Source organism: Chondrus crispus, genomic scaffold (assembly GCF_000350225.1).
Source record: "Chondrus crispus Stackhouse genomic scaffold, scaffold_450, whole genome shotgun sequence".
NCBI classification, from domain to species: Eukaryota; Rhodophyta; class Florideophyceae; order Gigartinales; family Gigartinaceae; genus Chondrus; species Chondrus crispus.
In genome coordinates, this window is record NW_005179352.1 from 1 (window position 1) to 58,696 (window position 58,696).

A 58,696-nucleotide genomic window follows, 5' to 3' on the forward strand; every position below is an offset into this window, starting at 1 on the left:
CATGACGACCTTAGACGATCCTCCTCCCCTATCAGAAGTTCCAATCGCGCTCAACCGTAAATCATTGAAGTCGCGATTACAGAAGACACGACGCCCATCCATCATGAATATCAACAATTGGATGCCAAAACGCTGTTGCAAGCGTCTTTGCGTCTTCCAAGTCGGTACAGAGAAGTGTAGGTCAATGCGAGAGAATTTCCTGTCAATTTCTCGTGATGAAAGAAAGGCACGCCTCGTCGATCTAATCGTTCTGGATCCACAGCGCTCACGGCGATACTTCTACTGTGACGGCTGGCAGGTTTGTTGGAGAATGGTGATTGACACTCTGGACGTGTCAAGGACCATGATTTCCAATGTCATGCAACTACCTTCAGCGAACGCTTCCTGCCTCCCCGGGAGAATGGGGGGATCGGATGGGAGCTCAACTAAAAAATCCTCGGTGATTTCATTCCTGCGAGCCCTGGCTGACGATCTTGGAGATGAAATGCCGCACAGCATCGAGCGGCACCTCCCACATGGAAATAAATACCTGGTTTACACGCTGTTTCGAGAAAATGAAGGGATGTATGGCCGTCGAGCGTGCTCTTCTTCTCACTTTTACGAAACTTGGAAACGGTATGCCTCACATATCAAGTGTAGACGAAGACACGGCTTTTCCGTTTGTGACACGTGCACAAGCTTTAAGGAGAGTCTGCTGTCAATTGCTAGGAAAACAGGATATGAAAAATGTAGAGAAAAACTTAAGAAAGGATTCCGCGCACATCTGAAGCAAATCCACTCTGAGCGAGCACAATATAGACTCATTCAGTCAAACGCAATTGAAAGGCCCCAGGAAATTCTTTCTGTAATTATTGACGGGGCCGACCAGGCGAAGTTTGGACTACCGCGCTTCTACACGACGACAAAAAGAGATACGGGGAAGCCTCTAAAGCAGAAGGTCACTGGTGTTTGCTATCACGGGGCACTTTCTGGACAGCATTTCGTTTGTTTTTTCACGTCAGCCGACAACATCCCCTCAGGTGCGAATCAGACAATTGATGCGCTATGTCGCTCACTTTTTCTGTTGCGAGATGCAAAAAGAGCTCAAGGTATGAGTTGTTTTCCGAAAGAGCTGAATGTTCAGCTGGATAATACATCAAAAGACAACAAGAATCGCTTCTTTTTTGCATTTTGTGATTACATGGTGCATAAAGGGCTCTTCAACCACATTGTTGTTAACTTTTTACCGGTTGGGCACACACATGAGGACATTGACCGCCGATTCAGTCGAATTTCTGTCTTCATGCGGGATAGGAATACAGCCTGTGTTTCGGAACTTCACAGGCACATTGTTGAAAGTCAAGGGGGAAACTCCGCGTCAGTACAAAACAACATACATGCTAGCCGCGTCTCTGGGATGAACAATTTTTCAGGTGCTTGTGATAAACAAAGTGCAGTTGCGTCGAGAATCAACAACATGCTTGCATTCAGAAAGTTTGTCTTCGAGCGGGATGATTCTCATGAGCTCGAAGGAGGTGGTGCTCATGTTACCTGCCTGGTCGGGTACAAAATGGTGGAAAAGAGGGAAGCGCTTCAAAAACTTGATAGAACCGAAGGATTCATTGGTTCTTTCCTCCATTTTGTTCCAGATATGAGAAAAGCACCAGTCATACAAACAAATAAGCCCTCCAAAGTTGACATCAGCGCGTATCGCAAGCGCATAAATGTGACAGAGAATAGAATTGGATGCAGAGAAAATGTTTTATCACTTCTTTCTGAAATAGACTCAATGGAAAGCAAGGAGTCCGCCCCGCCAGAGTGGGACTTCCAGCATTTTGCTTCTTTTTGCGATGATTGCGGCGAAGTTGAGGCATCACATGATGATTCGGAAACCGAATTGGCACTGGAGGACACGTGCTCATATGATAGGGGCAGCATGGTGACTGTGAATTGCGGATCAAACGTGACCGAAGTGACACCATTTTGGTTGGGAAGAATTGAACATGTTGAGAATGCAAATAGCAACAATATCGTTTTAACTGTGCGGTGGTTCGAACTTGTACAGGGACAGAAAGGAGGAAGCTTATGCTACACTGGGCGTTACGCCCCGATGAAACAAAACGATCAATCACAGAGTGATATACCCTCTGCGGCAGTTCTCGTTTACTTTCCAGACTTGAACACGACCGGTAAGATTCCGGATGTTGTCCAGCGCCTTACTAGGGAAGCACTAGACCCATTTGGAGAATGTTGAACACCCTCCGGGTATTTACCAGACATTGATGCATGTTATGCTGTGAGCGGCTGTGTGTTCGCTCATGACACTGCACTGCACGCGCCCCAAAAATAAACGAATATACAAGGAAAGGTTTTTGGACGTAGGGAATGGGAAATTCGTACCCAGCACAGTAGTCACCTTTTATAAGAAGCCGAGGCCGCGCAAAATCGTAGAGCTTTCCGATGGCGTCTTAATTGCTCTCTACGAGGAGTACACCTTTGTCTCAGATTGGAAAGTCGCTCTGCAGCAGGCGTACAAGAAGTATGGCGAAACCCGACGCGCTCTCGTCCTCGACGTCGGTGCCCAAGGTCAGGAGCCATGGATGACCGATATCCTCCCCGGCGTCGTCGTTACCACCACCAGCCATCTCGGTCCGTACTATCTCGCCCCTTCCTTGTCCTCCGTCTTTGAGATTGTCTGTGCACCCTACTAATGGCTCGCGCAGGGGTTGGAGATGGGCTCCCAGAACATTGTTATCATCATCGCTCGCAACGCAGTCTCCGACCGCTATCTGCCTCTCACTGCCGTTGCCCTTGTCGCCCGCGCCTACCTGACCTACTTCAGTATCTACAAGAATGGTGTCGACGCCCTTGATCATTTCATGAATCTCGTCAAGAAGTCAGGGATGTGCTCAGAGCGTCAAATGGAGCAAGATATCACAAGCGTTCCCACCTTGTAACAATATTTACGATTCTTCACAATGATGCGAATCCGCCCCGTCCTCCCCAACAACCGCCCCATACAAATAGCAAAGATTCTCGTCCAGGGAACTGTCAAGATTGATGACCAGCCCTGGATTCCCATTGTACGCATATTTCAAGCAGGTCGGAACCAGACCAAAGAGTGCACCACTATTCTGCAAGAGGACAATGGTCTGGGAAACGATGCCATGATTGGTACAGGTTATGCTTCATTGGCCACCAACGAGGTCATTTCAGGCGATACTGTTCTTATATTCGAGCACTGGGTCCCTATTTCCGACGACACCAAACCACCTTTTACAACTACAGGTCACACAGGCTTCCTCCAACCTCCGTATCACTTCGTGCGCTTTCAGGATGTCGAATGGCCCCACCCCTCGCGACAGAGTTTGAGACAATTGATGACTTCGGTGTCGACCTATTCTTCGAATACCTGGAACCACCTGAGGGTGTCTATGTGTACTAAGATGTCGGGATGTGTCGACTAGACGATTCAACTTTATTGTACAACCCAGTGGAGAAGGTGGCAAAGGGCAAGGTGAGGAGATGGGCTTAAGGAACTAGCATGCTAATAAATGAGAAAGTGGTATGACGCCTCTTTCGTAGAAGAAAGCACGATGTACAAGAGTGTTGTACAAATACAGAAAAGTATACAGGTAGACCAGGTGGAGCGAGAACCGAAAAAGGAGGGCATGAGGGTGGCGTCTTGGTGTGAACAAAGTTGCGAAAGAAATGTGCGCAGTACTGGCTTGGCGAGCAAGTACTCCTCGACGAGGACGTCGTCGAGCTGCAGCGAGTCGAGCTCGTCCTGCAGGCCGAGGACCGCGGCTCGGACATGAGCGAGCGGCCCGGGCCGGAGTCCATGAAGTCGACCTCGGAGAAGTTGCGCGACTGGATGCGGCGGTGGGAGCCGCCGGGGGCCTCTTCACCCCCCTACAGGGGGGTTAAGAGGCGATGGTTGGGGGTCAGAGGTGCAAGGGGCGGGAAGTGAGAGGGTAAAGAGGTGGTGGTAAGATGCGGCAAATGTGTGGGCGGGTGGAACGGGGAGAAGCGGTCGAACTGTTAACGGTTGGCTGCCAAACAGGCTAGACGATCCGAACAATGTGTGCACGAGCAAGCGACGGAGTGAGAGGAGGGAGGCAAGGCCGAGACTAAAACATTAAGCGACAGGCTCTGAGAAGATGCGATGTCTTCTTCCTATACAAATATTTTATGCCCCATCAAGGCGAATTTACATCTACTTGTGTGAGCCTTTCCAACTAGTCACGCACTTCATCAACATGCTGTACGTAATAATTGGCTGAAGTGCTCTTCCGTTCAACTGTACATGTGTGAACAGTAATATTCTTCCCGTCAGCATTGCGATATATTTATTTAAACATGTCTTCATCGGTTAGGTCGTCACCAATAGAACAAACCCAGTCCGGCGCCTCACCCTCGACATCGAAGCGTCTCAACACTTCAGCCACTGCTGCTCCTTTGTGCACCCCTCGCGGTCGAACGTAAAGGAGTTTTTGCCCCATCAAGACCTCCATCGGACTGCCGTGTAGCACCTCCTCGAGCGCTTGCCGAGCATCATGTGCTCGACTGACTGCGAGATTGCATATAGCTGGCATCTCTGAAATGCCAGCTATATGCAATCTCTTTCTGCGACATTGCCTCCGCACTTCATGGGTCAAGATTGTCGAATCTGTAGTTCATCGACATAAAGGTAGAGGAGATTGATCTACATCATGACTCCAAGGAATTATTCACTCTTTGAAACCGTGAATTTTACAGTTTCACAAAAATTACACACTTTGCTGCAGTGCGCAAAGAATAAATATACTTTCCCGAATTGGCGACCTATGTCTAAAAGCCATAAATAGGCTTAAATTCGGCTTAGGCAATATTCAAACGCAGTTCTTTTTAAGAAGGAAAAATCTTTTTAATAACCAATCACTGTTAATAACGTACAATCAACCACCGCAAGCACTTGTAAGGTGCCCAAATGCAGAGTCACGTCCATTGACAGAGCCTTCCTGGGATGGAAGGCCTACTGGCTCCATAAAATATCTGCAAAAATTATATCAAAGCACGGGCCAAAACACTCCGCACGCTCCGTGGCGGATGGAAGTCCCGAATCTCGGACGGAAGGCCTATTCGTCGGATGGAAGGTTTCATCGCTGGTTTCATCCGTGTCGCAGCCCTCGTTATGATCATTCTTGACATGGCACTCACCTGTTGGCTACTTTGAATCCCACTCTTCCCGCCTTTCAGGTTTGAATGCCCTTTTTCCCGCCTTAAAACTGTACTCACTGGCTCTCTCTCTTTTGACTGCTGCTTTCCATCTAAGACACCCATCCATTGGCCATTCCCTCTGGAGACACCCATCCATTGGCCATTCTCTCTTGGGACACCCGTCCATTGGCTACAGAATTCGTACAACTATCACCTCGCACATCTACGCCTTCGCCCTGACACTGTGACTTTCATGCAATCGTTCCTTTCATCCACGACACCCGTCCATTGGCTGTGCCCACTTGGGACACCGGGTCGGGGTATACCTGCGGGGTTAGGGGGAATATAGGTTATAGGGGTTGGCTGCTATTGGTGGCTAGTACTAGCGTGCAGTTGGGAACGTTTCGAAGTTTATTGAACTTCTTCATTAGCTCAGAGTTAGCGACGAGGAGTGCGGTGCTCGGTGTCGCGATCGGAGAGGGGGAAGGTACTCTCCTGTAGTGCTGTGCCTATTTTCTATATGATTTTGTGGGATGGCCTCTTCGCATGGGTTTTGAAAGTTAGGGGGGAGTGGGAGTCTCATAGTGTGTGGTAGTCACGGTAGTATGGTGTGTTCCATATTGTTGGAAATATGGGTCCGAGTGAAGTGGAATGTTCAATTGCATTAAGCATGTGATTATATGGCATTGATTTAGGCTCGTGTTCAATGGGGGATTAGGGGTTTGAGCTGACACTAACAAAGATGGCACTATATGGCGACCCCCCTGTAACAAAGAAAGCAAATCTGCAGAAGTGAAGATAAAAACTTCATGAAAACATATATAATCGACGGCTCTTTGCAAGCGCGTTTACTTGTTTTTGGTAGTCCACTGATCTCATCTTCTAGCAAAGACCATACCATTCTGTTGATCATTGCTCTATCATTGCTCGTTACATCTGCTTGTACATCGATACTCATAGCACAGCTATCGCATACCCGGCCCTCATGTCTTCTGTCCAACGCCGAGAAATGCCAATGAGAAATTCTACACTTTACGTGATCATTCAAAGCTATGTGACTATTCCTAGAACACTCTTGAATATTAATCATCCAAAACTACATGCGTATTCCTAGAACATTCTGAAATAGCCATGGAGCGACCCTGAATAGACAGGGGTCCTCGATTTCTGCAAATTTATCTGCTTCGGAGTCGTTCTCGTTACCACGGATCCATTTTTCAAATTCTTCTACCGTCCTCACAGAAGAGAGATGCTGGAATGCATCACGAAGCTCTTGTCTCATGTTTGTATCATTCCAAACTAGAAGAGCCATAGAAATAATCTTCTTGATAGGACAGTTGTTCTGACCAAAGGTTTTCGCTGGGTGCACAATAGACCCTAAACAGAAGCGGACACCACAACAGCGACATGCCCCTACAATACCCCGAAACATCGTACATTGTTTCACGCCATGTCCTTCCTGGCCGCATCGTAAACAACGACGGTTGTAGCATGCCCAATACCTTTCATCGGCATTGGGTTTGTGTTCCACGAGAGACGATTTCTTCACACTACATACAGGACAAAAGAACTTGGTCAGGCGAGGAGAATACCCAGTGCATATGTCTTTTGCACTGGCCGAGGTCTCAGAGGCGCAACTGCTCCACGCCTTCATTCGCGAGTCCTTACCAGGGCGTCGAGGAGGCGTAACCGTGTCCGATGGAGTAGGGCGTCGAGAAGGCGTAACCGTGTCCGATGGAGTATGCGCAACTTTCGATGGTGTTTGCGGAGATTCTGTCCTCTTTGGAGCGTTCACGCGCTTCCTTGTAGGTCGAATCTGAACTTCTTTCCTGCAGGTGTCCTCGTTTTGGAATTCGGAAGCACGTCTACGTAAACGTATTCCACTTCCTTCGGAAGAACAAATATCACAAGCCTCCATCCCACGTTCTTGACAAGGTCGGTGATCAGAACACCCGTCCATGAACAGGTCCACCAGCCACCGACGACACTCACCAGCTGCTTCTGTAAGCCCATGTACAGGACCGAAACCGGACAATTGCGGTTCAACTGAATGATTGAACTGATCGATAATATTAAGCACAGTACTTTTGGCAGGTTGGCCGTCACGACCGGCACGTCGGCTTTCTTGCACGTACTCAGTGAGCGTGCTTGGAAGACCAGCATGTACGACAATCCGAACAGTGGAGATGTCAATGCCGCATCCAAATGCTTTCGTTGCAACCATGACGTGCGGAAGTCCATCAGATTCATCTTCCCAGCCGGATTGCATTGCATTTCTGTCATCCTTTTCCATACCTGCATGATATTTGAAGCAAGGCATGTCCGGGTTCAGGGTTTGTAACATCATACAGAGCGAGTCACATTCATCTTTTGTTTGCACGTAAGTGATGGCTCTGGAGGGAGATGTACCGGAAACGTTACGCAAATAGTCAAGCATTTCGTCCACCTTACGATTGAGATTTTGCCTCTTCACGTTGTAAACTTCAGACCTGATGTTCCGTCTCGACGTTTTCTGACGCACAGTGATGAAGTCTGACAATCCACATGCGGAAGTAATTTGTTGTTCAATGGACGGTGGGGCTGTTGCCGTTAGAGCGATAACTGGCACATTGACGAGTTCTGGACGAATGAAACCGCGCAAGTACTTCATGGCTTCTCTGAAACTGTGCCATAATAAAACCAGATGGCACTCGTCCACGAATATTGCATGCAGCTTATTCATAACCTTTAGTTCCCTAAGGAAACATTGATAGTCTGGTGAAGACAGATGCTCGGCGCTGGCGACAACAATACGTGCCCCGGCTACATCCCGCGCATTCCACTGACAGGCTTGGATACCTGCATCTTCGCAGCGTTTGATAAGGTCAAGCTGCAGAGCCACAAGTGGAACGACTACAACCATCACCTTTGTCTTGTGAGTGAAAGCGGGAAGCATGAAAGTCAACGACTTCCCGGCACCAGTTGGCAGGACGACCAAGGCGTCGCTCTTTGGTGCTACACAATGCACGACTGCCTTTTCTTGTTCCTGGGACTTGAAATGCGCGTCACTTTTATTGAGAAAAATCTGCAATTGCTTCAGCAGCGAAGGAGGTTGACAGATTCTCTTCTCGGGCAGAACGGCGTATCCCTCGGTACCAACCCATTCATTTAGTCGCCTTTTCCCAAGTAAAGAGTCGGAGATATGGAGAATGGCGTTGTGCAGGACCTCAACGCGAGTTTGAAGAGTCATTTCAAGACGCGAAATGTGACTTGTGACATCGATCGGATGGGTCCCTGCTGATGCATTACTATCCAGTGCACTAGCAGTCATTTGCAGCTGCTCGTAGGCGTTCTCGTAAGAACACGGCTCCCCGTCAAACAGCCCAAGTACTTCATGCCACGTTTTGGAGGCCTGACGGAATCGCTCAAGCTGGCTAGCCGTCAATTTCTTCATATCAAGGGGGGATACACCGTATATCTGGTGAGCGGTATTCTCTGAATGTCCTGCCTGGGTGTGAAGCATTCCCGTGCAGTTTGTTTCGTGCTCCTCGCTATGCGCGAGGAAGTTTTTCACTACTCCACTGTGGTACTGCCGGTATTGACTGGTTCCAATTGGGATTCCCGCACTTTTCATTACCTTTTCGAAGCAGTAGCGCCATCGACAAATTCCGAAAGGCTCTCCACGGCTGGCGAACAGGTGGTCACGATGCCTCTCGCCTAGTGATATGGCACTGTCCACATGAACGTGGTCAAATTTTCTGACAGATGAACCTTCTGGGACCTCATTGGGTTTCGCGAGGAGGTCGACGAGGGCATATTCGACAGGGCGAATAACTGTTAAGTAGATGAGCAAGATACCCGCAGTAACAGCATCAGGATATCGCGCAATGGGACGGCCGACACCATCGTGCACATTGCGACCCTTGTGATACGTAATGACAGTAAACACGAGTCCTGCTTGAGTGAAGATGTTCCGCTGTCCTACTGCCGTATTGCAAACCCGCAAAATCCCCAACTCGGATGCCCTTGCCGGTGCTCCTGAGCATACCTGCAAGAGCGTATATATATGTTCTTGTAGACTTTCGCAATCTTGTAGATATGCTCTGGCTTTGTCTTCGTTCAGGGATGTGTCCGATTCCAGGAGTAAGGGCTTCAGTTTGCCTTGTAAGGCCTGAGACCAATGAAAAAGATGATGTTGGTTTGCCTTGTGCATTCCAAACCAGTAGCCAGGAGTTTGATCTGTCATTGTGTCGTCCAGGTTTTGAACGGACGACCAGAATGCATCTGTAATCCTGAGTCCATTGAGCAGTTTTTCTTGCATCAATCCCAATGAAATTTTCTGCAATTGCTTCATTTTCAATCCAAGTTGCGATAAAGAAAGCTCGATTCCATCAATAATTGCGCATCTCGGATGCGTCGGACAGATTAGAAAGCGAATATTATGTACTTCCCCAACCTTGATGCGATTACAGACTTTCATGCAGTACTGCACATATTGAAGGCCATTATCCACATGCGGGTGATTCAGTTTCAAGACTCGCTCCCAAGACTCGGTAGTGTCGCTAGAGCTGTAGAGATATATTTCCATCACGACTAGGCAGCGAGCAAAGTGCTTCACGGCTGCGAGAATGGGAGTCAATTCGCTGGCGTTCGCAAATCGGTACTCGTTTGAGCGATCGAGAATGACACTGTAGCATGAGATGAACAAGGCGATTAGTTCGTTGCTTTCGTTGTGACGAAAAAGGAGGTTCTGTAGGATATCATGGAAGTTTCGCAACTTGGATGCCATTGGTGCATTGGAATCTGCTCGCAGAGATTCTGCACTCCGAATGGCATCAGGAGGTATATATTGATACAACTGCCTGCTGGAAGACATCAAGTTGAAGACGAATTCCAGTACTTGGACCATTCTGTTGTCATAGTGCTCCACAGTTTTCCGACTAACACCAATGTTGAGGTCCGACTCCATAAACGTGTGTGACTTGATCCAAACCTTCTGTTCGGTTATGTCGAAGGCCTGCTTGTTGTACGCTGTGACCACCTCGCGTGAAAGTGTGCGTATACGGCTGTCAGTACTCTTGCACAGGGAGCTGGCTTCAGAAAGTTTAAGCCCACAACGCTTTAAGTGAGTGTCGAAGCGAAAAACTGAAAGTAATGCGCTCATCTCTGAAATCCCGGCCTCGTTGATGGCAGTACTCGCTGGAGTGGCTCCCTGCAGTTTCCTCATGGATTCTGCGAGGACATCGGAAAAGAGGTCACCGCCGTTTTCTACGACTTGATAGTATCTGCACTTGTTTCCGCCAAAGATGGCCTGTCCCTTCACCTCATCGAGCTGACGAGATAAATGTCCCTTGCACGCTTTACTCGCAGCACAATTTCGACGAACGGAAGCGCCTTTCCGTGCCAGATATCCGCAGTCGGGGCACTTGTGACACAGTGCCGTGGGAAACCCTTCCAGAGGCGGAAGGGCAGGTCCGGAACGATATTCAACCACAGTCGTTGCCAAGTATTTGTGTCTCATCTCAGCAGCCGATGCATTAACAATGGGAGACAGGCTTCGGGCGTCTCCAATCTCGCCAGCAATCTGAATGCTGCTTTCATGCGAAATTAAATGGTTTCTCTTCATATGCTTCACTACACCATCAAATTCGACTGCGTGTTTGCACCGTACGCAAAATGGGAGATCGAGTTGCTCATTGTATACAACTGTAGGGCCATTCATGATGCGCAACGGACGACAGACAGAACTTTGTAGAGAGGAAGAAGTGGGAAGAGGAAATGAGAGGGGTCAGGGACTACGAGAACCTTGTATTTAGGGCAGGAAGAATGGCGGAGGGTGAAGTTTACATAATTATCGCAATAGTCGAGCATGGAACTATCTCTCCTGCTGTCGATGCATAACCTGCAAAAATACTGCCGTTACAGTTAGAGAATGATCAAAACGTATGGAATGCAATGCTACATGTTTCTGCCGTTACATATCTCTAATAACAAATTGCTGGTCTCCTTGCTGGTCTAGGAAACTTTCTGTAACGCCCTTTAGGACGCCCTGCGCTCGCCAGGCTAGGGACGGATCCAAATGCCTAACGCTGAATGCTTTGGTGGTGCTGCTGCAAGGTTGATCCCGGGCTAAATTAGTGTGGGAGCCTGCCACGGAGGTGAGTGGACAGCCACCTGTAAGAAGGGTCACGCCCATGTCACATCGGAACAATATCATACAGTGCTGTTCACTGTACCGTACTGTACTGTACTTTTCGGCAGGATACGACCGTCACACAGAGGTGTCTTCCTTTCCCAACTTCCTATAATATATTTTTTATATTCTCCTCGACATGTAGGCCTATTTGAGGTTCTCTACCTGTTTCATTGACATTCGCTCGCCTATGGGTCTCGTGATTTGTCACAGATCTCAAATGTATTTCGGTGAACAGTCTCCCTTTTGACATAAGATGCGGTGACAATTTAATGTTGCGACATTTGGGAAATGGTGGCACACATGACATCCTTCATATCATTTGGTAGAATACGAAGAGAGATTAAGGACTTTCATTGTTATGACATCAAGAATATAAGAAAAAGTGGTGGGTATGTCAAATCGTATTGGCAGGAGGTCCGCATATTTCATGCAATGGCAATGAGTCAACATAATCCTCACAACATGAAAGCGAATCACTGTACACAATTTACATTATGGTCTTTTTCGGTCGTCAGCACACCATAATTTCTGGGATAGCAGTACACATCACAATTTTAATGGAACTCGGTGTCACACATCCTGGATTTTCATTGTAAACAGTCCATTTCAACTCCTATTTTTTCGAAACGATACACATAGCGAAATTAATTGGCGGCTGCGGTCCATTCTCGGACTTCATCGGTAATCGGTACACCAAACTTGGCGGTGACAATACGAAGAGGCGAATATTTCGGCATTTTGTTGCGAAATGTATGTAAGAATATTCCCGTCGTCGTCGGACATTCACCACCGCCGTCGATACCCATCCTTACGAGTGTGTCGCACCGGACAGCGCCCTACCTTGGCCATTCGCTTCTGCAGTATACATCATTTGCCGTTTCAGGTCAGGTATGTTCTCCCTCCGCCATTATACATTATAAAACCACCGTTTTCCATTGCGAAGCATTGCCGCCTGCATTGCCATTACTTTTCGAGAACCAGCACCGTTTTGCCATACTTTTATATGTCCACTTTTAACCACTTACCGCACGCTCAGTGCGGCTTACATACAGTACATCATACCCAAAGCCACCCCCCACCGATCCATATCCCTTCAACGCTAAATAGCAAAACGCTAAAAAGCAAAACTCCCATTATACTCAATAAACTCTCAATAGGAAGATAACTCAAGGCGCAACAGGCAAACTAGTCCCTCCCTCTCTTCTCTCTTCTCTCTCCTCTCTCCTCTCTCCTCTCTCCTCTATCCTCTCCGTGACAAGGAAGATGCGGTCACAAAATTTATTGTGAATGGAGTCCAACAGTCCCCTACTCTATGAAGATATCTCTAATGTAGTCGGCGAACAGTTCCTCTCCAGGATTGATAAGCCTCAATGCCTTGACGCGCATCAGCGTGTGTTTCTGCAACGCAGACGTCGAGGTCACTTTTGACACCGACAGATCATATGCAACGTTGACGTTTCTCGGATTGGCGAGACGACCGTCAACAAAATCTTTGTGATCCTTATCATCTGGGTGATAGCGGTGGTCGTTGATGAAAGCCCCGACGCAAAATCTGGAAGGGACGATTGAAATGGCCTTTTGTCCATCGATAAGGTCCGTCACATTCTGAAAAACTCGTCCCTGCGTTGGCACCAGCATGGCATAGGTCATGAAGCGTTCGCGGTCCACTCCCATAAGCCCTTCTCCGTATGGCTTGTTCTTCGATTTAGACCGAATAAGGTCATGATAGACCAACGTGCCGTAGTAGAGGCAGATGTCGTCGTCAACGTCGAATGTTCTTGTAGCAAAAAGCCCGAGTCCCGCCTTCGGATGCCGAACAGAAGAGGGCGCCAACGCTACGCCGAATTGAACTGCCTCTATCGCTCGGAGGGCGTGGACGTCTGTCTGATGAAAACGACCTTGTAGTTCGCGTTTCCAAGCGTTGAGCGGAACATTGCGACATTTCTGAATCAACTCAGGGCTTTCCCAGGCCGTTGAAAGATAGGCTAAAATGTGATCTGGAAAAGTCTGGTAGGGAGGTAGGCCCGACGGAGGTGCCCACTTCCCATTCCTGCTTCTTCTATTTCCATTCCTGTTGTGCACATACAGAGCTGCACCATGGATGTCGTCGTCCGTCATGACCTGACCTACGTCCACCAGCTTGTTCACAATAGCCCCCGCGTAGCTCTCAATGACCTTCTTCTTGGCGTGCTCGAAGCACACAGCTTCTTTTTCGCAACCAATAAATCTCCTTGCTCCATTATCCTTGTCCAGATTGAAACATGCGATAGCCGTTGAAAATGTTCCGGCAAACGGGTCCACAACAATGTCTCCTGCCTGGGAGAAACGACAGATGAGCTCTTTCAAAAGGGACACGCATTTCTGCTCTGGCCTTAGCATGCGAGAGGTATCTCCAATCTTGACCATGTGCCGTTCTCCCGGAACGAGGCCCATGACATTGTTAATGACATTGCGAGTCGCAGGGTACTCGGAGGGAACGTAGTTGAAACACTTGTAGTTCACCATGAGCCTCCCTTCCTTGAACGGTGGACCCTTCTTCATCACATGGATGACCACTTCTGCCATGTTGGACAGCGCAAACGTCGCGCGTCCAGGGAACCCATTGCATACAGATGGATGGTATATGCAGTACAGCGGAGTGGACGCAACCCAAAATGTGGGCTGGCTTGCTTGAGACGATGATGATGAGTCTCCAGACGTCGTAGGATGGGCGGTGAATGCTTCTCTCCATATAGTGAATTGCTGAGCGGAGCAGAATATCAGCGCATGCCCTCCTGGACGAAGCATCTCGTCGACGCAGTTAACGAAAGACTCATACTGTTCTTTCCGGATTTCATCGTAATCAGCATGGTTGCGTCCCCTGTCCCTTCGGACATTGAAAGGAGGGTCCGTCAGGACAAGCTGAACTTTTCCATGCAGCTCTTCGTCTTCGGTCAGGGCATCGTACGCTTCAATGAAAGATTCAAAGTCGCAGTTGTACATCCTCACGGCTGCTTTCCTCATCTCAGAGAAAACGATCCGCTCGTTGTGCACGTCCTCTCCTTCATTCAAAGCTTCCAGAGAGGCTTCATCCGACGCAGTTGAAGTGGATTCAGCCTCCCCCACCACTTGAAGAACGTGCCGTGCACATACGACCTGACTAGAAGCAGAAGCCAGATTCGTTGTTGCACCTGGCGAAGGAGGAGGAAAAGGATCACCGGGAAGAGCCGCTGAGGAAGCGATTTCACTCGTATAGGATTTGACCTGTCTCACCAATGCCGCACAGTAGGATCGGAATCTCGGGGGGAGGATGTCCCTGCGTCGAACGTACTTGGTCAGAAAGAACATTTCCTTGACTTCTTTAGCAGAGTAGAGATCACTTGACAATAACGCGCGTTCCAAATCTTGAAAAAAGTCTCCCACAAACTTGCGAAGGTTGCTGTCAACGATTGCAGGCCGATCGAAGGCATCGGTAAAGGTCTTCGTTCGATCGTTTGTTGCCGGCATGTCTTCAACAAACTTGACCAGCGTAGACAGTGGTGCAAACCCTTCTTCTCGGGTTGGAATCACTTCAAACTGCGCCAAGGGAGATACCAATCTCAAGTAGGGTGCACTCATCCTTTCCAAGCTTTGAAATCCGAGGTACTCTGCAAAGCAATTCCAAGCACCGACAACAGTCTCGATGATGTAGCCAATCTTCTGCGGAAGTGGGTCACGCAAATCGGTTAGACCTTGTACAGAGAGAACTTTGACAGCCTCATCCGGCGTTGCGTCCAGACGTCGTCGTTTACTCGGCCTGCTGTTATTGACAATTTCCATGAGCTTGACCACGGCTGAGACGTGTAGCAGCTGTTGAAAGGGGGTTGCTTCAGTAGTCGGGAAAGGACTTGACTTGCGACGAGTCTTGCTCTCTCCGATGAACGTGAATGAAGGGCAGATCAACGCCATAACTCTCATAGGAAGGTGTGAGGTCAGGACATGCTCGATAAGAGCACGAACACGTCCATCAGTTCCTCTTGTCGCAAACGTGCTCTTACACACGCGAAACGATCTCGCATTAGATCGCGAATCCAGCATGTCCGTACATGACTCTTTCGTATGAGTATACAGCAGGACGTTTCCAGACAAGGACTGAAGCAGTACTTGAATGGGCCGTGGGGTCGTCTGTGCGGAGAAATGTGAAGACAACACCCATGCCATATAGTCTTTCCATGATATTTCCTTGCCGGGATGTTCATGTCTCCAAAGGTCGAGCACTTTATACGAGTGCAGGACGAATCTTGACGTCTTTCCTAATTCCTTAAACGTGTAGTCTCCGTCTGCTGCCATATTTTGGATTCTGGAGACGGCGGCACTCGTAGTGCAGGACTTTTCGTGCAGCGAGCGAAGAAAGGAACGGAACTGCAAAAGATAAAAGTTCGGAAAGGCGGTCGCCAAAATACCCCTGGCGGTCGGATATTACTCGGCGCCCGTCGTTTGTGGTGGTTGACAAGGAGAGTGGGTGTATGATGAGGGAAACGGAAAAGGGATGCACGATGCTCAGATTTGGAACAAGGAAAGAGGATATAGTCGTACGAAGGTGTGTGTGTGTGTGTGTGTGTGTGTGTGTGTGTATGTGTGTGTTTATATGCGTTAGTGGTCAGTGGTCAGTGATCAGTTCCAAGCGACCGGTCCAAGTGATCGGTGCACTGCAAACACACAGTAGTATGGGTATTGAATTGTGATTATAAATTTTGGTGGGAAATGATACCTAGTGTCGTACGGCACCCCTCCCAGGCACGTGATCAGCAGCGGCTGATCACACGACGCCAACGGAGAGTTAGAACTAATTAAAATACGTAAATAATGCATTTGCACAGGATGCAAAAAGTACAGCAGTGACACGTATACGTTTGTTCCGAAATGATGCAAATATGCAGCAGGGTCATGAAGACAAGTGTGTTTCGAGAAGTATGCAAATTTTATACAGCAATGACGATGTCGTACGACACCCCCTGCCGGCCTGTGATCAGTGGCCACTGATCACAGCCCCCACTGATCACAGGTCCTAACTCTCAAAATTTGCACCGAAAATTTGCAAAATGTTTACAGCAATGACGATGTCGTACGACACCCCCTGCCGGCCTGTGATCAGTGGCCACTGATCACAGCTCCCCACTGATCACAGGACGCAACCCACTTCACAACCTCCTTTTTCAACGTCCACCTCTCTTTGACAAACACGTATTTATAAGTGCTGCGCCCCAGTCACTGAAAACGCGGCGCTCTAGTACTACAACAACGCACGGTTACGAATACTGCAGAGAAAATGGGACAACTATATGGAGTATAGGGGAGGAAACCCCAAAAAACTTTTTAAAGATACTTGTTTACATAAAGAGATAGAGGGAAGAGGAGATGCAGCCCGAGAGGCGGAGAGGGAGGGATGGAGAGAGAGAGAGGGAGACAAACGAAGAGAGGTGGACCCACACAGCATTTGTAAATCTTGTCGCGCGACAGCGGCGACAATGCAATGTCTTACACGTGGTCCACACGTGTAAGACATTGCATTTGGGTCCACACGTGTACTACATTCCGTGCTTGTCGCGCGACAAGATCTACAAAAGCTGTATGGGTGGCCAGCCATACTGGAATCGACCTCTAAAAAACTAACAAAAATTAATCTAGTTCCAGTATGGCTGGCCACCCATACAGCTTTTATAAATCTTGTCGCGCGACAGCCATTACATATTTTACGATTCGGAGAAACCGTTTCATGAGCAGTGGCAGCTTTCGTGTGCCGCAAAAACTCAGCATCAAGAGAGGGAAAGTCTGAATCGCCACGGACACCTAGGTAGCGATGATGAGGTGAGGCTATTTGGCCATATTCCTCCACTTCCGCAGCAGTGGGGCGGGGTGCATCTCGATATCGTACGATATCTGCTTCCGAGATAGTTGTCATGACCTTTGTGACTGAAAAAGGCGATTCCAAATCTTGGTCAAGCCCACTACCATCATCAGAACCTGCTACGGATTCAGAAAGTTCATCCTTGTCCGAGGACACTACTTCAATTGCATCTTTCGGCAGAATTTTGCGGCGACAGATGGGGCATTGCACTCTGCTCTCCCTGAGAGTGCGAAACATGAGTGAAATACATGTACCACAGAAGAAATGCCCGCACTTAGTTAACGAGAGTCCCTCAACGGATGAATCCATGCATACTGGACAATCCGGCCGCTCTTTCTTTTCGATCAATTTAGTTAGGGCAGCGAACCCGGCTTCGTGAATATTGCCATGAGCTTTACGTCGCTCCACTGAATCGTAGTGTGTGGTTAAAATCGAAAAAATTAACAAAAATAAATCTAGTTCCAGTATGGCTGGCCACCCATACAGCTTTTGAGAATCTTGTCGCGCGACGGCCATTAACTTGTCATACCAAAGAAACTTGCTTGCGCATGCAGGCCTGCGCGGTATACCTCCATACTATCCGCACCTTGCCCTCCAGATATCGGTCTTTCGGAGAAAGGCTTCCGTAACGTACTCTTCTCACCGCGTCACTTCTATGAAGTTGTGATGGGGGACCCCTCATTTTTTGTGGACATTGACATATCCCAACCGACGACTAACAACGAGGTACCGCTTGTGGAACATCCGATTGATATGCAGACATGTTGCCAACGCCGTGATGAATACTAATCGGAGAATGTTGTTTCTATCGGCTTTGAGGGCATTAACCAGACTGTCTGTTGCTGTGAACGTGTTAGACCCATCATGCTGGGGCGTAAAGAAGAAGTTAGGTGTCCAACGTGTACGGTACACGTTGCAGGGAAGATTGGATTGTAGTATTGTAGTTGGTTTTAAACGTTTATAACTCAAATGTCTAAGAATTGTGTAATGCACTCGTTTTACCAGTTTATTCCAGTTATGACGAGTCTTCTTCCATGTTTTCCTTAAGGACCTTTCCCTTTGCCCTTGCCGTTTCTACGAGACCAACACACTCCAAGAACGTTTCCAAATGTCTTGAACTATCATTTGGAAGGACTAGTCTAATTTCTGCAAGATCATCCAGTTTCTCGTGCACTGAATCCCACCCAATCTTCTAATCCCACCAAATCTCCTAATCCCACGTAATCTTCACATCCCAGCAATCTCCTAATCCTAGTTACTCCCCTACTCGCCTAAATCTCCGAAGCACAGCGAATCCTTAAAGTACAAAAACTATCCTGCTCCTTACTCCTGAATCTCCTGCCGGCCTGTGAGTAGTGTCTACTGATCACAACTCCCATCCCGCATAATTTGCCACCCAATTTTGCAAATTTTATACAGCAATGACGATGTCGTACGACATCGCCTGCCGGCCTGTGATCAGTGGCCACTGATCACAGCTCCCCACTGATCAGAGGTCCTAACTCTCAAAATTTGCACGGAAATTTTGCAAATTTTATACAGCAATGACGATGTCGTACGACACCCCCGGCCGGTCTGTGATCAGTGGCCACTGATCACAGCTCCCCACTGATCACAGGTCGTAACTCTCAAAATTTGCACCGAAATTTTGCAAATTTTTTACAGCAATGATGATGTCGTACGACACCACCTGCCGGCCTGTGATCAGTGGCCACTGATCACAGCTCCCCACTGATCACAAGACGCAACCCACTTCGCAACCACCTTTTTCAACGTCCACTTCTCTTAGACAAACACGTATTTAATTGTAAAGGAAGTCATGGTTACCTAGTCACTATCGTACCATCGTTAATTTTCTCAAACAATTAGACCAATGGCAGTAAGATGACTAGTTAGACCACGGAACCAAATAGTTGGTATGAGTTGCAGGCACCAATACACTCATCTACTTTTACTGCCCCCGTAAAGAATGTACTGCATCTTATACCTCGTGTTTATTCGCAACAATTCTTACTTCGTGATGAAAATTGATATAAATATTATTTTTGGGGATTATTCTGGAGGAATAACCTCCAAAATAATCCCCAAAAATAACATACTTCTAGTATGGCTGGCCAACCACACAGCATTTGTAAATCTTGTCGCGCGACGGGGCGGCAATGCAATGTCTTACACGTGTGGACCACGTGTAAGACATTGCATTTGGGTCCACACGTGTACTACATTCCGTGTTTGTCGCGCGACAAGATCTACAAAAGCTGTATGGGTGGCGAGCTTCCGTCTACAACAAGGCATTAACTACGCTAGCTGTACCTGGTCCTCAATTGCCACTGCCATCCTAGACCGTATGGCATCCTACATCACAGACTTAACACTATCCAGTCCAAGCGTGACACTTGTCCATAGATATCTGTCGATATGAGATAGCATTCGCAACAATAGTCATCGAATAAAGCATTTACATCCAGAGTCAAAGTATACCCCCCGCTGTAGTCCAGGTATATACCCTACCATTACTAACCAACATATACCAACTATCATGGAATTGGGTGTGTCTAAAACCCCCCAATTTCATACTCGCAGTCCTAGAGTGCGGTTCCAAGACTGCGATTAGACTCAAATGCATGAAACAACAACCGTTTACAAAAAACCTACTGGATAGAAAGTATGCTACTACTCATCGTACTCACCAGAGCTCGAGCTCTCATCTGTCATTTCTTCATCTTCCTTCTCTCCCCCATCCTCTTCCATACCTCCCAGTTTCAACGGTTCCCTAGCGCCAACCTCGTCGTCAGTGTTGTCGTCTACGTTGGCCCTGAAAGGAGGCTTGAAGACCAAGTTAATATGCACACCATCTGGGAGATTTGTGCCCTTGGGGACAAAGTACAGATGGTATCTCAACAGACCCGAGTCCCCAAGATAGTCATCAAACCCGGCACCGCAGTGAAATACATCACCCCTCCCCACGAAAATGGAAAACGGTGGGATGTTCACCATTATGCACACCATCCCCCGCGACACAGACCCAAGCGTTCCAGTTCGGGCCGACGCAACCACAGTGTGCGAATTGGGACACACCCATATCGGCACTTCTGTCTCCCCAGTACACAACACGAAGAACCCAGGGAGCTTGTCACGGCTTAACGTCTCCGTTCTCGACATGCTCTCAAAGTCCGTGTGCAGCTGTTGGCGCTTGCAACCCTTGGTCGTCACCAACCATCGACCCCCCGTGTGCGGAGTGTACATTTCCCTATCTCCCCTCCCTCCACAGTTGTCTCCGATCTTCAAGGCAGCCATGCATTGTCCAATTCGAAGGTCAAGAAGAGCACGGTTTCGACACATCCATACCTTCCCGACATCCTGCTCAACCACATTCGTCAGACCGTGATTCGTCGAGGTGAAACGCCCAACGCCCTTCTCCCCATCTATGGCATCTTGGGTACCACCATTGTTCACAATCCCATTCCATACCGTCCTATTCTCGCTCTCTTTCAGAGCTTCCCCTCCAGGAAACATCCCTTCAGTCTCCTTGTGCAGCCGGATGTAGAAGGTAGGATCCATGGCAACGTGAACCTTTTGATTGCTCGGTCCAACGCTTCGTGGCATACGATGGTCGTCCAGAAAGCCCTCGAGAACGCAAAAGCCAGACTCCATAAGTTGCTCCCGACGTTTCCCAAAGTACTCCAAGGCCACTTCGTCACCAAAAATTGATGCAAGCCAGATCTTATCCTCACCTTCATACGTACCAAGGTCCTGTCCAGTGTTGCTGATACAGTGGTCAATTTCTTCGGGGCTCTCTAGATAGTAGTTGTGAGCAGCCCTCCAGAAAACCACATGGTGGTTGTCCCTCAAAACTTGAACATCCTTGATCACAACGTGTCCACGGTGTTGATCGGGGATATGAACAGCCTGCAGAAATGGACTAACATGCTGCAGAGGATTTGGTTTCGGCCATCTTGTCGGGAGACGAATGGCAAATCGCATCCAAGCCGGATGAGAAGGTCCCTCATAGGGGACCGGATCTTCGTAACCAATTGGGAGACGTGTCGGCAAAGAGTCATCGAAATCTTTGGTCGAAGGCTCAAATCTCTCCCCATCGTCACCTTCAACATCCGACCCACCGCGGAAAACCACATCAGCATTTAAGTCTGTCATCAGATCCACAATTTGGGTCTGGTTCAAGTTCCGAAGGGTTTGCTTGATTTCCGTCATCCCCACATCCCCAACATCGCCAGTCTTCCGCTTCTTCCGCGGTCCGCCGGTCCTTCCCCGCCTCACGCGATTCGGGTTCGTCAGCGGTGTAGACAGTCCCCCTTCGGGAACAATATCGGCATTCAGAACACGAATATTCCTCTTGCGACTCGACTTGCGCACGGCCCTACCCTCATTACGGGTCACACCGCTTCTAACGCCAGGCCCAGAACCACCACCACCACGATCACCACGGCCACCTTCACCCGTTGCTGCAGAACCTCCACGGACCTCCTCAACAACCATTTGGGTTGGGTGTTCATCTGGTGCACGAGGCGGAGCAGGAAGAATTTCAGGTCCAAGTGCCTTCTTGATGACCCTGTTGATGCTCTCGAGCCGGTCGATAGTCCACCTCAACTTGCCCTCAGGGTCCTTCTCTCCATTAAAAGACCACGCCGCCATTCTCGACCAAAGGGATCGTTCAATTGTGATACTCTTGCTCGGAGTAATATTGACCTCCGTCTTGTACAGGTCGTCAACGGAAATGTTATTATACTCGCAGATGGCCTGAAGATGCCGATGTAGAACTGCAATAAAAGTATAAAACTTGTCGCGAATGTCCGAGAACGTTCCCACGGTCTTGTTGTTGACCCTTTCAGCAACTGAATGCATAGCCAGGTAAAAAAAGGACGCTTCCTTGGTCGTAAAAAGGACCTTGCTCGACATATGCTCAATGCCGAGCTGACCGCACTTCTCTGTCACCTCCAAGAATATCTTGAAGCAATGCGGTCGCTCAGCCAAGTTGCGGCCGACCAGCGTGTACTTCAGAATCTGACGGTCACTCAGATTCGGAAGGACATTTATATTTTTCAGAGCAGTAGCAATGACCCTGTCCGGCAGCTTGGTCATGTCCACATGCGAATTGCGGTTCGCCGTCACATTGTATGACGACACTGTACCATGCACGGAGTCACTGAACGACATCCTCTTTACGTTAGAGTTGGATGCGTTCAGGAGGGCCCCAATGCCCAGAATCTCAGCGTGAGAGACATAATTGTCATCAGTGAGACCGCACCACAACGTCACGCGGAGCGACTTAATTGCTTCCGTCCATTCCGCTTCCTCGGCACCCAATTGAGTTAAAGCTGTGTGCCGATTACGCCCATCCACAAGCCAAACTTCTTCTTCAATTTTCCCGCCTGCCCTGATTGCCTCGTGCAGGGCTGCGATTTCTTCGGGACTTCTCCTAGGGTCTTGCTTAAGGGCGACTGAGATTGTCCCGACCACAGGAAGGAACCCCCGACGTTTGAAGTCGTGCTTGAGGTCCCCCACGTGTTTCGGGTCAATCACACGCAACGTCCTCGGAGGGTCGCATATCAAGGCTATGTTGATCTCCGTTTGAAATTGACGGTAGCTGCCAGCGTTGACCATCGGAGCGTCCAACACGAGTGAATCAAGAACGAGTATAGGTGGGCCATCATCACCGGAATCCGGAACTTGCCAGACCTCTGTCTCGGTAACCCTCTTCCTCGTCGCTTCTTGGCGTTGCGTCGTACTCGCGGATGCCGTTAGTCCTTCCATCCCCTCCATGAGGTCAGAGGCGTCAGCAACCTTATTAGTCTCGTTCTGGGCCTGCTTGTTGTGCTGTTCCGTATACGGTAGCCCCATTTCCTTATGAAAACACTCTGCAGAACATGCCATTTTGCTTTGGCTCCTTTTCTTGTCTTGCGAAATGGTGGAAAACTTCATCTCTCCAGCATCACAGGCATCATGAACATATTTGTGGCAAGTAGAGCACTTGCGCTTGTTAACTGTTTCCATCTTGCACCAGGGTGCATCACAGTTCCCAGGGTAGGTGCGGAAGATAGAACCTATGGCCTCCTTGTCCTTCTTCTCCTCCTCCTCGGAACTCTCCTCGTAGTCGGCCACGTCCGAGTCAATGTTAGGTCCCTGTTCTTCTTCCAGAAGCGGCGTTTCCTGAACTACGGCCATCGGAACGGGTTGTTCGCCCTCGTGCTCGTCTGTCCCCTTTCCACAGGATGAAGTCTCTTGGTTGTTCATTGGCTGCATCTTGAAAACTTTGCTGAGTGTTGTAAGACGTGTGATGAGTATGTTTGTGTGATGAGTATGTGTTGTGTGAGAATGTTGTGGGAATTGTTGTGTGCGTTGTGGGCAGGTCTCGTGTCCAACTCAATGCGGTTCGATTTATAGTCTTCGAACAGAGGATTTCTGAGCCCCCGGCGAAGCAGTTTGACCAATAAAACGGTGCAATCTTCCTTTCTCTTAACCAATAAACGGTCGCCACCAGGAAGGTAATCTGGGACTCCAACCGGCCGTGTCCCTGCTTTACAGCAAGAAAGGTAATTTCAGAGCTTTAACCAGCCGTGTCCCTGCCTTACACCAAGAGAGGTAATTTCGAGCTTTAACCGGCCGTGTCACTGCTTTACACCACGCATAAAAAAATTAACCAAAAATTGCCTTGCCCAAAACTGCTTTACACCACGCATAAAAAAAATTAACCAAAAATTGCCTTGCCCAAAAATGGTTTTGTCGCGCGACAAGATTTCCAAATGCTGTATGGGTTTAGTATGGCTGGCCACCCATACAGCATTTGGAAATCTTGTCGCGCGACAGCCCCCTTCCCCGATCACAGGTGTGACACGTGTGGAATGAATGAACAAATGGACACCCTTTTTATTGTTATTGTAACAAACTGCCCTTGACCTTACGTTCTTCGATTTCCTTTCCACTTGAATAGAAAGGGTTAATGGCGATGCCGATATCTCTAGCGTGGTGCTCTCTGTGACTCTATGCTCGTTTTGACCTCCTCCAATTCATCCCTTGCTTTTTCGATGTGGGCAATTCCCTCCTTGAATTTGTCGAGAAGGTCGGAGTTGTTTTCGGGAAGAACAAGCCTAATGGCAGCAAGATCATTTAGATGACGTTGCATTTGAACAAGTTTCTTGACATTGGCGGCATAGCTCGCAGGTAATTCTTCGGTAATGTTTGAGAGCTCATCTTCATGTCCTTCATATTCCGACGCCGACGGCAACTGTGATGGGGGTGATACACCTCCGCCCTGACAGTTTTTAGTACTGTGTGACTCCCCAGATTGTTGTGTTTGTTCCAGTATCCCTTGTTGGGTTTCACGGTTTTGTGGAGACGCGGTTCCAAGTGACGTTTTTGGAGTAGACGTTGTCAGATCATGCGACGATGTATCACGTCCTGTTTCCGTTGTTGCTGGTTGTCTTTCTTCCACATCCACAGCCTCGTGATTACGACGCAGAACGAGAGGAAGGGGAAGGGGAACATGATCAACCAACACATGTTCTACATCGTCATCATCTTGTACAGTATCACGTCGGGTTTCCATTGTTGCTGGTTGTCTGTCTTCCATGTCCACATTATCATCTTGTACAGTATCACGGAAAATTTTCGTTGTTGCTGGTTGTATTTCTTCCACATCCACAGCCTCTTGATTACGACGCGGAACGGGAGGAAGGGGAAGGGGAACATGATCAACCAACACAGGATCTACATCTTCATCATCTTGTACAGCTTCTCTCTGCCTTTTTGGGAGTCGAAGAGGAGGTATAACCTCGTATCTGCGTCTGTGGGAGCTGCGCCGCGATTGTGTTATACCTGGTGCTTTCTGTGCCCTAGTATGGGGGCGTGTTCGTGGTGCAGGTGTAGGTGCAGATTCAGGTCTAGCGATTGCTTGGCTGTCTGAGAAACTTTGGAGTTGCTCTTCAGACACTACCTGCACAACCCTTGCAGGGCGGTTTGTCAGTTCGTCTCCAACCTTTTGTGCTATGTGACTCATTACGACGGACGGGTCGGAGGAGATCGTCATCATCCGTCGAACGCGTTGTAAACGTGCTTCTCTAGCGTATCCCGTAGTCGCGGATACATTGTGCTTGATACACAAGTCCTTCCATTGGCATGCAATTTTCGCAGCAATTTCATCCTTGTTTTCCTTCGACAGGGCGATGATATCGTCCAGGGTTTTCCGTCCATCAGCATCGCCTGGATCAGTCCACAGAGCAATGTTGGCCAATGTGACGTCTTCCCACTGTAGATTCAAGTTCTTTCCAAGATGATCGAAGAAGCATTCCGAAATAGATACTGTCTTAAACCAACTTCTCGCTAGAAAACGGTTCTGCCGAAACGTAAAGATGCTTTGCTTGCGATTGTGCAGTTTGCGCATGACAGGTAACCCATTTCTCGTCTTACAAACTTTTCTAATAGCAGCGACGCGAGTAGCACCAGAAGCATGAGGATAGAAAAGAAAATCTTCCGTCCCATTCTCGTTGCTCTTCGCTACAAAGAAGTGCTTGCCGTAAAGGGCCTCACCAATGACATCCTGAGTTAGTTGTCGTGGTTGCCCATTTCGAAGTAACCCGAGTTTCTTGTCAACGATTGCCTGGATAGTCGGTAGCATTCCCTTGAACTTCTCGCATTGCTCGATGAGAGGGATGATTCTTCGAGCCGGCTGTTTGACACGAATCCTCACAGATGCTAGCCAAATGCTGTTTCCATCCACCTCCATGTCATGTGGAAGGTATCCAACTCGTGCCATGATGAAGGACTGGGATAACATCTGAGCAACACGGACGCTATGATTACCTTCTATAATGTGGTACAGTCCACGCCAGTGTAAAGCGTCAACAGGCTCGTGATCTGACACGCCTCCGACAGATGAAAGCAATAGGCGATTTAGATTGCTCATATCTACCTTGCGTCTAACACACGTAAGAACGCAATGACTTGTTCGAATTAGCTCGCTTTTCGCGCCTCTCACGTACATGGCTTTCACACAATTTTCGATGACAGCGAGATCTGGTAATTGTGATACAGCGTTGTTCGTCATTACGACGTCTTCTTGTGAGCCCATAGTATAGCCGCTCTGCTTGTGGAGAGATCGGAAGTCACGAAGGCGCGGGGCGGAAAGGTGCATGCAGGGCTGGAAGCGTTTGGTTGTTGGTGCAAATGTTTATTAAACTGTTCAAGTGCATGCACCTTTTTGTGCGTTTTCTGTAATGCTCTGCCCCGTACCTTCTGGATGGTATGATAAACGCACAAAAAGGTGCATGCACCTTTTTGTGCGTTTTCTGTAATGCTCTGCCCCCGTACCTTCTAGACGGTATTGGTATGATAACACCATCCAAAAGGTGCATGCACCTTTTTGTGCGTTCTGTGTCCAAAACCTGCGTTTTTAACACTGGGGGCTGGTGTATATATATTAGGCCAGCTGCCCTGTGGGAACCTTTCACACCTCTCCACAGCTCAACGATTTTCCACATATTTTCATCTTCCTCACGAAGGCAAGCGATGCAGTCGATCTCCCTACCACCAATCTCCCCCATTCGGGGATCATTGCCGGCCTCCGTCCCTGAATCATCTGTCAGAAATCACCTCACCACGTGCGGTCCAGATTTGTTTGGAAAGTCAATGAAATTTTCAGCGAAAGAGCTTCTAGACTCACCCCACTGTCGTTTCGTATCAACTCCTGCTGCTCTAAAAGAAGAAAGAGAACGACAAGGGCCGCTTGATCAACACCATGAATTGTCGTTTGTAGAACCCATTAATGTATATCACATTTCTTGGCGTTCTGGAACTACCAGAGACATTGTCTATGACGAGCACAACTGGGGGGCTGTTTCCGATTCTGTGGACAGAGCAGTACGAGACGCTGGTTTCGTCCTGGGAAAATGGACGGAGCTGAAGACTATTGAAGAAGGGATTGAAGAAAAAGAATCACTTGCATTGAAGAAAGCTCGCGACATTCTGCAGCAACAGCGATTACATCTTCTCATCGATGAAATTCAAGTTCCAATGGGTCATTTTGTTTATTCAACTCTATCGCACAACGAGATTTCCGTACACTCAAAACTCGCAAGTCAACTCGAGAACCTTGCCTCTTTTGTGAGGGCCCTGTGTCCGAGATATGTACTAGCCGATATTCATGTGTTGGAGCTTTCCGAATCTACTTGTACACCATTCTTCATAGCACCAGTACCATTGCATTGTTCATGTACTACAGTTATTTCTGTTTTCACAAGGGGGGGAGTCCTTACGGAGAATCAAGTTCAAAGATACAATGTGGAAGAAACATTTGGCAGTATTGAGCTCGGAGACATATCTCGTGTAGAATGTGTTGAGCAGTCCCCATGCTTTACCGGTGATACGGTCAGTGTATACATGAAATTGGATGACTCAGCCCCGGTCCTGTTTCTAAAGGATGGAGGCTTTGCAATATTCGACGCAGCAAAACACTACCTCAAATTCGGTACTGGTTCTTTGAATGGAGCACTCTGCGCATTATTGCTGCGAATTTGCGATTGTGGCAACTCCAAAATCTTATCACCACCTAGTGCTGCAGAGATGAAATTTGTTTGGGAAGAGAGTATTCTGCGGTACAAAGAGTATGAGTTTTTGGCAAATGGGGTTTTGGGAGATGGAAACCAGTTCTGCCCCCTAAGCGTGCCTCGGCTCTCTCGCAAAATTCCAGAACGTTCATTGGAATCGTATGCTGGTGAAATGAACATGTCTTTACGAGAGCCTCTCCAATACGATTCGTGTGAAGGAACTGTTCACAAAGGACAGAATTTCTTTCGAAAGTCTGTGGGAACTCCAGTCTTTTTACTTACAGAAGTTGTTAACCACAGAAGTGGAGACCAGTGGGAGGAGGTATGCGGCATTGCGCGAATTGCTGAAACGTCATATGACACTGCTAAATACGTCCAAGCTCATGGACAAAAATTTGACTATCCCTACGTCCTTGTGCAAGTCGACGTATTGCGCAAGAATGTTGCACAAGTATCATTCCCTACTGCTTTTGTAGACAGCACCGGGCGGAAGGTTGAGACCATGAAAGACATCGTACCTTCAAGTGATGAGTTGTACCCATGGGATGTCTCAAGGCTACAAATCCAAGTCTTTTCTACGACAGGAATATCAGACGATGACAGGGGCTTTTCATCTGGATTGCGTCTGCCTCAACTCAGTAGCGGAATGGCGAATACGGCTCCAAGTACAAATCCCCCGTTCCTCTCGCCCGAGTAGAGCAATAAATCCGCCCCACGCTCGTGTGCAAACCTTCCCACTCAAGAGGAAAAGAAATTGAAGAACGTCAGGTCAATGTACCAACACTCTTCATCCATACATCTTAGACCCACATCTGTTTACGTCCAGTACCATTACCATTACATTGACAACACTTGTACAACACTTGTACTCATTTTCTTTCATCGTTAATGTTTGTTCCAGTAGATGGTTCAAGGCGTGTCTAGGCGGTCGCCTCCCCTTCTTCTTAACCTCCTTGTCAGTAGCCGTCATTCCTTCTCATGAAACCTTTTCTAAGTGGTCGCTTTCCTCTCTTCTTTTAACCAGTCGGGACCAAGGACCAAGGAAGGTAGTTAACAGGATGTGTCACTGCTTTACACCAAACAGGGTAATCTCGGACTCTAATCGGCCGTGTCATTGCTTTACACCAAGCATACAAAAATTAATCCAAAAATTGCCTTGCCCAAAAAATGTTTTGTCGCGCGACAAGATTTCCAAATGCTGTATGGGTGGCCACCCATACTGGAATCAACCTCGAAAAAATTACCAAAATATTTGTCCAGTTTTAGTATGGCTGGCCACCCATACAGCATTTGGAAATCTTGTCGCGCGACAGCCCCTTTTCCCCAGCGCAGGTGTAACACGTGTCAGAAACCCTGATAATAACCCCCTATTTAAACAAATGTATGCTACGCGCGGCCTACACTCACACTTACTCCTCACATCTATCAACAACTCGTGCAATTTGTACTAACTAATCAATAAAAAATCGCGATCAAGGAAGGGATTTGCGCGCTCGCTCTTAACCGGCCGTATCACTGCTGAGTCACTGCGCCAGCCCAACAGCGGTCCGCACGGTCAGCACCACGAAGGTCATCATCTCGCCTGGACACCCAGACCCTCAGCCGGGCATGTCGCTGCTTTACACTACCGACGTAAAAGAATAAATAGATTAAACCATCCAATTTTTTTTGTCGCGCGACAAGATTTTCACAAGCTGTATGGGTGGCCAGCCATACAGGAATCACCCTCCAAAACATTACCAAAAATTAATCCAGTTTTAGTATGGCTGGCCACCCATACAGCTTCTAAAAATCTTGTCGCGCGACAGCCCCGTCACAGGTGTGACACGTGTGGGAAGAACAAGTGATCAAATGAAGAAACATTACCTTTTTAAACCGATCCAGAATGGACAAATTTCTCTTGTGTGGTGCCTTCTGTGATTCTATGCTCTCTTATGACTCTCTCCTCTATTAGTTACCCCCCCGTAATCACATTTTCCCTTCTTAATGTTTCTTCTCCAAAATGGTTCAAGGCCTCTCCAAGCGGCCGCGTTTCCTTCCTATTAAAGCCCACGTTAAGTGGTCGCCTTCAGGTCTTCCCTTTCACATTTTACGGAAACAATAAGCGGTTGCAATCCTTCTTTTCGTGAATAAACGGTGCTGACCAAGCAAGGTACTCACAGACGTTTAACCGGCTGTGTCACTGCTTCCAACCACAAACGGCCCGCACCACGAAGGTATTCATCCCGGACTTCCAGGTGGCCGTGTCGCTGCTTTACACTACGGAACACTAGTACGGATATAAAATAATTAATAAAAAATCCAACCAAGAATTGTCGCACGACAAGATTTTCAGTAGCTGTATGGGTGGCAACCCATAGTTTTCGTGCTATATAAACTACGTACCTTTGTAATGGCACGGCGGGTTCAAGACCGGTTTATGTGGTCGCCTTCCCACGTTCTCAACTACTCTTTTTTAGGTGCTCACTTTTCGGTCTTACCAATCACGTTTTCAGCGGTTGCCTTTCCTTTCTTCCGGAGAGTGAGCTTTTGGTCAACTCTCTCTCAGGTCAATTTAACGCTGGCTCAAGGATTCCAAGTTCATCCTTTCCTCACCCACCTCGACAACCACCTCGACAAACACCTCGTCGAACACCTCCACAACCACCTCAACTTCGACACCAAGGCTCTCTCATCTCGCTACACACCATAACTTAACCATGTCTTCAAGAATTGCGTACCTCGTCAAGCATTTTCTCATCTGCAGGAGCATCTGGAACCGAACAAACGAAACTGCTTCTCGCAAGGACCAACTCTTCGTGCCGTTTTATAAATGGATCCTCACGACTCGAGAATCCAGTACAGTTGCAACGCCGAAAGAAGTTACAGACCTTCTGAATGCCATCCTTCGCAACGGAAGTCAGACCCCGCGTCACGAAGTCTACTCCACCACCGACCTGAAGAATAAGCTCTGTATCAATGCTCATGGCCAGTACTATCGCATCGCTCTCGCTGCGGATTGCGAACTAAATGAATCGGACTGTCGCGTCCGCGATTTCATCGACGCAGCAATAGAAGAAAGCGACTGGTTTAGGTTGGATGCCGTCATCTGCGGTTTCTTCACCGATTTTGGAGCCCCAAAGACCCAGTCTCTCGCGAAAGGCAATCTCCGCACTGATCCATGCACGCGATTTGAGCAGCTTGTCTTCCTTTCAGCCATTGCATACCTTTCAATAATGTTGAAGGCCGGAAAGAGACCGCAAAGCAAAAAGCGAAAGTTGTCGGACGGCAAGGCAACAACCGACAAAGCATTCCTTGGAAAAATCTCTCCGAGCAGTCTAAAAAAACATTCACAACTGATTGGAAAAACTATTCAAGCAATAACAAGGGCTTGGGACGCATTTGCAGTTTACCTTGGCTTTCAAAGTATTGAAGACATGGTCCTCCCTTATGTGCTTGTCAATTCTGCTCTGCAGTTTGAAGTCATTTCAAAACGCACTGATGGATTCGCGCCTTACATACAACTTCAGCACATCAACATCGATGTCGAACCTACTCATGAGGCCCAAGACACCTTCGAGGGTGTAGTTGGTCGCCCTCATGAATTGGACAACGCCATCAGAATATTCGCTGAAGACTTCTTCTCAGACGTCCGCGAAGCAATAAGCTCGACTGATTTATACACCCGCTCACAAAATTCCGAATGGGGACATATGGATCGTTTCAAGATTCCACCTGGAGGAGTTGTACCATCTCGATTCCAACTCCTCTCCTCCACATTGGTACAGAAGATTCGGTCCACAATGCCCCAGGCGACTGGAGACGACGCAATGGATATTGATGAAGCTAGTGCCAGGCCGTCAAATCCTCTGCAAACCAAGCCACGTTCATGTTCACCGCCCGCAGACGACTACACAATTGCCGAACTCCCAGAGATTACAGATCAAGAGATGAAAAAGAAATGGGCTACTCTAGAGAAGGAAATGACGCCCTTCTTGAGGATGCACGATGTTCCCTTTGAGGAAATACAAGATACTGAGGAGAGCTTCGGTTGCACGTCTCCAATACTAGGAAAAGTCCAGCTGCTCCTCACAGATCCTCCGTTCAACATTAGAAGATTGGCAGGATCCAGGAACGCAACGTACGACGACCTTACTGAAGATCAAATGAAAATGGTCGTCGAGAGAGCCGCCCGTCTCCTTCGTGCAGGAGGGCATGCAGTCATTTACTGCAGTATCCAACAGTTCAGCCTCTGGGAAAAGCACTTCAACGATCACAAGACCGACCGTAATACCCAAGCTGAGCGACCGACTTTTGATGTCGATTCAGTTCCAATTATCTTTACCAAGCACCTGTCAGCTGGCAACGGTGCCTCATACAGGTCTTCCAATACACTGTCGTCTATTGCCGAGTTTGCAGTTCATTTAACGAAACTGGGACCGTCTCAAGCAGAAAAAAGAGAAATGGTCAATTACAAGAACTTCAACTACGTCGCTTCAACCTATCCAGCTTATCGAAATGTAATTGACAACTGCAAGGGGCTTCTTCCTTCCGAATCCGTTCGAGTTCAGAAGTCTGACAACTCTGGAACGGCAGACCTTCGGCCGGAGCAAAAACCTCTAAGTGTGCTCAAAGAACTCATCAGCCGATTTTCTCAGCCAGGTGACATCGTCGTGGACCTGTTTTCTGGAACGTTCGCAACTGCTATAGCCTGCTTCGACTTGCCCAAACATCGCCAATTCGTTGGATGCGAAAGGGACAGTATCTGTTACAGCCATGCCTCCAAGCATGTTTTCAAATGCATTGCACGCATCATTTCCGAACGCAAAACGGATGTGCCTTTCTCCCCCGAACTTCTGGACGCCGCTTTGTACGTCAACGACTACGACAAGAGTTACAGGTTGCCTTCTGATCCTCGATGGAAATCTCCAAAAGGCATGCCTCAATATCAAATCCTTCCGCAACACTTGCTAGCACATATCGCTGCCGAATGGAATGATCCCGAGTTCCTTGTGCGTTGCCTAAACAAACCAGTGCACAAGTGGACTCGCGAATTTCGTGGACTGTTGGAGCAAACGGACCCCAAGACTCTTATGATCACCGATTACACCAATGCAGGTGTTTTTCTTGCTCCGTCGACAATCAAACATGAAAGAGCTGGAATGGGCGTCTTTGCTTCCAGGACGTTCGCGAAGGGCGACAAAATCTGCTCTTTCTTCGGTACACTCATTTACCATGACTTGGCATCCCGCAAGGAAGTTCATAAGACGTACGGTGAAGGTATCTTAAGTGTCACGGTCAAGCGCTTCAACAAGTACAGCATCCAGATTAGGATCGAGGGTCATGCCTTCAACAACATCAAGGGGAGGTCGCAAGGAAAGAAGCCCATATTTGTCACTCCAGCCCCATTTTGCGTTGGGGGATACATCAACGACATGAGATATCATCCCGACGACGAAGAATACGATTTATTTCTTAATAGCACACGCGGCAATGCTGGTAACGAGACAATGGGTAATATTCGCAAGGCGAATGCTAGGTTTACCCAGTCGAAGCCTGTTCACCACCCCTCCCAGCTAACAGATACAGATCTCATCTACATAGAAGCCGACGAACTCATCAACCCTGGCGCTGAGATATTCGTACACTACAGTGAGAATTCACCATTCGTCCATGAATAGCTTGTAAACAACAATTTTGCCTAGTTTCTATTGATGAATTCCAAACCTTGTCGTCACTCAATCCGTCGATGGGATCGTCGTCGAACCCCGCGTCCTTAGGACGTAATCGTAGAACACGGCAATGTTATTTCGCAAGAGACCATTGTCAACAGGCGAGAGGATTCTGATGATCACTCTTGTTTATTTGTAGTCTCTGAACGTAATATTGATCGTTGCGAGCGCAATGTCGTTTGTTTACTGGCTGCAGTTTTCGTAATGACTAATGCAACGTCTAGTAACACTTGCCTTGCATAAACCGTGCCTGACCTTATTCCTCGGTCATCCGTTCTGAGGGTAGAATTTGTCCCTCCTTGAGATAAAGACCGGTAGGGACACGTAGAGACAGCGGCAATAATGCAATGTCTTACTCATGGTTCACCACGGGTAAGACATTGCGTTTGGGTCCACACGTGTACTACATTCTGTGTTTGTCGCGCAACAAGATCGACAAAAGCTGTATGCGTGGCCACCCATACCAGAATCAACCTCTAAAAATTTAACAAAAAATAATCTAGTTCCAGTATGGCTGGCCACCCATACAGCTTTGGGAAATCTTGTCGCGCGACGGCCATTAACATGTCATACCAAAGAAACTTGCTTGCGCAGGCCTGCGCGGTACACCTCCATATTTTATACAGCAATGACGATGTCGTACGACACCCCCTGCCGGCCTGTGATCAGTGGCCACTGATCACAGCTCCCCACTGATCACAGCTCCCAACCCTCAAAAATTGCAAACAAATTTTGCAAATTTTATACAGCAATGACGATGTCGTCCGACACCCCCGGCCAGCCTGTGATCAGTGGCCACTGACCACAGAACACAACCCCTTTGATTGACGGTGTGGTAGCGTAAGGCAAGGTTCTTGTTGTATTTGCAGAGATTTCCTTGGCTGACGCATCGCACACAACCCGTCTAGTTTTTCCACGCCTTGCAATCGAAGGAGGTGGTTGCGGAAGAGGTATTGGTAAGAGGCGCTACCGCAGTAATGTGAAGATATACCTGGTGGGAGATCTGGGAAGGCTGTGGGCACTACCATCGCGTGATACGCGTATTTCCAGAACCGAGCTTTATCGCGTCGCAAATATGTCTTCTGCACACGGCGAAGGAGAGTTGCCTCCGGCGCGCAGAGGCAAACGTTACGCTTTTGGGTGTGCGTGTCAGATATGCGGGCTACTTTTCGTTAGTAATGGCTGTGAAGATAAACTGGATCTATAGTACTTCTCACGACTTTCTCACAACTATGGCTTTTCATTTACTATCTTCAATTGCTTGCATGATTTGGCATAATCACGGAAGCGCAAGTCTTCGCTTCCGCACAGAACATCTCGTATATCGGCGGAAGATCATCTTGAATGGCCTCTTCCAAGACGGGCGTAGAGTATCCACCGTCGGGATGCGCTGCTAGAAGAAGGTTCATGGCTGCCCGACAAATTCCTGCGCTCCTCGGTTGGTCCGCGCTGATCACCTCTCCTTCTGCAAGCAGTCGGGCCCGAGACTCAAGGACAGAGTGTATGTAGACGGAACGATATTGGAAGAAGAGTTGCTTGCCGGTCAAGGGATATCGAACGCCAGGATATAACTAGTTACTAGACCGTGCAACCAATAGTATGCGAAATGATGAGCCAGATCGTGTTTATTCCCAACAGACCTACTACATGAATTTCATCCAATTCTTACTCGTCTATATCATTATCGTCCATTAGGTTCTCGTCGTGACGATACGTACTGGCTCCAATGCCGCCATAACCAAATCCTCGAAGCGTCTGTTCGAAACGGGCTCTCTTCCTCGCACGGGAGTCCTTTATGGGACTCGTATACTTGCCGGTATCGGTGCCCTCCATCCATTGCCGCTTAGAGCTTTGGTGCGGGGAAGCATTATTGCTGTGCAGAACGCCCCCACCAGGCCCGAATGATCCTGAACTTGCAGTAGATCGAGGAGATGCAGGAGCCAAAACGTAACCTTCCGGGTTTTTTAAAACGTCTTGTTCGTGCGGGGTCATTCTCGCAAACGACTCGCCAAGGCCATTCCGAAACGTTTGGTTGCGAAAAGTTTGGATGCTTGCCGTGAGAGTTTTCAAGAGAGCCCTGTGAGCCTCAGCCATTTGCTCCATTTTTGACAAAAACAAACCGTCACTACACATCAATTCTCTCGCTAGACGCAAACCTCCGAGGCGTGTTCGGGGCTCCCTGATTCCATGCTTGCGACACGTTGACTTCAATTCCCGCAGAGCTTCGGTTTCGTATCTCGGACGAGAAGGCCCCCCCTTGGCATCACCAGCGATTGGTGGCTCTTCCATTCCTCAACCGGCGAGAACACTTGACTTCTTGGTAAGAAACAGGAGTCCTCCTCGGTCTGGACCGACTTATTCGGAAATGCTCTCAGCGCAGAAAGTGGTTTTTGAACATTCGCCCCCCTGCTTGAAATACCCTCGTGTCCAAGTCGCGCCACCACGAACCAAATGACGTGGCACCCGTTCCTGGTTTGGTCCCTACACTGAAGGACGGTGTGGAAGCGGGCATTACCATCCCATACCATACCTTCTCCCGTGACTTCACATCCCCGCCCGCCCGTAGTCTCAAATGTCCTAATCCCACGTAATCTTCACATCCCACGAATCTCCTAATCCTAGTTACTCCCCTACTCGCCTAAATCTCCAAAGCACAGCGAATCCCTAAAGTACGAAAACCATCCTGCTCCTTACTCCTGTGATCAGTGTCTACTGTGATCAGTGTCTACTGATCACAGCTCCCACCCCGCAAAATTTGCCACCAAATTTTGCAAATTTTATACTGCAAATTTTATACAGCAATGACGATGTCGTACGACACCCCCTGCCGGCCTGTGATCAGTGGCCACTGATCACAGCTCCCCACCCACTTCACAACCACCTTTTTCAACGTCCATCTCTTCTTAGACAAACACGTATTTATAAATGCCGCGCCCCAGTCACTGAAAAAGCGTCGCTCTCGTACTACAACAACGCACCGTTACCAAAACTGCAGAGAAAATGGGACTACAATATAGAGTACAGGGAAGATAGAGAGAAATGGAGATGCAGCCAAAGAGGCGGAGAGGAAGGGAGAAAGAGAGAGAGGGAGACAAAGGAAGAGAGAGGAAGGGAGAAAGAGAGAGAGGGAGACAAAGGAAGAGAGATGGACACAAGTATAGAGAGATGGACACACACATAGATAGATGGTCACATACATAAAGAATTGGACAGACACATAGAGAGATGGGTATACACATAGAGAGAGACAGAGACAGAGACAGACAGAGACAGAGGGAGAGACAGAGAAAGAGACAGAGAGGATTATTCAACCATTTCTGCAATCGGTGGTATGCACTCCATTTATTGTCCAGCTAGGCATTATGGAATTGTAAAGGAGGTTACTTAGTCACTATCGTGTTCGGGCTCTTCGGCTTCGCTATTGTGGCTGCTGCTGTAGTTGGCATCGTCTTGAGGCTGATTCGGAGCAGACAGTTTGGTAATCGGAGCGACCGTACTCTTCTCGGCGATGGAATTGGCTTGCGGCGTGGCTGCAGCTTCACTTCCACCACCACTATTAACGTCCTTCTCGCCCTCCTCCTCATCCTCCTCGCCGTCGCTGTCCACGTCTTCATCGTCATCAATGTTCGCTATGAACTCAGGTCGGAACGAGCGCTCCAGATGAATACCATCAGGGAGGTCATGGTCCTCCGGCGTGACGTACATATGGTAACGGAGCCTGCTTGAGTCTCCTTTGAAACCCACATCCCCAGTTCCAGCATGCATCAAATCGCCTCTGCCAACGAATATAGAGTACGGCGGGATGGAGACGACGGTTGCTGGAGTCAGCTTGGCTGCCTCTCTGAGGTCATTATCATCAGGAGATACGGAATTAACCTGCGCGATGCGAATGTGAGACCCTTCGCATACCCATAGCCTGACTTCCCTTTCCCCTGAGCAGATCGTGAAAAACCCAGGACACTTCGAATTCTCCTGAACTTGGGAAGCCATCAGCGTAGGAAAGTCCGTGTGAACCTTCTGCTTGTCGCACTTCTTCGAAGTGTACAGCCAACGGCCCCCACTGTTCGGAATGTACATGTTGGTGCGGTCAGAACTGGAGTTGTTCCAAGCTCGTAGAGCTGCCATTGCCTGCCCGATACGCACGTCCAAAAACACACGCGATTTGAAGGCCCGACGGCGCAAAGGATTCCCTTCAACCGCTGTTGTCATTCCGTAGTTAGTGGCGAGATATCGCCCGATGCCCTTCTTGCCTGCTTCGCTGTCAGCTTCATGTCCACGGTTGAGAATGTGCGTCCACTCCAACGGCGTCTGCTCGGAGGTAGACTGTTGATTAACACCCGGGAGAGACTGCATTGCATCTTCACGGAGGCGTTTATAGAAGAGACCGTTCTCCAAACGCGGAAGGTTGATGTCGCTCAAGGTCTCAGGCATGCGAGCATCATCGAGAAACCCTTCAAGGATGCAATATCCAAGTCTCCTTAGTCTTTCGTTGCACTCTGCAAAGTAGGCAATTGAGACAGTGTCGTTGCAAGTCGATGAAGCCCACAACCTTTCCGACCCAGACAGCTCGCTGTAGCAGTCCGGTTCCATGTCTTCAGGATGTCGCGAATAGTAGTTGTAGGCAGCTCGGTAGAACACGATTTCATGGTTGCGACGCAAGTCATCAACAGTGAGATATATATTGCTTCGATGCTCATGCGCAACATGAATCGCCTCTAGGAATGGCTTCACATGCTCAATTGGGTTGGTTCTCGGCCAACGGCTCGGCAAACATCGAGAGAAGCGTGTCCACAGCGGCCAAACAGGACCTTTGTACGGTTCAGGATCGCTGTACCCGTCAGGAAGGTTAGGGGGTAAGCTGTCGTTGTATCTCTCCGTGCTTTCTGGTTCAGCGTCCTCTGATCCACAACCATCACGAAGTTCCATAGAAACGCTCGGTGATCGTCGAGATACTTCGAGTCCCATTGACTGAAGAACTGTTTTTTGCACTTCCCACGCGAGCCCATCCAAGACATACTTGACCTCCTTCTTGACAATTTCCACTTGCTTGGGGTTCAACGTGCGCTCTTTCCGGCCCCGCGAACTAGAGCCAGCAGCCTTCGTCGTGCTTCTACGAGTGGAAACCTTCTTCGTCTTTTGCTTCTTACTGCTTTCATTCTCGTTCGTATTCCGAGAAGCCACATGCCGCTTTCTTTTGCTCCTCCGTGTGGAAGGTAACTTAGGAGTAGCAACCACGTCCGTCGCCGAGTGCTTGTCTTGTGTGCCATCCCCCCCTCCTTCTATTTCCCCTTCTCCTTCTCCTTCTCCCTCTCCTTCTCCTTCTCCTTCTCCTTCTCCTTCTTCTTCTTCTTCTTCTCTTTCTTCTTCTTCTCCCTCTCCGCTTCCTCCTTCTCCTTCTCGTCGTCCTTCTGCGGCTTGATTTCTATTCGATGCTTCCAATCCCTCCCTTGCCTCAGCGGGAATGGACTTGGCACTGCTTTCGGCCACGCGACCGCGGACAGCCTTAATAGCCGAAGTTTCTTCTCCCGCCGAAGAAACGCGGACCACAGAGTGGCTCGATGCTTGCGTAGTAGAAGGGGGAGTTGCAGGAAGAGGCGGAGGAGATTCTATGATCCCAAAAGCCTTCTTCAAGTGTCTCCTCATCCTCGACAGGAGAAGCGCTTGTGCAGATGGCTTTCGAGACTTGACAGTACCGAAATCCCGGAACAGTGCGATTGCCAAATGGCGAATACTCCTACCTTCCGACGCCGTGAACATGATCTCCTTCCCAAGCACGTCGGTGACCTCCATTGACTTGAAGGAGGCAACGCGAACGATCTCTGTATAGATCTTCATAATAGCCTTGTAAAAGTCACTCCGAAAGGACTCAAAGTTGCCCTGCCTCTTCTCTTTTAATCGTTTTTGAAGAACATCCAATGCGAAGCAATATGCTCCGTCATCCATGGAGTTGAGAATGTTACTCGACAGATGCGTAACTCCAAGGGGGGCTACTGAATCTGAAGAGCCTTTGCGCAGCTCCTCATAGACCGCCTCGACCTTTTCGTAGCAAGATTTGCTTCTTGCCAGGCGGAGGGCGATGGATGCATACCTCATCATGTGCCTCATCCTTGACTTCTTCTTCTTCTTCGACGATGTCTTCCAAACCTTGTCGTCGACATTCGCCTCCAAAAACGAAGCCGCCAGCTTCGTGGCCATCATGTCATTGAGAGAGACATTTTTCTCTTCGCGTAGAATTTGACAGGTACTGATGGCCCCGTGAATGTGGTCTAGAAAGTCCGGAACAATCACATTGGAGGCAACTTCGTTGAGGTGTCGAGCGATTTGCAACATCTCCAATGCAGTGAGATGCTTTTCATCCTTACGCGTCCATAGACGAACGGGAGCGCTTCGCAAGAGCTGCATCCACTTGTCATCTTTATGCATGAGATCCTTGAGAGCTTTGAGGCGATGGCGTCCGTCCATGAGCACCAAGTCCACTTGCAACTTGCCCTCCTCTACCACCACTCTGGAAACATCATCCTCGTCGTTCGCAGCCGCCTTCTTCTTGATGGCCACGGAGAACTGGCTTGCCCCCTCCATCCAATCCAGCTCTTCCAAGCGGTCCTTCAACTCCAACAACTTGTGGCTCCGGACGGCTCTGGCTGCAAATGTCGGCTCTTGCACATCCACGAGGTCCGCCCGGCAGCTAGCTTGATTATATAGCGTTAAATCGATCTTGGGGATTTGAAGTGCATCCCCATCGATCGCGGAAGAATACGCACTCTGGTCTTCATCCTCTCGCACAATGTCTTGGCTGACATCCGAGTCGGAATCCACTTCTATCACTTCCATGTCTTGAAGTCGGAGAATGGCAATAGAGGTCAAAAAGGCACCGTATTGCGTGGGCGTGCAATAAGGGGGCGTAAGGGATTGGGTTGCGTACAGTAAAGGGAAAAAAGGGGGGCGAGAGATTTGCAAACAGAAGAGAAAGGGCAAGGCACGCTGATCACCACCAACCACGCACGGGAGATAAAGCTGAGCTTGTAAGTTGAGAACAAAGAATGCAGAGATGTAGCCGTACCCACTATGCCGCAAGGAAAGAAACTCTTCTTTGCGACTTATTTGTGCCAGAACACGGAAACGGTTTCCCGGCAACTTTGGACACAATGGGCGAAAAAACAACACCGAAACACCAGGCTTTCCAGTACAGTAATAAGAAGAGCATTAAAAACAATAAAAATATCACACGTTCGAAAATAGATCACTATGCACGAGCGGGGGCCACTGACCACAGGATACAAACGGAGAGTTGATTCTAATTAAATACGTAAATAATGTATTTGACCAGGATGCAAAGAGGACAGCAGGGACACGTATAATTTTGTTCAAAAATGATGCAAAAATATAGCAGGGTCAACCGTACAAGTGTGTTTCGAAAAGTGTGCAAATTTCTACAGCAAGGACGGTCTCTTACGACCCCACTGAACAGTGGCCACTGATCACAGCTCCCAACCTGCAAAATTTGCCACCAAATTTTGTGCAAAAATTTTATACAGCAATGACGGTGTCGTACGACACCCCCTGCCGACCTGTGATCAGTGGCCACTGATCACAGCTCCCCACTGATCACAGCTCCCAACCCTCAAAAAATTGCAAACAAATTTTGCAAATTTTATACAGCAATGACGGTGTCGTCCGACACCCCCTGCCGACCTGTGATCAGTGGCCACTGATCACAGCTCCCCACTGATCACAGCTCCCAACCCTCAAAAAATTGCAAACAAATTTTGCAAATTTTATACAGCAATGACGGTGTCGTCCGACACCCCCTGCCAGCCTGTGATCAGTGGCCACTGATCACAGTGGCCACTGATCACAGGACGCAACCCCTTTGACGGTGTGGTAGCGTAAGGCAAGGTTCTTGTTGAATTTGCAGAGATTTCTGTGGTGCAAGATCGATACCGTCCGTTTACTGATGCCTATCGTGTCTCTACCTTATAAGGGAATGGGAGGGATCAGTGATACGGCGGTGAATAAAGATGATCTAATTGCGCTGTCATGCGTGTGCTATGTGTGCACCTATGGCTCTCACGACACTGACATAGCCAGTTTATCCCGAAACCTGGAGATCTTAAAAAATGTTAAAGAAGAATGTAGGGTCCACTGCAAACGTTATGTTGGAAAACACGTGTTTTGGCAAAAAGCTAACATGTACATTCGAGTCACGACAACTTATTTGTCTCAGTTGGCCTACGCATCCTGCTACTTTCCTAAAATCAAATCGCATTTCCTATTCATCCGCATACTTGCTTATACTATTTGCCTACTTCGCCGACCCTCCCCCACCCTTCTTCGAGCCTTGTCCGCAGAGGTCTTTCTTCTTGCCTTTCTTCTTGTTCGGGCTGCTGCTGGACGAGTCATTTTTGTCCATGCTTCGGCTTGCCCCTGTTTTATCCGCACTTATGTCGTTTCGGCCGCGCTTATTCTGCATCTTTTCGTTTTCCAATCTGTCTACGACCGCCAGAGCTTCATCCCTTTGTTTTGTGAGTTTCCTTATCTGTGCGGCTTGTTTCCTGATCTCTGCGGTGTCCCTGTGCTGCAGCTCGTATTCGATCACCTTAGTCCCACTCGGAGGATTGAGCAACTCTTTCACCGTTATCTTGTCTTCACGGCGGAAGATACGGCATATGACGGACTCATTTCCCCGATAGATCTTTCTGTGGTACATCAGCGAACTGCCACTGGCGCGAGTGGTTATAGTAGGATCGCCAGACGCTTGTCGGTCCCCGTCCTTGTCGCTTTGGCCATGAAGTTTACCCACAATGACGCAAGCATCTTTTCCACCAACTCCACCACGGTCGACAATAACGTATTCTTCGATGTTGGCTCGGCGGTACGCTCTCCACTTACTGTCGAGGTCGACACTGCGAGTGGAGGGACTCGTGACCTCAAACACGAGTACCGGGGGATCAACGTTTTTTCCAAACCTGATTGTCTTTGATTCCTCGCCTGCTGTGGACTCCATAGCTCTATCGTCACGATATTTGCCGATGGAGACGTCCGGCTCGCGTACCGTGTCCGATTTTCCGGAGGAACTAGACCCACCTGGCGAGGACGTAGGTGAGCCGGAGTCATCGAACACCTCACCGAACTGAGCCTCCAAAGCCCTCCTGCGACTCGGTATGTACACTTTTCCGCGTCCATAAATGGTTATGTACGCTTTCTTAGTGGCGTGAAGAACTTGAGCTTTGCTGATAATGTAGGACACTATGCGTTCGTGCAAGTTATCGCCCATCCTTGGTGAGAAGACAAGCAGGCCGTCGACGAGGTCGTATTTCTCACGGTCACCTTGCGGAAGTTCGGCGTACCGTGTAAACGTGCAGGGGGTAAGATGAAGGGCCCTGGGTTCTTCGTCGCTGTGGACCGAATGACCTGGTCGTTTTGCCACTTGTGCAGGACCTGGAAAATCGGCAACAAGTTCGTCGACGATTGCAGACGGGGCGCTATTGTTGTCCTTCGTTATGGTTGAGGCCATGTCCATGCAGTGCCGTCGTTCCGTGCGGTCGACACGGGCTTTAGGGGTTATATAGAATGGTTCTTGAAAGCTGGAAGACGCCAGGTAACTTGGATGATCACCAGGACGACTGACATAGCCAGTTTATCCCGAAACCTGGAGATCTTAAAAAATGTTAAAGAGGAATGTAGGGTCCACTGCAAACGTTATGCTCTATACGAATGGCGAAGACAGGCTTGCCACTATTTTTAAGCAAAGACGGTATCGGACGCCACCCCTCGCCGGCCCGGCTCCCAAATCTCAAAATTTGCACTTTTTACAGCAAGGACGGTGTCGTGCGACACCCCTCGCCGGGCTGTGATCAGTGGCCACTGATCACAGCTCCCACATCTCAAATTTTGCACATTTTCACGGCAAGGACGGTGTTGTACGACACCCCTGGCCAGCCTGCGATCAGTTGCTACTGATCACTGGATGCCACCGGTTCAAATACGCGTAAGCATTGCCTTTGATCACGATGCAAAATTTATACAGCAAGGACTGCGTCGCGCAATCCTTAAAAGTATTCGAACCTGTTCTCCTTTTCTAGACAAAACCACCGGCCGCTGCGAACGCCCACGCCGAAACGGAGGCTCCGGCCGTCCCCAAAACGGGCCTATGCAGAGCCCTCCTTTGCCGTTTTGAAGGACATCATTACGCCTTCCGCCCATTCCCTTGTGTCCCCATCACCAGCCCGCGCCGCGGGCGATCAATTTTGCTTGCTGCTAAAGTCTCTGCATCCTCTTTACGGGCGCCATTGCCATGTAACCATGCTCAACCAACTTCATCCTTCCCCAGTCCACGATCACACCCCTTTCTCGATTTTCTTCCATTGTGCGATGAGATACAGTGTGCCTGTTTCTACAGCTTCCAACTCCGCGCCGCTGCCATCCCTGCTCTGATCACATCAGACTAAACTACGCCTTCGCGTCACACGGGGCGACTGGCCTCCATTCGCCAGGGTTTTGCAGTAAACAAAACAAAACAACGGCGCAATGAGGGCGGCGTATAGCCAACTACAGTTCATGGATTTTCGGACAGTCAGAATCAGAATTAAGAGTGGAGAGGCAAGCGTCAAGGAGTGAAAGAGTTGAAAGGTCAAAAGTGAGTCAAAAAGTCAAAAGCAGGGACGCAGGTTAGAAAGACGTCTGGAAAGTTTTTATTTGCGAAGCGAACTGTAGAATGCAAGTTACCCTAGGCCTACTAGAACTCTTTCATCTCTCCGAAGACACAAGGAAATTTGAAGGACTCAACCCAGAAAGTCGGCACACATCATGCTCCCGCTTTCATCATTGTCAGCATTCAGGTTCAGCACTTTGTTGAGTTCCCTCGCAGAATCCTCAAATTCACTGCGGTCAACTCCAATGTAGGTGGTCATGAGTTGCTCTACAGAGGTATTCATGACTTTCCCAAGAAGCCGCAGAACGGCGTCCTCGTCAAGATCTCTGAAGAGCCTCTTGTCCCGGTACGCCGCCATCATCATCGTCCCATAACTGCTCCTTAGGGACATCATGGTGATGTGGTTGAGATCCGGGAAATGGCACTTCAAAAAGTTCTTGAGGACCCGTGTGACCTGTGCCGTGCTGAGGAAATCACCATTTTCCGTGTGCATCAGCAGAGGCTTCGACGGATCCTCACCTTCCTCGACCTCCGTTCTTTGGATTATGATTTTCCTCGTGACTTGTTGATGAAATTTCACAAACTTGAAGGCTGACTTGTGTACAAGGACGTTCGGAAAGTCAGCCTTCCTTTTCGTTTTTTCCACAGTGGTCCGCATTTCGAAGAAGTGCACCCTTGCAGCTTGTTCACTCATGTCGATCAGCTCATTCTCGTCAGGGCACTGAAGCGTAGTGTACACCTGCGGACGCTGACCGGCTGCTGAGAAAATGAGCATTAAGAGAAGGTTGATGGACCATTTTCTCATTAACTGTTGAGTATTCAAGCGCGCCAGAGCCTGCCCAGTGCCCTGAGAGCTTTTCGTGCTCAGAAACAAAGAGATTATTCCGTCCAAGTCGTTCTTCACAATCTTGAAGCATCGGCGAAAGTCTTCTTCCAGGAAAACGGTTCCTTCGGCGACACGCTCCTCGAGCTGCTTGCGGTGGTTGGCTCGAGAGCGTGCCAGGCTTTTCTGCGAGTTGTACACCTTCTGCAGCTTAAGCCTGGATCTCTCAGCCTCTGCGGTCAGGTGCACGTCACGGTCGGAGAAGAAGACCTTTGCATACTCTGCCGTCTTGCGGAGATGCAAGGCTTTGGTCATCACCGTTGTGCACTGGCCTTTGGCGTCGTAGTAATCGAGGAAGAGGTCAATCGAATCCCTATCGCATACCGCACGGTATAGGCTTCCGGGCTCCCAACAGGTCTTCACGTTCGTATGTCCGAGGACGATATGTGTTGATGAAGAGACTGGGTGTAGCAGCTGCAGATGGGACCAATATTCGCTTCCGTAGGTTTCTAGAGTACAATAAACGTCATTATCTGAGCATTCTCGACTATACTCTACACACAACCGTACAGAGGTTTCTCCTTTCAACAGGTTCGGGCTGCACAAAAACAAAATCATCAAGGCATGATGACTTGGAAAGTGTGGAACGCCGTGTAATCACTACTCTACGTGTCTTCATAAACCGAGAGAACCAAAAAAAGAAGAATCGAAAAGGAGACGGTTCCCTCCAATTCAACATAAACACGAACTACTACTACGTTATGCCCTAACCCTCCACTTTTCCCTCCATTCCTATGACAGCCTCCTACGAATGAGTGAATTGGTAGTGAATTCTCTTGTCACATCCCCCTTCTTGCTTGTTGCCGCAAATTCGAGCATATCCCCGCGTACACATTATTTCTCTGTCTGATGTGCGCAAAACAGTAACGGATGATAAGGAATAAGGAATGTAAGGGGGAAGATATGGGGAATATCTGTTTGGCGGGAAATGCAAGGAAAACGCGTGCGCGTCAAATTACGTTTGGCGGGATAAAGAAACGACTTAAATGAAGCGGTCGTCGAACGGGGCGGCAGAGAGATATGCGAGAGATATGCGGCGAAAGCGGCGAGATATAAATGCGATGGAGCCGAGGGCAATGAGCAATGAAAAGGCCCAGGAATGAACGGCGACGAGGGCCTTTAGTGACCCAGCATGAATCAATGGACACCTAGGGCCCAGTGCGCAGGTGTAATGAGGTGTGCAGTTCTCGCAATTCTATGACGTTGTAGTATATCTGTGTACAACGCCGGGCCCCGGCGTTGTACACAGATATACTACAATGACGCCGGGGCCCGGCGTTGTACAGTACAAAGATATACACCGCATACGGGACGTGCGCAGATACAGCAATGTACAGTACGTACTCGTACAATACCGTGCAGTACCGAACTGTGCGTAACGTAGTACCGTAAGTACTGTACAGTAGTGCAGTAGTGTACAGTAGTGTACAGTAGTACGGTCCTGCTCCGCATCGCGTGGCACCGTACCGTAGCGTACGTACGAGTGCACGCACGAATACATTGTGTATCAAGACGAAAATGTTCGCCAGCGGTCATGCCTTCTCTCACAACGTTCCCAAAGCGCCCTCCCCCTCCCTGCCCACACAAAGAAAGAATGCGAGGACCAGGTCTGCCTGAACTGCAACAGCCGTCCGTGCGGCCTTCCTCCCTTTCCGCTTCCCCTACTTCCTAACCCCCCCTCAGCCTGTCAAGAAGACAAAACACGTGTCGACTGAGAAAACCTTTCTATCCTTCGCGGCGCGCTACAATATTTGCGTCGGCGAGCATTCGCGAGCACGACGGTGTACCAGACTTGTGATTGTTGCGGGAAGGTACGTTGCTGGAGGTCAGTCCGCAAAACTCGTAGTGGAATATTTCAATCTCGGGGGTTGCTTTACGTCCAGCGAGTTTGTGAGCAAAGGGAAACAACAACGCGATATTTTACAGACAAACTTAGGAAATGGTCCTTTGAGCAGCGCATATGCTGAGTGGTGCGGCTTTCTGAACCAGAGCGCGAGTATTACACGCATGAGACTCCTTGGACGCGTGCTCTAAAACATGGTAGTTTAGAGAACACTCATTGCCCGCGATTGCTGGCTTTTATTTTCACCTCGTGGGATTGACTTCACTCATGTCGGGCTAACTTTTGCTACTTGAATGGCACTACTACTACTCGCTTTCATGTGCTTGAGGAGTGACCTTTCGTTCATTTGTGCAGACTTTGACTGCCAGAATGCAAACGTGCGAGACGAGAACTACGGCGCGGAGGCGTCCTTGCGCGGGCAAGACTTGGAGGTAGTGCTTCAGGGGTTTGGGCACGGAGACGAGAAGCGGCGAGTGTATCCCTGCCGGACGGAGTCGGGGAGCATGTTACGATAGGCCGAGACGACGGGCCTAGAGGCGCCGGCGATTTGCCCGAGGGCGAGGTCGAGCTGCGAGTGCGGGTGGAGACTGCGCTGCTCTCCTGTGCGGGCTGCAGAGCCGGGTGTGGAAGCGTTGGGATGGGGTGCGTGCCGTGGTCTTCGCAGGAGGAGGCGGCGTGGTCCGAATGCAGCGATAGAAAGGCGGCGCGTACTTCGGCAGAGCGGATAAGGATGGGTGGCGGGCAAAAGTCGATCTCCGGGGATGAAGGCGGGGTGACACTTGGAGTGTCCGACAGCTGTGACGACGCAGAATTCATCCTAGAAGAGAGAGAAACGGGAGAAGATGGATCTTCGAGAGAGGAGGGTGGAGACGGGATTACATCCGGAATTAGACGGTTCACGATCCTCGCTTTGTGCATGATTGAGAGGTGTAGAAAGCGAGCTATGTGTGTGATCCAAAATCAAAAGACTACCACCACCGCAGTGAAAACTATTCCCGCATCGGCGTTCCACGCAGCCCTTCCCCACGATCAAAATCACGACCTAATCCCCTTAATCCCTTAATCACGCGAATCCCTTAATCCCGCTAATCTCCAAATCCTTCTAATCCCTTACTCCCCGCTAATCCCCTAATCCTGCTAATCCCTTAATCCTGCTAATCCCCTAATCCCCTAAATCCCTAAATCCTGCGAATCCCGCGAATCCCGCGAATCCCTTAACTAAGAAGTATACAAGTTTAAAAGCAGAGCAGTATAGAAGAATGGAAGTTTAGAAGTATAAGAGTATGATAGTATAGAAGAATAAGAAGTATAAAAGTATAGAAGTTTAGAAGCAGAGAAGCAGAGAAGTTTGAAAGCAGAAAAGTGTAGAAGTATAGAAGCAGAGAAGTTTAGAAGAATGGAAGTATAGAAGTTTAGAAGAATGGAAGTATAGAAGTTTAGAAGCGAGAAGTTTCGACACAGAAAAGCAGAGAAGTTTAAAAGCAGAGAAGTATAGAAGCACAGAGGCAGAGGCGTTTGAATGCAGAGAATTATGGAAGTATAGAAGTTTAAAAGCAGAGCGGTGTAGAAGTATAGAAGCAGAAGTTTAAAAGCAGAGCGGGATAGTAGTATAGAAGTTTAGAACAGGGAAGTATGGAAGAATAGAATTTTAAGAGCAGAGAAGTTCAGAAGTGTAAAGGTATAGAAGGATAGAAGTTTAAAAGGAAGTACGACCACGGTAGAGTACTGTACGGAGGGGGGAGGGGGCGCAGTAGAAATAAAAAATGCGTGGGCATTAGCAACGCTGAACTAGAGTACCGTTTTTTGTTAAATTGTTGTACAGCTGGTTGCCAGCCGCCGAAAAGAAGGTAAAAGCTATGAATGGCATGTTGCCTGAGAGAGGATGATACTTAAAATAACAATTTGTTAAATTGTTGTAAGAGCCATGAATGACATGTTGCCTGAAAGAGGAAGATATTTAAAAGAGCAATGGGAAAAGGCGGTTGTTATTACGTTTGGGGAAAACATTACAATAGGAGCATGACGATAGGAGCGGTTGCGTATTTTCAATGTGTGCAATTTTCTTCATTGGGCGGTTTTGGCGTTTGAGCGATGAACCGCATTCCATACGGCACAAGTTTTAGATGGGCGCGTCATTGACTTGGAGTAGGATAGCTTCTTTTGATTTCTTCATAAGTAGAGCTTAGTAGAACTTACATGAGGAAACGATTCTGAGGTGGAGAGAGAGATTGAGAGACAGAGAGAGAGAGCTACCACTTGCGCACGTTTACTCGTTGTTTTTGTATAGAAGGACGATATATCTGTGAGAGAATGCCTTCATCACGTCTTAATGTCGGAGATATTGTGTTATTTACAGCAATCCCCGAAGTACAGATGTCACTAGGTGTGCAAGGGAGGTATGCCAGAGTTGGACAAGTTTGGTGTTCGACTGAAGATGGGAACGATATACTTGAAGTGAAGGGATGGTTCGGGACTACAGCTAGCCTTGAGCAAATCAAAATTTTACACGTAATCTGGAGAAAGGGAAGAAGTAAGCTTGGAGTGCAGGAAAGGACTATTGAAGGAATTGAAAAGAATGGATTGTGTCTAGCAAGCGGTGTGCGCATATCAAATCATACATTCATGGAGGATGGAGCTGTGACGTTGAAGCGCGTGGCGTCACGTCTGTTCTCAGGAAGAGCCACTGCGCCATCCGTCCTCTTCGCCGCTGCTATAGTGCTGAACTGCGACGCCAGAGTGACCCAAGTCGATCCAAATCCGTATCTGAACCCGTATGAAATGTTTTACAAGGCTAACGAGGCGTTGAATGCAGACAGCGCCACTACCCCTACGCAACCAGCTGTGGCGTGGTATACCTTGGCGCAATCGGTATACTATGGGGATATAGAGATATTCAGTTCGAATGTAGCGTATGACACGTATATGGAGACCATCACATGCCTCCAGAACTGCAGCTTCAGCCCGCATGATGCCCGCGGCATGATAACATACGATTCAGATTTGTTGAGTACCTTGGAAGCAACGAAACGTTTTCAGGAGGTAGATCGCAAGAGGCTGAGTATGTCTTTGATGAACTTGGATATAACTCGGCAGTTTGCCGCAAGCATTTGCAAGGAGCTGGGGATCCGGGATACGTTTGACGAAAAAGTACTCATGGCGGGGGCGTTTTGCCTAGAAAGTGAAGCCAGTACGCAACAAGTCGAGTACGCCGAAACCATTTTTTTTGAAGAGGATGGGAGAGCAGACGAAGACGCGGAATGGCGACATACATTCAGTCACCACATGGCGTACTCTATCCACCATGCGGACAGAAACGACAGAAACGTCGCCGTATCGATTGGGAAATTTGAAAGGGAGGGAGAAAGCGTAGGCAGGAGGCACGCAGATTGTGAACAAGATTATGTGTTTGTGCATATATCAGACGTAACGAGATACATCGGTCATGACCTGAACAGTCTTCTGCTGAGCGGAGCGATGGAGAGAGGGCGGACGCACTTCTTGCCAACGGGAAACATGACGATGCTCCCAAAAGCTATTGCGAGAATGGCGAGTCTGGCAGGGTGGCGGGGAAGCTGCACCCTCACGGTACGTTTCCCAATTTCGAATGGCATGATCAACGATTCGGATTATCACATATGCTTATCTCGCATCTCAAAGCCGAAGATACTGTCGTACGTGGAGGCTGAAGAGCAGATACAATCAGAGGAGATGAACGATTTGAAGCGTATCTATAACCTGGTGAACCAAACATTTCCTCAGGCCGTGGAAGAAGAAGAATACATTGACTATCACGAGTTGAACGTTGATGCACAAGAACACATGGGGATATCTGTGTCGCCTCGGGTGCGCACCAAAAGGGCGTCCGTACTGATTTCGTCGATGGAAAAGGCGGCAAACATCGCCTGCGCTAGGTACGCCGAAGACAGAGGCGTGCCCATGTGCTTTTTGAACCAAATGGCACCCGATGACGTGAATAGTGTTCCAAGTTTTGTGTTCTGTGCAGAGATCCTCCCTCACCACGTCCAGGATGAAGAAGCCTGTGCTTTGATTACCTCTCCAGTCCATCGTGGGCCAGATCTGATCAACCACAAACAGCTGAAAGCACAGCTACGGAAGGATGCACAGCGACGAACACGCAGATATCTTACAAGAGAGAAAATCATGGAGGAGATTGAGAACAACAACTTCACACTCAAATACCACCGTGGCATACAGATGGAAGACAGAATCACGCAGTATTATACGCACAAGTTTCTGAAGGGCCAAACTCAAAAGACGCTAGTGGGGACGATGTTGGGGTACCCCTCGGACGTAACAGATTTGAATCCAGACACAACGCGCATCAACGATATGCAGGCATCTGGATGCCGTTCCTTTTAGAAATGCCTCGTGCAATTAGATAGCAGTGGAATTCGCATTTTCGTGATGCTTCCGTGTGGAATCGCAGCAGGATCGAAACTGAATCTGTCGTTGTCCTGGATTTGCCCAGACAGTATGCGTCATGATGCATTTGCTACACAAATGGCAATGGATGTTACCGGATAACCACGCGATGCAAGCCGAGGCCCAGTCTTTGGGCAGAAGTGGAAAAGTAATATACGCACAGGGTAGAACCAGGTTTTCACAGATAATTAGGAGATATTCCCTTTTATAATATAGAGTAAGGCATATTCCCTATACCCAAACGACATTACGAATTACGGTGAAGTACTATGGGAATGGAAAAAGCAATTAGCACATCACCAAGTACTAAAGAATATTACAATTAGCAGCAATAGTCCTGTTACGTAAAAGTAATACTAATTCACCCCAAGCCCCATGTTTATAAAAAGAAACATTTGGAAAACATTAGTGCAAATGGAATTGCAATTTTTAAAATAATGTAATTTCAAACAAATGCGATTAGCAGAAAAGTGGGATTAGCCCATCGTGGGATTAGCAGGGATTAGAGCGAATCCAGCGAATCCCGCGAATCCCATAACTAAGAAGTATACAAGTTTAAAAGCAGAGCAGTATAGAAGTACGAAAGCAGAGAAGTATAGAAGAATGGAAGTTTAGAAGTATAAGAGTATGCTAGTATAGAGGAATAAGAAGTATAAAAGTATAGAAGTTTAGAAGCAGAGAAGCAGAGAAGTTTTAAAGCAGAAAAGTGTAGAAGTATAGAAGCAGAGAAGTTTAAAGCAGAGAAGTATGGAAGTTTAGAAGAATGGAAGTATAGAAGTTTAGAAGCAGAGAAGTTTCGACACAGAAAAGCAGAGAAGTTTAAAGCAGAGAAGTATAGAAGCACAGAGGCAGAGGCGTTTGAATGCAGAGAATTATGGAAGTATAGAAGTTTAGAAGCAGAGAAGTTTCGACACAGAAAAGCAGAGAAGTTTAAAAGCAGAGATGTATAGAAATCTTACTTCAATTGGTCTACATGTTTCGAGCAGCAGAGGGGGCTGCCCCTAGGAAGTGTAAACGCCCGCTATGAGAGGTGCTAGCACTAGGTCCTTCCTAAGCGAGAGACCTGGACCAGTGTATTCCGTCATCCATGAGACTCCGTCTCTGCTGGTAACGCTAAAGTACTTGTCGTTTGAGTACAAATAAAGCAAGCCGGTTCCGGTGTCGTGCAATTGACCGCGCATCCATGGGCCCGTAGGCAACGGCTTGGTGATTTCAAAGACTCCTGTCATCTCCTCCATGCAAAGAAAGTTGACGGTGCCTCCGAACAACTGGAACGAAGAGGCGTAAACCGGGATAAAAGCTAGGAGAGCGTCGAGGGGAAGTCTGAGATACGTGGCAAGACTTTGAATGTCGCACTGAACGATTCCGCCTGGCTTGTCGATGAAACCAAACATTTTGCCTCCATGCCGCTCCACAGACTGCTTTGCTTTAAGCAGACGTGACAATATGAGATCGAAGGATGGAACAACCTCTTTTGAACAGGTACGGAAGAACCCACCTCGAAGACGATCCAACACACCAGCAGGGTAGTCTTGATCGTTGACGTGCTGGACCAAGTGAGTACCGCGCATAACCCAAGCTCCTTGAAACATGTCATATTGCTGTACAATCTCATCATCAACGTAGATGGGCCAAGACTGAAATCTGACTCCTGCTGGATCCCGAAAAGAATCCGTTGGGATGTCATGAAAAGGAAGGGGGGAGATCTGGTTTCCAGGAGACGGAGAGCAATTCGTTGACCAGTAGAAGAAGTGGCCACTGTGAAGTCTTGCGAGGGCAACATTGCGGCCACGTTCAGTTGCTCTACAAGTCTGCGGGAAGGGAGAGGAGATGTAGAGATCCCCCTTGTCGACGCCACCGGGCCCTAGAAGCGGGGCGTGAGGTTTGTACTGCACGTACTTTGCGTGCGGATTGGGAGCGAGGGAGCGAGGTTGGTGGCAAGGGAGGTCCTTTTCTCCATGGTCACCTCCCAAGTAGACCACGTGGCCATCGGGAAGAAGCTCGGATAGCTCACCTGCTTTCTTGACGTTAATGCACGAAACGCGCCTGTTGGGAGGGTCGGCGGGGGCGGCGGGAAGAGTGTTGTCGTAGAGGAGGTTTCCTTTTAGCTTAGATGAGTGCCTGTAGTAATAGGGACACCAGTTGTCTGCCTCGACCTCGGGCAAATCGCCGAACTTGGACCTTGATATGTCGGTCTTGATGTAGGCGTTCGCGCAATCAAACTTTCCGTCCAGACGAAAGCCCTTGTCATCGAGAGCCCCGGTAAACGCTTTATATAACTTGATGACGGCATCGGAAAGAATGATATGACCACTTGGTGTGAATACACGGTCATCGGTGGTGAGGTCGGAAAGCTTGCGCAACTGGTACTTCCTGCTGGTGCCATGATAGATCCAGACGTTCTTGCCTTCAACCTTGAGGCTGGGATTGCCTTCGTCTAGATGCAGAGAGGTACTGGAGCTGTCCAAGTCGTCTGCGTGGCCGCCGGAGAACATGGTGTCGATTTGATCATGAGCGGCCTGGCGCGTTGCAGCGTGGCTTGCGTACCTGGGCATGTTAAGACTTGAGGATACAAAGCGAGGGGTGAGGACTGAGGCGAAGCGAGGAGAACGAGCAGAGGCGGAAAAGCATGAGGATATTGGGAGGGCTCGAAGGGGCAACTTTGAGATCAACGAGGAGGGTTATTTATTTATAGAGGCCAGAGCCATGAGGAGTTTAGGTAAAAATGACACGTGGAGCTCCTGCGACGAGAGAATGATTCACCTGGGGACCGTGACCGTCACACGTAGACAAGTCATGAGAGCAGTGGAATAATAGGAAGGTGGAACGGAGAAGACCTTCGTGTGACGTGACGGTCGTATACTGCCGAAAAGTGTTGCTCCGATGTGACATCGGCGTGACAATAAAATTTAGGCAAATATCAGGATGAATAGGCCAATGGTGTATAAACGGTTCCCACACGCACTGGAAACGCAACATGGGTGTGGATAATTTCTGACCAAAATTTTATGAACGTCCGGCCACAGCCAATCAATTGTGATTGCACAAAAATCAAATCAAATTATGCCATGTGCCATTAGAGGCGCAAGAGCAATATTTCATCATGTATGTACAGTACAGCCCGCTGGCCTGGGAATCGCCGGTTTACATAATACATGCAAATTTAAGGAAGAGATATGAATAAGGCATACGTCGTCGTGAGACGAAAGCTATGACGGTACCATATGGTATCACATGACTATGGCACAGAGAATAGAAGTTGCTTTTCAATTTTCGCCGAGGTGATGCTAACACTTTTGTGCCGGGAGTAGCAACCGTTTGTTCTGCACGCAAGTCGTACTTGGTAATTGACACAACCAATTACCATCAAGTAATTGGGAATTACGTGGAAGTAGGGGACTCGGTGGGATATTTCCTATGTTTAGTTCTGGCGTCAGTTCCCGCGGGACGATACGTTTTTGGCACATGTCAGGATCGATACGTAATGACAAAAAACGTATCGTCCAGGCCTGATTCGACGTATGTGCGATTTTGGTACTGTCTACGGTATATGGCCCAAAACGTATCGTGCCGGGCGGTTTTAACGGCGACAGTTTTCTGGTGGGACGATACGTTTTAGGCCGATTTACACGGCGGCACCCCCATACGCGCTGTATTTGCAACATTGCTGTTGGGAATTTCTGACTAAAAGTTTACCGACAGCGGCGCACAGCCAATAAAATGTCAGTGCGCAAAATTTAGTTTTTGCCGTGTGCGATTAGAGGCGCATTAGCAATATTATTAACTTCATATTTTATCACGTACCATGTCCCTCGTCTGCCAAGATTGTCAGATGCTCAAAACGTATCGTGCTGGGGGGGCAATTACAGCAGGCAGATTTAGTGGCAGGGCCTTATACTGCACTAACAGTGTCCTAATGCGCATGTACGAATTACACAATAAGGCATAAGGTAATTAATTTAATTTATTTGAATTACACAATAAGGCGGAGTAATTTATGTCCTGAACATCAAAGCTTTCTAAGTTATTTACTGCGCGAAATTGAAAAGCGCCGTATGCAGGTTTCGATGATCGTTGCCTCAACGACGCATTTTGGACGGGTGTGTCAGAGATGCGTTGGGGAGGGATGCGCGCACGATGCGTTCTGGAGAGGTGCGTCTAGGATGCGAGCTGAGGGGGTGCGAGAATGATGCGTTGGAAGGGGTGCCAGAATGCTACGTTGGAGAGGGGTGCGCTCGTGATGTGTTCTATAGGGGTGCGCTCATCATTCGTTTTAGAGGGATGCCAGAATGATACGTTCGAGAGGGGTGCGCCCACGACGCGTTCTAAGGGGGTGCGAGATTGATGCGTTCGGGAGGGGTGCGCCCATGATGCGGTCTGGAGGGGCGCGAGAACAATGCATTTTGGAAGCGTGCGAGAATGATACGTTCGGGAGGGGTGCGCCCACGATGCGTTCTGAAGGGGTGCGAGAATGATACGTTCGAGAGGGGTGCGCCCATGATGCGGTCTGGAGGGGCGCGAGAACAATGCATTTTGGAAGGGTGCGAGAATGATACGTTCGGGAGGGGTGCGCCCACGATGCGTTCTGAAGGGGTGCGAGAATGATACGTTCGAAAGGGGTGCGCCCATGATGCGTTCTGGAGGGGCGCGAGAACGATGCGTTTTGGAAGGGTGCGAGAATGATACTTTGGAGAGGTCTACTCGCAAGACGCGTCTTGCAAGGGGCCTGAACGGTGCGTTTGCATGTTTCTTTTCTGTTTCAGCTACTTCGGTAGTAGACGGCCGTTACGAAAGCACAAGTGTAAATTTTGTGGGGTTGTTTGTGTAGTGGAGAAACAGCAAAACGGCACAATTGGTGAGCATAGCAGTTGGATATGGCGCGACGTAGAAGATGTATAAATGAATGATTCAACAAAAACGGCGGGTAGTGATCGCACGGGCACATGGAAATGTGAGGATCGCTGTGACATGTGAATGGTTCCGTTTTCGAGAAGATTGAAGCTTTCTATCGTTGAGAGTTTATTGAAAATGTGGTCCTAATACTGCAGTATGTGGATATCGAAAACTACTGGCAGTCCAGTTGGAGAAGACCTTGATGTATGGCCCAAGCCAGTGGGAGCCATATTGTCAGAGGCATATCGTCGTTATTCTCGTCAGCGGACTGTATGGATGCATCCGAGAAGATGACGGCTAAGTCCTTCTCAGTGACCCGGGCCGGGCGGTCACGGAGAACGGAGTTGAAGCGGCAAAGGATTTCGGAAGGGAACAGGTTTTCAGCGATCTGTTGCTGGAAAGACTTCATTCGCCAAAGGTTCCAGGCGAGTGATATCATAGGACGTAGATCGCAACGACCGTATTGGCCGAATGTGGGGTGAAGTGGTTGGCCAAGGCAGTGCGAGAGGCGGCAATCATAGCACTTGAGAGGGACTTTTCTTGGGACGGGGCAAGACGGGACGAAATGGGTCGTAGAGAAACAGGCATAGCAGCTTCTTTCCATGAATGGACAGTCATTCTGAGGATGTTCCGTACCGGAACGGCGGGGAGAAGCGTGGCATAAGAGACACGTCGTCTTGGTTAGGAAGAGGAATTGAGTTACTAAATGAACCGTGGATTCGGTGTCAATTGCCTGGAAGTGACTAAATGGCAACGATAGGGGAGGTGACGGGGAAGGCAAAGGGTTTGTGGGAACATTAGGTTGGGTTTGGCGCGCCATACTGGGAGAAGTTCGTAAGCTATTGAATGAATTTCTTCCCGATGGTGGAAGTGATGCGGGCCGTTTGCCCGAAAGGACTTGCTTCAAAGATGGTGACGCCGTCGGAAGTGACCGTGGACGGACTGGAAATGGTGCTTGCTGCATTGAAGGTGATGCTGAAGGCAGCAAGCGTTCACTTGATTGTTGTGGGGAGAAGCTAAGGATTCTTCGAACTGGAGGGGCTGGAGGGGGGTTGGTTGGAGCGGATTGCTCAAGCAAGAGAAGCATTTCATCGAAGTTGTGCTGCGTGGATGTGGTGGCTCCGATTTGGTTTTGCCGTTGAGGCTCGAGATGGTTTTGATTTTGATCTTGATGTGGAGGTGGCAACTGCGATTGCGATGGTGTGGTGGGAAGCGAATGTTGCTGAGACTGGGATTGCGAATTTGCATCCCAAGGTCTAGAGGTATCCGGTGTGTGAAATTGTGAACTCTGAGGGGTGTGCGGTGCATTAGTTGGCTGGGAGGGGAACATAGATCTGCAAACATCGCACCAGACTGCGTGCTTGTCGAAGCGACAGACACCAGAGACTTGGCCATCCATGGCTGTGTAAAGTGCATCTTTGCGGCAATCCGTGGTATTGAGGACCCAATTCATCATCTCGTTTCGGTTCGTTACTGCGAGATCATTTTCGTCAATGTTGCCCTTTTTGAGAAGGGAGGTTTCGAAGCTCTTATTGTACTGGGTTGAGTTTAGGACGAAGACGAATGCGTGGTGTCCGTCGCGTCCAGACCGGCCACTCTCCTGTGCAAAGTCGACGAGGCTTCTTGCGGCGCCAAGATGAACTGTTGCTCGAACATCTGGAACATCTATTCCGGTACCGAAGGCGGACGTACAAACCATAATACGGAACAGAGTTGAAGGTACGAGGTCCTTGGTTGTTATGATGTCGTAGAGCTCTTCGTTTGCTGTCCAGTCGTTGTGGGCCTTTTCGCGAGCTTCTTTAGTGAGGCCGGCATGATATATGAGCGGCTCGACTGCGATGCGTTGATTGGAGTGGGCAACACTTCCTTGTGCATATGCGGCCGTCAGGGCTTTGTGGAGGGAAGTTGTTTCTTGGCGCGTCAGGGCGAAAGCGATGATTCTATATATTTTGGGCAACGGCTTTGGGGCGTTGGTGCAATCGACGAAGTGCTGATGCAGAAAGCTTACTGCATTCATCTTCATGACTTCTTGTGCGGTGGCAAAGGAGCCTTCAGGAGTGCGAGTGTTTAGGCCCGGGTCAGAGTCGTCACTGAAGGTATGAACAACAAACTCGAGATTCCTTCTTTGAGAAGGCATTGAGAAAAGGAAGGCTGTGTTAATGCCGTGGCGCTCTAGAATGATTCTTCTCTCGCAGGGTGGGACGGTAGCACTGAGGAGTACACGAGGGACTGACTTTGGGATGATAGAAAGGGATCGACGCAAAAACTTCAATTCAGGGCGGAAATGTTGCCACATGGCTGTAAGATGAGCCTCATCAATGACTACTCGAGAGAGCCTGTTAGTATCCATAAGTCGAACAACCAGCTCTTTGAAAGACGGCCGCGACAACTGTTCGGCCGTGAAGATGTAGAGGTCGGCAAATTCCAGTGATCCTTGTCCATTCGCGCAATGTGATGCGAGTAGGGCGAAGTTTGTCGCGCGCCTCATGTACTC

General features: G+C 48.7%; 2 protein-coding genes across 2 annotated transcripts; both read right to left on the reverse strand.

The window, feature by feature from the left end:
• Positions 1 to 6,969: 6,969 nt before the first annotated feature.
• Positions 6,970 to 10,879, reverse strand: CHC_T00008722001 (ATP dependant DNA helicase RecQ). Its single transcript, XM_005718963.1, is given in 2 exon segments — positions 6,970 to 7,179; positions 7,196 to 10,879. The coding sequence occupies 2 exon segments, from the start codon at positions 10,877 to 10,879 to the stop codon at positions 6,970 to 6,972; spliced, it is 3,894 nt and encodes a 1,297-aa protein (XP_005719020.1).
• A 1,779-nt stretch (positions 10,880 to 12,658) lies between these two features.
• CHC_T00008327001 (adenine specific DNA methyltransferase) lies at positions 12,659 to 15,661 on the reverse strand. The gene has a single exon (XM_005718964.1). It carries the CDS (start codon positions 15,659 to 15,661, stop codon positions 12,659 to 12,661), a length of 3,003 nt encoding a protein of 1,000 aa, XP_005719021.1.
• Positions 15,662 to 58,696: the final 43,035 nt, after the last annotated feature.

Excerpts from the sequence above, each read along its gene's own strand:
- CHC_T00008722001 (XM_005718963.1), bottom strand. The coding sequence starts at position 10,879 with ATGAATGGCCCTACAGTTGTATACAATGAGCAACTCGATCTCCCATTT.
- CHC_T00008327001 (XM_005718964.1), bottom strand. The coding sequence starts at position 15,661 with ATGGCAGCAGACGGAGACTACACGTTTAAGGAATTAGGAAAGACGTCA.